The sequence below is a fragment of the Jaculus jaculus genome, chromosome 4 (assembly GCF_020740685.1).
Source record: "Jaculus jaculus isolate mJacJac1 chromosome 4, mJacJac1.mat.Y.cur, whole genome shotgun sequence".
NCBI lineage: Eukaryota > Metazoa > Chordata > Mammalia > Rodentia > Dipodidae > Jaculus > Jaculus jaculus.
This window is the reverse complement of record NC_059105.1, coordinates 66,933,436-67,004,951: the sequence shown is the minus strand read 5'-3', so window position 1 is coordinate 67,004,951 and position 71,516 is coordinate 66,933,436. Positions and strand designations below refer to the sequence as shown.

Sequence of the window (71,516 nt, the reverse complement as noted above, 5' to 3'; positions counted from 1 at the left end):
AGAGCTGGCGATAACACCCAAAAGCCCACACCCAACATATACCTCCTTCAGCAAGGCTGCATCTCCCAAATTGCCACTAGCTGGGAACCTAGCGTTCAGAGCACATGAGTTTATGGGGGACATCTGATTCAAACCCCCACAGTAAGAAAATCCTCACCATAGCCAACGACTTCTCAAACAGACATGACTTAGATTTAGTTTTTTTTTTTTTTTTCTTACTGTCTTTTAAAATAATACAGGTGGGCTCGAGAGATGGCTTAGCACTTAAGGCACTTGCCCATGAAGCCCAAGGACCTGGGCTCAATTCCCCAGTACCCACATAGGCCAGATGCACAAGGTGGCACATGCATCTGAAGTTCATTTACAGTGGCTAGAGGCCCTAGAGTGCCCATTCTCTCTCTCTGTCAAATAAATAGATAAATAAAATATCTTTTTTTGTTGTTGTTTTTTGTTTGTTGAGGTAGGATCTCACTAGCTCAGGCTGACTTGGAATTCACTATGTAGTCTCAGGGTGGCTTCAAACTCATGGCAACCTCCTACCTCTGCCCCCCTCCCCAGTACTGTGATTAAAGGTGTGCGCCACCACATCCAGCTTTAAAATACCATTTTATAAAAAGTAAAATAAAATAACAGAGGCTTGTATGACTTAAATATAAAGATGGCTGATGATAAAAAATTAATTCCTGGGCTGGAAGATGGCTTAGCAGTTAAGCACTTGCCTGTGAAGCCTAAGGACCCTGGTTCGAGGCTTGACTCCCCAGGACCCACGTTAGCCAGATGCACAAGGGGGCACACGCATCTGGAGTTCGTTTGCAGTGGCTGGAAGCCCTGGCGCACCCATTCTCTCTCTCTCTCTGCCTCGTCCTCTCTCTTTCACTCTCAAATAAATAAATAAAAATAACAAAAAAAAAATAAAAAAATTAATTCCTATTTTGTCTAGCAAAATGGACGAATCATATTACTTGGAATAAGTCAGATACAGAAAGACAAAGCCATAGTCTCTCTCATATATAGACATTAAAGAGAAGCTGATAGGAATATAGAAGTGATTACTAGAGGCTAGAATGTGTAGGATGAAGGAAAATCACAGGAAGTTAAATAATAGGCATCTAAAACACAGATATAATTAGTAACTTTCAGTGTTCTATGGCACAATGGAGTGCTAGAGTTTACAGTCACCTATTTTTATATTTTTTGAATATCTAGAAGGGAGGAGTTCAAAGGCATGAAACTCAAAGTAATACTAAAGTGTCATGGGACACTTTTTCCTTAGGGAGATGTGAAAATACATCCATTGACCCCAGATAGGGCTCATCCAAAACAAAACAAAACAAAAACAAAAACAAACCCCAAGTACAGTTGCCTCTAAATCAGTTCTGGTGAACGAATGCGTTTATTGGGTTACTTACAGAGCAAGGTGAGGGGCTGCTTCCAGGATCATGGGTGATCCAAAGGCATTGCATCTCCAAAAAGGCCACCCCAGCTTTGTGATGACTCATGGAAGCTACATCTTTGCAGCACATTGCAGAACCTGCAGGTAGCTCAGTGGTTGCAGAGTCTCTTCCCAGGCAGTTCTTCTCCCTTTAGATAACCATAGGGCAGGGTCTTGCAACCCTTTTCCCAAACTTTTTTTTCTGGTACTTGCTGCTACTGCTGTTGTAACTGCGGGCTTCAAGATATCCCGGATTCCTGCTTGTTGGAGAAAGGTCTTTAAAATAATTTCTAACTGCCCATTTTTATCCCTGGGACACACAGGGAGAAGAGTGGGTGTGGCCTCCAAGGTTATTTGTACTCTTTTTTTTTTTTTTTGAGGTAGGGTTTTTGCTATGTATGCCAAAATAGCGTAGAGCTCACCATGTAACCCAGGCCAGGCATGGGCTCACAATAATCCTCTTGCCTCAGCCTCCAGGTTGCTGGGATCAAAGGCATGTGTCACCATGCCTGTCTTGTTTGTGCTTTAAAAGACCCATACTCTGGAGAAGCACATGCCTGTGACCCTAGCAATGAGGGCAGTGGAGGAAGGAGGATCAGGAATTCAAGACCAGTCTTAGCTACTTGTAGAGTTTCCAGCAAGCCTGGACTACATGAGAGCCTTTATATATTAAACAACAACAACAACAACAACAATCCATATTCATAGCCTGTCTGGAAAATCCATATTCTGTAGGTCTGTGCCTCATGTCAGGAGCTCCTGCTTGAGCTGCAAACCTGGAGCTAGAACTTGGATCTCTAATCTGATCAGTGCATGACTTCATCCAGGATGGAACCAAGTTCTGTGGTTTGATGTTTATCTCATTGTCTGGGTGTCTGAGTGGGTCTAACAGTTCGCTTCTCGTTTCTAGGACAAACACCTGACCAGAAGCAGCTCATAGGAGGAAAGGGTTTAATTCAGGCTTGCAGTGTCAAGGGCAAGCTTCATCATGGTGGAAGAAGCTGGCTCATTTCATCTTATCTCTGCAGCATAGAGAGAAAAAAGCAAGAGCAAACTGACTGTGAATGTACAGTAGGGTTGGACTAATCAACCCCCAAGGTCCACCCCTAGAGTACCCCTCTAGCGGGACCCCACCTCTAAAACTGGGGACTAAGTAGGAAGCTTAAACACAAACACTTGAAGCTACGGGATATTTTCATTTAAACCACCACTGTGTGTGTGTGTGTACACATGCACACACGCATACATACATGAGTGCATGTTCCTGCATTTTTCTTAAGAAAATGAATCTACATTTATAAACACAACACTAAACTTGGGACTTTAGAAAGGGCCCCTCGTCACAGTGAAGGGCACTTAAGCCTCACTGGCCTCATGGTGAAATTGTCTTCATTGTCTGTCCAGCACTGCATTCTCCTTACACCTTTGCAGACCTGTCTACTTTAGGAGTCTGTCAAGCCTTATCTTCCAATCTTATCCTCTCAAATAGTCCAGCATACTTTACCTTTGAAAAGTAGTGAATTGCTTAAGAGACTTAGTTGCAACACCACACTGGCTGAGTTTGCATGCTGGCTCTGCAAGATGAGTCCTGTGACTTGGACAAGCTAGGTTTTGCTGCTCTGTGCTTCTTACCTTATTGGGCTTTGTTGGGGAAGGACTAATGGAGGTGATGTGCAGTGGCTTAACACAATGCCCACCTAGTGAGTGTTCCGTGGTGTTTCTGCTCGGGTTCTTGGTTCTCAGCAATGGAAACTGACTCTGGCAATCTTAAATGGAGAAGTGATTTATTGGAAGAATGTGGGGTAACAAGAAGAATTCATAGCCTGTCTGGAAAAGCAGGAGTAAGGGAGGCCACAAGGTGGAAAGAATCTGTTAAGGACATTGTACTACTGTTGCTGCTATAGGATCCAGATACCTGCTGGGTCCTGCCACGGCTCTCTCACCTTCTTATCCTTCTTTTTTTAATTTTCTTGGAGTCTCTTAAGAGTCAAGATAACTGGTAATTCTGTTTAATGGGTTAAGCCCAAGATTAGTAATAGGAAAGTCTGTCTTATTCAGCTTCTTCAGTAGAAGCTGAGTTCTCTTACGGTGGAGTAGGCCACACACATGGGAGAAACGTCTGGGTATTTGGGAACAGAAATCTCCAATACTTGTTTGCTCTGAGTCCTTTTCTGTGTTAATGTCTAATAGAACTGAGCTGTAGTACTCCATGATGCCAATAGGTGCCGCCCTTTAATAGGCATGTGCACCTTCACCTCTACTGTGGCATCTCAAAAGCCATGCGCTATGTACAGAACATAGTGGTATTTTCCTCTGAATTCGAACTGATGGTTAATCCTTTGGTCACCGAAAACGGATTCAGTTCTCTCAAATGCAAACTTACTGTCCATAAGTTTATGTTAGTTTTCTTAGTATCTGTTGTCTCATCTGACCATGATGGAAAACGAACCATCTGACAGACTTTACTATTTTTTTTTCATGTTATACTTTTTTTTTTTTTTTTTTCTAGTTAGGGTCTCTTCCTAGCCCAGGCTGACCTAGAATTTACTATGTAGTCTCAGGATGGCCTCGAACTCACATTGATCCTCCTACCTCTGCCTCCCTAGTGCTGGGATTAAACGTGTGTGCCACAACGCCTGGCTCATGATATACTTCTAAAATGATGATAGTATTGCTTTTCTGAAAAGATTTTATGAGAGAGTGTTTTCCCAGGCTGTGACAGAATTAGATGGGTAGCAAGAAATGGCACTCCCCAAAGGTCAGGATGGACTGCTGTACTTCTTTTTTTGCTTGTTTGTTTGTTTGTTTTTTTCTTTTTCGAGATAGGGTCTCACTCTAGCCCAGACTGACCTGGAATTCACTATGGAGTCTCAGGGTGGCCTCGAACTCACAGCAATCCTCCTACCTCTGCCTCCCAAGTGCTGGGATTAAAGGCATGCACCACCACGCCCAGCTACTGTACTTCTAAAAGCACTCCCACCATTTCTCTAAGGGCGGGCGCTCTACCTCACCCTTATTAATGCATACTCAGTGTAGTTCTTGACACACAGCAGCTCACAGCTCATTCTTAAATGGAGGAAGGATAAGCATCCCACTAAATGTGGAACTGACTTTATAGTAGTAATAAATTGAAACTAACAGATTTAGTTCCTAGTTTAACCTGCATGTTAACTTTCTGCTATTTTCACAAAATACTTAAGAAAACCAAGTTATAGAAAGAAAAGGTTTCTTTTAGCTCTTACCTTGGAACATTTAGCCCATGATCAATTCACCCTGTTGCTTTGGGTCTGTGGTGAGGCAGGCAGTTTACCATGGAAGGGGTACATGGCAGAGCGAGGCTGGAAGACAGGGAGAGTCCCACAATCCCTTTTGAGAGCATGTCCCCAATGACTTAAGGAACTCCTGCTAAGGCCCACTTCCTAAAGGTCCCACCATCTACAAATGCTACCTGTCTAGTGATCAGGACTGGAGGACAAAGGCTGCTGGGATGTGTGAAATGTAACAAATGGCAGCTGGTTAGTTGCACACATAGGAAAGGCTTCTGTTTCAAGGTCATAAAATTGAACTGGGTCCAAAAACAGCAGGACAATGGCAAGGGCTCACTTTTAGGACTGGGAAAAGAGGGGCGCTGCACCCGGAAGTATGACTGTCCAGGACGGTGTGCATGCCCCATTCTCTTCATGGCCCATTCACATGGGTGTCAGTTTGGAAGATGTTCTTTGCTTCAAAGACTGAAAATAAATTGATGTGCAGAAAAGATGAATTAGGAAATTAATTAGATTAAGATAGCTTCTTTTCATTATGAATAATAATGAGATCTAGACTCCATAGAACCCTAGAGGAAATCTTAATGAAAATCCATGGAAGTGGGCTGGAGAGATGGCTTAGTGGTTAAGCACTTGCCTGTGAAGCTTAAGGACCCTGGTTCAAGGCTCGACTCCCCAGGACCCACGTTAGCCAGATGCACAAGGGGGCGCATGCATCTGGAGTTCGTTTGCAGTAGCTGGAGGCCCTGGCACGCCCATTCTGTCTCCCTCTCTCTATCTGCCTCTTTCTCTCTCTGTCTGTTGCTTTCTAATAAATAAATAAAAATAACAAAAAAATATTTAAACCACGGGATATTTTTTTATAATCATGAAAAATGTTAATAAAAATTAAAAAAATATTTAAAAAATCCATGGAAGTTTATTTGCCTAGTTGCAAGGGAAAATGGTTGTCTTAATTCTTTTATTTATTTATTATTTTTGGAAATAGAAATGGTTTATAACACTTATATCTGGGTTTCTGCATTGCTCGTATAAAAGAGAAACAGAGTCTTGATTCAAGTTACACTTTATGGTTTGGGTTAACTTGTAAGTGACAGATCGGAGATGGGGGTGTAAATGGTCCAGGGCACATTAGGAAAAGCCTACAATTCAGCTGTCACTGACATGTAAGTAAGACATGGTGTTTGTGAGGCTGGTTATGACCCTGCCATGGGAAATCAGTCTCTGTCTTCTGACTGTCAATTTTACTTGTGACTTGAAAGTTTTGAGCGAAAACATTGCAGCACCTGCAGTAACCAGTGTAAACCTACCTTGCATGGATAGGGTTGGCTTTCATAATTAAATCTTATTCATGGTGAGTGGTAAAATGATTTTTGTTATTATCTTATTTTAAAAAATATTTGTTTATTTATTTATTTAGAGAAAGTGGGAGGGAGAAAGAGTGAGAGAGTGAGAGAGAGAGCTCCAGAGCCTATAGCCACTGCAAACAAACTCCAGACCCGTGCACTACCCATGCATTATCTTTACATGGGTAGTGGGGAATTGAACCCAGGGACTGGGAAATTGAACCTGGGCCCTTAGGCTTTGCAGGCAAGAACCTTAACTGCTGTGCCATCTCTTCAGTCTGATAAAATGATTTTTTTTAAAAAATATTTTTTTGTTTATTTTTATTTGTTTATTTGAGAGTGACAGATAGAGCGAGAAAGACGCAGACAGAGACACAGAGAGAGCGGGTGAGCCAGGGCCTCCAGCCTCTGCAAACGAACTCCAGACACGTGCGCCCTCTTGTGCATCTGGCTAACGTGGGTCCTGGGGAGTTGAGCCTCAAACTGGGGTCCTTAGGCTTCACAGGCAAGCGCTTAACCGCTAAGCCATCTCTCCAGCCCTAAAATGATTTTTAAAATATTTTTTCTTGCTTTATTTATGAGAGAGAGAGAGAAAAGAGAGAATAGGCCTCCTGCCACTGAAAATGAACTCCAGATACACATACTACTTTGTACATTTGGCTGTTTATGGGTCCTGGGGAATTCAACCTGGAACAGCAGGCTTTGCAAGCCAGTACCTTTAACCCCCGAGTCATCTCGCCAGCCCATAAAATGATTTTGTATACCTTTGAAGGCAGTTTGGAAATGGAAACACATTCTATAAATGAAGATATGTACATACATATGTGTGTGTGTGAGAGAGAGATAAAGAGAGGGAGAGGGAGGGAAAGAGGGAGATAGATAGATAGAGAAAGAACAGGATTTTCCTATGTAGTCCAGGCTGGCCTTGAATTTGAGATCTTCCTACCTCAGTACCCTGAGTTCTGGGATAACAGGTACGTGTTCTTTACTCATCTTAAGACGCTTTTTTTTTGAAGCTAAATCAGCATTTTAAATGTTATTTTCTTGTTCTGTCCAGGATTTGCAACATTTGTACTATCTGTTATTCTTCTGAGATTTGCATCAATGGAAGCCTTCTTGCTCATCCCCCCCAGAGGCCCCGAGTCTCACACAGTAGGCTCAAGCTGTCTGGTCTCCAGCCCAAACTAGTCTGCCACTTTAGCCAAGCACGCCAGGTTAAATCTTGGCTTCTCCTTCCTCTAAAAACAGGTCTTCATCTTTCTCTTGTCCTTGGGAGGCAGGGGAGGAGCTCAGTAACTCTGGCCTTGGGTGGAGTTTTTATCATCTCCATGCCTAGGTTTTTCTCTGAGCTGGGGTTAGTGATGGTGCCTGTCTCACAGGGCCATAATGACTGGTTTCACTTACGCACGGAAGTGCTGCCATTAGCATTTAGCATAGAGGTGTGCTTTGGTATCCCATAATGGCAATAGTTAACAATAATAATAATAATAATAATAATAATAGCTATCAAGTCTGTAAAAACACAGTGACTTGAGGCATATGCTTCTTGCGATTATGTGCACAGTTGTAGGCACTGATATCAAATCATCTCCTGTATTTATTTGGTTTTGATGATGAATGGCTATTAAGAAGCAGGAGAGGGTTGGAGAGATGGCTTAGTGGTTAAATGCTTGCCTGTGAAGCCTAAGGACCCTGGTTCGAGGCTCGATTCCCCAGGACCCACGTTAGCCAGATGCACAAGGGGGTGCATGCGTCTGGAGTTCATATGCAGTGGCTGGAGGTCCTGGCGCGCCCATTCTCTCTCTCTCTGCCTCTTTCTCTCTCTATCTGTCGCTCTCAAGTAAATTAAAAAAAAAAAAAAGAAGCAGGTGAGCCTCTTTTCCATTGTGTTTTAAGTCAAATGTTGTCTTTATCTTAATGACTCCACAACTAACAGTTTCTACATAGATATTTCTAACTCTAGACAGCTCTTCCAACTGCTCAGTTCACCATATCTCTCTGATACCTAATCTTAAACTTTCCCTGTCCCTCTCTCCAACCCTAGTGACATTATGTTTCACCCGGAGACTCCTCCAGAGTAGCTGCTAGAAGCTCTATTCCTTCTGCTGCACTTGGAAACCCCTCCTTCTTTGCATCTCAAATGTGTACCATCAAAACATTCTATTCTGCAGTTATTCTGGTCAAAGCCACTATCACCTCCAGCCTTGCTTCCTTATCACCCTGCTTTCGACCTCCAGGTATATTCCTCACAGACTAGAGTGAGCTTTCACAAACAAACAAGGGGTTGGGATGTAGCTCAGTTGGTAAAGTGCACACCTACCATGAACAAGGCTCTAGGTTCAATCCCCAGCACTGCCAAAATAAAATAAAGTAAAATAAAATAAAACAAACAAACCAAAAACACTACCATGAAAAATTCACTATGCAGTCTCAGGATGGCATTCCCAGCCGTCCTCCTACCTCTGCCTCCCTTTTCCCTGGTCATTCCCTGTGCTGGAAAACCTCTTTGCTCAGTTATCCTTGTAGCGAATTCTCTCACTTTCTTCCAGTGTTGGCTTACAGCTAGGAATTCTCACCAGTGCTGACCTACTCTGGCCTCTCTGTCAGCTTCATTTTGGCCTCTGATGTTGCCTGATTGAGAGCTTGTCCATTGGGGTGAAGTTCTAGAACGTGGGAAAGGAAAACCCACCATGTTCCCTGAGCCTGGCTGTTCCCTCTGGAACGCTTCTTCCTCAGATGTCCCTGGAGCTCATGTTTTTAAGTCCTTCACGTTTTTGCTCAATAGGTACATTTCCAAGGAGGCCTGTGTTAAGTAGGGTTGGAAAACCAGGCAGAGATCAGGAGCTACACTGTTACGTAGTAGCTTGGAAATCATTTGTCTCTTTTCGTGCAATCAATATGCCCTTTTTGCATATGCAGTGTTTTTGCAAATAGAGTTGTCTGAGGGAACCTTGCTGGTGGGGAATTCGGGGAGCTCTAGCCATCTGTTTCTTTGTAACTCAAGGGGCAGAAGTCTAGACAACCATGAAATAGGCATGCATCAGTGCTGGCAGCTGCTTGAGTCATCAGAACATGCCTTTCCCTGAGCTTCCCACCTTGGCAAACACTGTGTGTGAGTGTTGGGGCCCAGAAGCTAGTGGACAAGGCCAGTGTGACCTTGTAAACCTGCCCTGAAAGTGAGCTCGGATCCATTCTTATCCAAGTGTTTCCATCCCCGAAATGTCTGCAGCTCTCTGGTGTCTCTTAGTCTCCCTGTGTGGGAAGGACTCCGACTGCTGAAGACAGGTTGCAACCTGACACCTGGCCTGGCCCCCTTCTGCTTCCTAATGCGATATTCTGGGGCTCTATGGGGTTTGTTTTACTAGTTTGATTCTGCAGGTGGCAGCTTCCTTAAGGTGGATTAGCATGAAGGGGGGACGGTCTACCTTCCACAGCATTCACAGCAGGAATGGCCTCCGTAAGAGATCACCATGTGGATACAGTCAGGGACCCTCTTTCATCTCTGTTTTTAGCTTCATTCCCTTTCTAGGGGCAACACCTGTCATTCTCATTCATAGACCTTGAGGGGAATCTCATGAACACTCATCTGCTCTGCCCTACAATAAAGGGTGGTTGTTGCAGTTACCTTTAATATATATATATTTAAAAACTTTTATTTATTTATGAGAGAGAGAGAGATTGAGAGAGAGAGAGAGAGAGAGAGAGATTGAGAGAGAGAGAGAGAGAGAGAGAGAGAGAGAGAGAGAATGGGCACGCCAGGGCCTCCAGTCACTGCAAATGAACTCCAGATGCGTGTGCCCCCTTGTGCGTATGGCTAACGTGGGTCCTGGAGAATCGAGCCTCGAACTGGGGTCTTTAGGCTTCACAGGCAAGCGCTTAACTGCTAAGCCATCTCTCCAGCCCTGCAGTGACCTTTTTGTTGCTGGGACAAAACACCCGGCCAGAAGCCGCTGATGGGAGGGAAGGGCTTGTCTCAGATGTACAGAGGGGGAAATTTCATCAGATGAGGGAAGCATGATATGAGCATCTTGTCACGTATCTGGGTGGAAGTAGTCTAAGCACTAGGTTTGGAGCTTGGCTTACATACCTCCAAGTCCATCTCCAGGGTCACACCTCCCCCAGCAGGGCTCCACCTCCCAAAGGCTCTGCCACCTGGGGACTGAGTATGAGGCTTCGTCATAAACACATGAGGCTATGGAGGCATTGCACATTCAAACTACTGCAACAGGTTTGCCTGCCATCTTCATCAGGCACCCAAGAAGAAGTAGCACGGAGGTTCCTAGCACTTTCCTTACTGGGGTTCATGGGGGGGTTTATCCATGAGTCCCAGGCTCACCAGAGGGGATTTTGGCTGGAAGGCGTATTAGTTACGTTTCTGGTTGCTGTGAGAAAATGCGTGATGAACACGACTCAAGGAAGGTGTCGGCGCTGGCTCATGGTTTGACAGCGCAGTCCACCGTGTTGGGAGCAGTGGCACGTCACACCACATGGGTACCTGTGATCAGGAAGCTGGCAGAGATGAATGGAGGTACTCCACTTGCTTTCTCCTTCTCATTCAGCCCAGGACCCCAGCCCACAGGATGGTGCATCCACATTCAGGGCTGCTCTTCCCTCCTTAGTTGAACCTCTTTGCAAACGCTTTGACAGACATACCTGAAAGTGTGTCTCCTCCATCCAGTTTCTCCCGAGTGTTTCTAAATCCACCTGAGTTGGCACTGTTAGCTAACCATCAAGAAGGAAGGGGGACATTTTCAGTCAGCAGACACTGAAAGAGTCTGCAGAGACTTTGGATCTCTATTTCTCTAGGCCTTGGCAAATAAAATAGTCTGTTATTTACTAAGCATTATTTCCATATGAAAGCCAAAAGTTTGCAAGAAATCCTTGTGGAGGATGCTCCCCTGTTTGTTAATTTTTGTTTTTATTGTTTTTAATTTTTATCTATTTTTATTTGTTTGTTTCTTTGAGACACAGAGGTGGGGGAGAGAGAGAGAGATGGAGAGAATGGGCACACCAGGGCCTCCAGCCACTGCAAACGAACTCCAGATACATGCGTCACCTTGTGCATGTGGCTTACGTGGGTCCTGGGGAGTTGAATCTGCGCCCATAGGCTTAGCAGGCAAGCATCTTAACTGCTGAATTATCTCTTCAGCCCTTTTTTTTTTAATTTAAAAATATTTTTATTTGTTTATGAAAGAGAGAGCAAGAGCAAGAGAGAGAGAGGGAATGGGCATGTCAGGGCCTCTAGTCACTGCAAATGAACTGCAGACACATGCACCACCATGTGTATCTGGCTTATGTGGGGAATCAAACCTGGGTCCTTAGGCTTCACAGGCAAGTAACCACTAAGCCATCTCTCCCACCCTTGCTTTAATTTTTATTTATTTATTTGAGAGCGACAGACAGAGAGAGAAAGAGGCAGATAGATATAGAGAGAATGGGTGCACCAGGGCCTCCAGCCACTGCAATGCATGCAAGATGCATGCGCCACCTTGCGCATCTGGCTTATGTGGGTCCTGGGGAATTGAGCCTCGAACTGGGATCCTTAGGCTTCACAGGCAAGCGCTTAACCGCTAAGCCATCTCTCCAGCCCTTGCTTTTATTTTTTGGTTCAAGGGAACCAATGGTGAGCCACGGCTGAGAGAGCAGGACGACGTATTTATGGTGCTCATGTAGTAAAAACAGAGTGAGGGAAAGAGCAGGTTTTCACTTTGGGGATGGCAGTATTCAAAGGCAAATTTTGCCAAATAGCTAGACATATCCTACCCGCTTTCCAAAGATACTCCTTGGAGATCGGGCGTCCAGGCACAGTTGTTCCATATTTGGTCCTGGTTGCAGGGTGTGCCTGACGCAGTGCTTAGAGGTTCCTGCCACACCCAGTTCCATTCCTCGCTCTTGCTAAACAGCCCTAAGGAAAACAGTGGATATGAAAATGCTAACCTGGAAGGAAGCACATGCTATTTTCCTTTTAAAATAAGATTAGATAACAACTTTTCACTTTAACATTCCACTGCTTGGCTAGTCTGTTTTTTTTTTTTTTTTTTTTTTCTTTTCTTACTCTGACTCTCCCTTACCGGTTTACACAGTGGCAGCCTCCAGTTCACCATTTTACCTGGAAGTCTGAACTGTCAAGTACTTACACGTTATTTGGGAACCAGTTCCTTTTTTTATTTATTTGAGACACACACACACAGAGAGAGAGAGAGAGAAAGAGAGAGGGAGAGGGAGAGGGAGAGAATGGACATGCCAGGGCCTCCAGCCACTGCGAAAGAACTCCAGGACGCATGTGTCCCTTGTGCATCTGCTTGCGTGGATCCTGGGGAATTGAACTTTGGTTCTTTGGCTTTGTAGGCAAGCTCCTTAACTGCTACGCCACCTCTCCAGCCTGAATCAGGTCCTTTTAAATCTCTTTATACCTTAGCGTCACTCCACCTTTTATGTTATGTACCTCAAATGTGGACCTTTTCTCAGCAATGGTGCCAATCTAGCCAAGCAACCAACAGCCAAACAAACAAAATCTCTTTTCAAATAGAGGGAAGATTTTACTCAGTTGAAACCAATAAATTAGCTCTTAGTTAAAAAATCAGTGTGTGGGCTGGAGAGATGACTTAGCGGTGAAGGCGCTTGCCTGCGAAGCCTAAGGATCCAGGTTCAATTTTCCAGGTCTCACATAAGCCAGAGGTGGCACATACATCTGGAGTTTGGTTGCAGTGGCTGGAGGCGCTGGCATGCCCTTTTCTCTCTTTCTAATAAATAAAATAAAATAAAATAAGACCTTAAAAAAAATCAGAGCGGACAGAGTTTGGATAAATACATTCCTTTGGGCCTGAACACCTGGGGTTAAAACTGGCTGACCCATGAGCCTGTGACCTTTCACCACTGGGACAGCCCTGGGGTCTGTGCTAACAGGCTCAACTGGTGTCCAGTGAGACTTGCATGCTGTTTCTTTCCTCATTTCGTGGACTTCCTGTCTCCAGGGATTTTGAAGGACATATCTGTCTCAGTATTACTTGGCTCTGGCATATAATAAATCAATCGAAAGGTGTGTGGATCTACCAAAATAAAATCAACCTCATGACCAAAATGCTTAAAATCACTAACCTAGAGTAAGCTTCCTCCCCACCCCCCAGCAAGGCAGAGTCTCCCTGTAGCACAGGCTGACCTGGAAATCACTCTGTAGTCCCAGACTGGCCTCAGACTCACAGTAATCCTTCTACCTCTGTTTCCTGAGTGCTGGGATTAAAGGCATGGGCCACCACGCCTGGCTTAGAGTAAATATTACTTTGGGGCTCTGAGAAGTTCTATTAATTACCTCATCTGTTTTGTCATATTGGGAGGGCAGAAATCCTTATTGTGAAGGCAGGGTGTGTATATGTATCAGGGCAATGCCTTGGTTTAGAAATCTATCTATCTATCTATCTATCTATCTATCTATCTATCTATCTATCTATCAATCTATCTATCATATATCATCTATTTATTTATTTTGGTGAGATGAGGATTGAACCCAAGGCCTTGTACATGATAGACAAGTGTTCTACCACTGAGCTATGATAACCTACCACTTGAGACAGGGTGTTGCTATAAAGCTCAGGCTAGCCTTAAAATTATTTTTTTCCTACCTCCATTTCATGAGTGCTGGGTTGACAGGTGTGTGAGCCATCACACCCAGCTAGGAAGTTCTAGTGCAGACACATCCACCTCACAAATACAGATACCAAGCCCGGATGCCTGTCGGTCCTCATCCTGTTGTAGAGATGTTTCCACATTCTGCTTCTACATTCCTCGTGTTAAGGGGATCAGAACAGTATGTTTTGTTATTTGATTTTCCCCTTCCTTCCTTCCTTCCTTCCTTCCTTCCTTCCTTCCTTCCTTCCTTCCTTCCTTCCTTCCTTCCTTCCTTTCTCCCTTTCTTTTTGTTGAGACAGGCTGACACTCAAGGTACAGGTTGGTCTGGAACTCACTATGTAGAGCAAACTGGCATCAAACTTGCAGTGGACCTGCCTCCTGCCTCAGCTTCTCAAGGACCACAGGGTGACATACCAAGCCTTGACAGCTACTCATTGCATAAAAATCCAGTCCAGCCCAGGCTCAGAGCACTGGGCAGCAAGAAACCTGAGTTCTAGGTGATCTATTTTCTTTTCTTTTAAAAAATATTTTAGTTTTATTTACTTATTTGAGAGAGAGAGACAGAGTCAGACAGAGGGAGAGAGAAGGAAAAAGAGAGAGAGCATGCCAGGGTCTCCAGCCACTGCAAATGAACTCCAGATGCATGTGCCACCTTGTGCATCTGCTGGCTTACGTGGGTCCTCGGAACCTAGGTCTTTTGGCTTTGCAGGCAAATGCCTTAACTGCTATGCCATCTCTCCAGCCTCTCTAGGTGATCTTTGACTCTCAGGCCATTGACTTTGGAAAGCCACTTGCAGACACATTCACATGAGCCGTAACTTCCACTTATAGGGCTGTGGGAGATGAAAAGCGTCATGAAGTAGCCTTTGGACATCTGTGTGGCCTTCTGTCTGTGTGTCTCATTCAGCCTTTGTGTTCTCAAAGATGAACATTTCTAGTGGAATGCTTAGAGCCATCAAAAGCCAGGTTTGGAAAATTCCAAATAGATCCTCTCTTTTTTTAATATTTTATTTTTATTTATTTGAGAGATACAGAAATAAGGGGAGATAGATAGATAGATAGAGATAGAGATAGAGATAGAGAGAGAGAGAGAGAGAGAGAGAGAGAGAGAGAGAGAATGGGTGCACCAGGGCCTCCAACTACTGAAAACAAACTCCAGATGCATGCGCCCCCTTGTGCATCTGGCTTATGTGGGTCCTGGGGAGTCGAACCTAGGTCCTTTGGCTTTGCAGGCAAATGCCTTAACCGCTAAGCCATCTCTCCAGCACCCAATCCTCTCTTTTGATCATAAGTCCAGGGGCCAGTCTTCTTCTTCTCTAGCCGGCTGGGGAAAGTCTGAGAGCACAAGCAGTAACAGGTGCCATAGGGGGAGAAGCCTTCAGCGCAGGCTCTGCAGCTTGTTGAACAGCATATTAGGGACTCAGGAGTTATTTGGTTAATTCAATACTTGTAGACAGGCATAAGATAATTGCAAGGGGAAAACATTAGCTTTGGGACACGATTTGCCTAGATTGGTTGTCTAGAATGATCTAATTATCAAGCTAACCATTTTCACTTGAGCCTAGGGAGTTATGGTTGGGGCTGTATCCTTGGGAACAATGTTTGAAGTCATACCGTATATCTATGGCTTCATGTAAGCGGAGCTTTCCCCACTCCAGTCTTCCTCAGTGAGCTATGCTTAGAAAGAATACAACATAAAATGTCTGGGCCCTTGTTGCATTTCTATCAGATGATATGCATACATTCTTCATGTTGCCTATGAATTTAGGGATGGGGCTGCTTAGCATTACCACATATCATAAACTTTTCCTACCCCCCCCTTTTCATTCATTAACAAGGGGAGGCAGATTATGGCCTATAACCATAGTCTTCACAAAAATGCAGGAGGAAATTGGGTGGTTGCTCTCTTATTTATTCATCTTCTTTGACTTCCTAAATTTTCCAAATTACCTTGGGGGTGGTGTGCCCACCAGGGTGGTTAGCATTCTATTGATGTGGGAATCTATTTCTTGCTCACCCGGCTTTCTAATGGGAGTGCCACACTGATTTCTTTAAATTAAACCTCTCAGAGCAGCCCAGCTAAGAGGTAGAGTCATGCTACTTATGGGCCTGCCTCGCAGTCAACATGGAGTCACTGCTGTTACCTATTCTCTGATGTTAAAATGGCAGCCTATTATCCTAAGGGAGGAAGAAAGCACAGTGGAAAGTGAAAAAAATAAAGTAAGTCTGTGGTGTATTGTTCTTAGGGCAAAAGGTTTCAAGTCTAACAGCATAAAAAAAGAGTGGACAGAAAGAGCTTTTTGTTATCCTGGAGGGGGGAAAAATTTTCCCTTTTGCCAAAGCTCTTCTTGGAAAAGATAAAGAACTTCTTTTTACAAGGTTGAACAAGGTTGAAACACACACACACACACACACACACACACACACACACACACACACACACAAGGAAATATGGTTCCATTCCTGGGTCGGGACCTGCTATTTCTCAGGGGTACGGAGGGCAATGTGAATGCTCTGTCACTTATAGGAGAGAAGCATTTCCTAGCAAAGTGTGGCATGCTTGGAACAGGTACATAATCCCCTCCTTTCCCTCCAAACAGACAATGACAGTTTGGCAGAGGGGAACTGGAACATCCTGACAGGACCAAAGAGTAGTGTTCTAATTCTCATCGTATTCTTGCTTTAAATTGCCTTCCCCTGATGGCAGAAGCCTCCCCGTGCAGAGTACTTAATACATTGATATTAGAACAACTAGGTTTGAGTTGTGAGGAGATCTGGGGCGTCAATCCAAATCTAGTTCACTGGAAGGATAGTCGTTGGTTCTCATGAAGCAGCGTGGTTTTCCATGGCACTCCAGAACCCCCTGCAGGCCTTGTGAAAGCAGAGGTGGAGGGAGACATTCGCGTGGACCTCAGGGATCAGTGGTTCTCAAACTTCAGGTGGGACAGAGGTGCTTGGAAGTCTTGTTAACCCACGCATGACTGAGCCCCACCTTCTGTGGTTTCCACTTTAATTATGGGGCCGGGACAGGATTTGTGAATCTGCACTTCCAGCAAGTTCTTGAGTCATGCCAAGCCACTGGTGGAACAGGGCTGGTTGAAACGTCCAGAACTATCCTGACTTGTGCCAGGTCTGAAACGTAGCACCAAGGACAAACAGAATTGCTAGTTGAGCTTCTCAAAGTCGATCTGTCCTGATCTGGCTTGTGGATTCAGTTCTCATCTGGGATCCAATTATTAAATACATCATGACAAGAACATTCTTTTTTTTTTTTTTTTTGTTTTTTTGAGGTTGTGTATCACTCTAGCCCAGGCTGACCTGGAATTCACTATGGAGTCTCAGGGTGGCCTCGAACTCATAGTGATCCTCCTACCTCTGCCTCCCGAGTGCTGGGATTGAAGGCGTGCGCCACCATGCCCGGCTCAGGAACATTCTTGTAGACATCATATAGAGGTCTAAAGGAAAAATAGAGAGGTTTTGAGAAAAGAAAAGGTGCAAATGGCACAATATTTTCATATAGGTTCTGTGCAATACAAGTTTTCCTCTCCTAATTTTCCTTACATAGTCCTAATTCTTCCCTTTTCCCTTTCTTTCTTTCTTTCTTTCTTTCTTTCTTTCTTTCTTTCTTTCTTTCTTCTTTCTTTATGAGAGGGAGAGAGAGTGTGTGTGTATGGGTGCACTGGGACTCTTACTGATGCAAACAAACACCACTTGGGGCATCTGGATTTATGTGGCATCTGGGGAATTGAACATGGACCTAACCCCTAGGCTATCTCCCCATCCCAGTCCTGATTTTCTTGAATCTACAAATAACTTATTTATAAGGAGGGTTGGATTTAATATTATACCTAGTGCCGCTCCTGCACAAGCCTTGGGGTCTTCTAGTCCTTTAATTCCTCTTTAGTTAACAGAAGAAAATCGCTTCACTATTTCTTTCTTTCTTTCTTTCTTTTTTTTTTTTTTTTTTTTTTTTTTTTTTGAGGAAGGGTCTCACTTTAGCCCAGGCTGATCTGGAATTCATTATGTAGTCCCTGGCTGGCCTCAAACTCACAGTGATTCTCCTACCTCTGCCTCCTGAATGCTGGGATTAAAATGCCAGGCCCAGCAGAAAATCACTTCAGATTAGGTGCCCCCAGCAAGTTGAGGTTTTCATTGATGGTGGGACGTCACACAGCATGCAGATTTTAGCTAGGACTGTGGCGGTCTCATAAAGGTGATGGCAGAGGAAGTCTCGGAGTTTGTGTCTCTCACTTGCTTCTATCTACAGATAAGTAGGTGCAGCCCTGAGCGTTCAAAGAAGGGGACTCTGGGACAAATGGCAAAGTTCTAGCATGGCCATCTGGTGATGAATGTGGGAAGACGGGGAGTTGCCATGTGAAGGGGCTGTGTGTCCTGTTGGTTATTTTATTTTATTTTATATTTATTTATTTATTTATTTATTTTTGAGGTAGGGTCTCACTCTGGTCCAGGCTGACCTGGAATTAACTCTGTCATATCAGGGTGGCCTTGAACTCATGGCAATCCTCCTACCTCTGCCTCCTGAGTGCTGGGAATTACTTTATTTTTTTGAGGTAGGATCTCATTCTAACCCAGGCTGACCTGGAATTCACTATGGAGTCTCAGTGTGGCCTCGAACTGACGGGCAATCCTCCTACCTCTGCCTGGGATTAAAGGTGTGCACCACTACACCCGGCTCCCTGTTGGCTTTTTTTAAGGCTGTTATCACACTGACATGAAGACATGCCTACATGACCTGGTATATGGACGCAGGGCAGAAGAACACACTGTTGGATGTGGCAACCGAACCTGCGATTTCACGGAGTCCCATGGATGGGGAGGCCAGCCAACTTGCCCTCCGCTCCGGAGTGTGGGGGCGAGAAAATGGGAGGAAAGAACTGTGACAAAGAGAGCAGGAGGACCCACAGAATCCGCGAGGAGCCGAACATTTGTCAAAGGGTTTGAGGAAAAGGCAAGCGAGCCTCGATTTAAAATATACCATCTGGGGCTGGAGAGATGGCTTAGCGGTTCAGCGCTTGCCTGTGAAGCCTAAGGACCCCGGTTCGAGGCTCGGTTCCCCAGGTCCCACGTTAGCCAGATGCACAAGGGGGCGCACGCGTCTGGAGTTCGTTTGCAGAGGCTGGAAGCCCTGGCGCGCCCATTCTCTCTGCCTCTATCTGTCTTTCTCTCTCTGTCTGTCCCTCTCAAATAAATCAATAAAAAAAATATATATATACCATCTGTAGCAGACCGGGACTTTCGTGTGTGATCATGTCATCCTTAGTCCTGTGCTGGCCCTGGGCCTGTTGACTCAAGTGTCATCTTTACACTGGGCTACAGGGGAGCCCATCTACAGGGCTCATATCCCAGGATGCATCTACGTGGTTGTCTAGTGGAAGGCACGGCTGGCGCTGAAGGTGGGGGAAGGGGAAACTAGACCTTGTCCCCCCAGATGACACAGGCTCTAGCTGTCAGATCAGACAGGAAGGGCCCAGCTTGGTCCAGTGACCCGGCACTTCGCCATTCTATCTCTGTTGCCTTCCATCCTAGGGAGAGAAGATGCTTCCGACCTGTTTCATCTCCCCCTTCCTCTGAAGACATAATTTCTTGACTTAGGTTCTTTCTGTGGTAAACACTTAAAAGTAGTTTTTTCTTGAGCTGCAGAGATGGCTCAGCGGTTAAGGCATTTGCCTGCAAAACAAAAGGACCTCGGTTCGATTCCCCAGGACCCACGTAAGCCAGATGCACAAGGTGGCGCATGCATCTGGAGTTCGTTTGCAGTAGCTGAAAGCCCTGGTGCACCCATTTTCTCCCTCCTTTCTCTCTGTCTTTGCCTCTTTCCTTCTCTCAAATAATAAATAAAAATAAAATATATTTTTAAAAAAGTAGTTTTTTTCTTCTTGACTAGATTCTGGCTGCTACAGATGATAATTATTATTTTTGGTGAATTTATGAGGAGACTGAGGTTTGTGTAGGTTAAATAACATGCCCAAGGTCCTCACAACTAGCAAGCGATGGAATCACTGTTCAAAATACCACCACAGAGCTCATATTCTCACCATACCAGCGCTGAGCCTCTCAGAATGAGGGTGAGGCAATTAAGAAAAAGGAAGAAAAATTTTTTTGCATGCCTAAAACAGTAGTAATGAGAATCGTGGTGTGAAAACACTGCTTTAATCCCAAGTAACCTCTGATGGCGTGCCTGTGGTTCTGTGAGCCTAAATCTTGGGGAATTAATTCAACTCAGGCCCTGGTGCTTGTCTTTTCTTATTGCTCATTTTCTTGGTTGATCACAAGGGGTTACTTATTTTCCACTCATCTTGCTGCCGTTGGTGAGAGTGTGGCCTGAGCCTTGGAACTGGGGTTGCTATGGAAACCTTTGACTGGAGGCGAATGGATCACGAAGGTTTATTAATGAGAATTCTCCTTTGTACCTCTGGGCTCACTCTGCATGAGAACCCAAGACAGGCTCATTACTTTCTGTATTAGTCAAAGTTCTCTGGAGAGAAGTGTGTGTGTGTGTGTGTGTGTGTGTGTGTGTGTGTGTGTGTGTGTGAATGTTTGAAGAGTAGAGGGAAGTGGTCCTCCAGTAGTGGCTCCCACAACAGTGACATCAGTATCAGTTAAGAAATGCAGGGCTGGAGAGATGGCTTAGCGGTTAAGCGCTTGCCTGTGAAGCCTAAGGACCCCGGTTCGTGGCTCGGTTCCCCAGGTCCCACGTTAGCCAGATGCACAAGGGGGCGCACGCGTCTGGAGTTCGTTTGCAGAGGCTGGAAGCCCTGGCGCGCCCATTCTCTCTCTCTCCCTCTATCTGTCTTTCTCTCTGTGTGTGTCGCTCTCAAATAAATAAATTAAAAAAAAAAAAAGAAATGCAAATTCTTGCCTCATCCTGGATTTACAGAATCAGAAACTCTGGAGTGGGATCTGGAATTCTTTCTTTTCTTTTCTTTTCTTCTTCTTCTTCTTTTTTTAGTTTTTCGAGGTAGGGTTTCACTCTAGCCCAGGCTGACCTGGAATTCACTACGGAGTCTCAGGGTGGCCTCGAACTCACGGCGATCCTCCTACCTCTGCCTCTCGAGTGCTGGGATTGAAGGTGTGTGCCACCGCGCCCGGCTTTGATGGAGCACTTCTTTAATTACAGTGTCCTACCCTGTTACATGACCATGGAGGAAATCAAGTCGTTCATCAGGCTCACAGAGATCATTGCTTGTGCCAAGCAGAATATCACCACAGCAGAAATCGGTGCCAGGAAAGATACTGGCTTGGCTGGAGTTTTAAACTGGCTCCAGGACCAGCACAGAGCCACTAGTTGATTACAAAGTTGAGAAGTATCTGAACGGCATTGGTGGCCTCTGATGTTCTTTTCTGAAAGAAACAACAACCCAAGGTATCCCTAAGGGATAAGGATCAGATATCTTTTGTCCCCTGGCCTCTGAAGACTGTCCCCAGGACCGGGAAAGAGTGCTGCTGGACTTTGGGCTCTGGAATTCTGTGCTTAAAAAAATTTTGTTTTGTTCATTTTTATTTATTTGAGAGTGTGTGTGTGTGTGAGAGAGAGAGAAAGAGGCAGAGAGAGAGAGAGAATGGGTTTGCCAGGGCCTCCAGCCACTGCAAACGAACTCCAGACACGTGCGCCCCCTTGGGCATCTGGCTAACGTGTGTCCTGGGGAACCGAGCCTCGAACCAGGGTCCTTAAGCTTCACAGGCAAGCGTTTAACCACTAAGCTATCTCTCCAGCCTGAATTCTGTGCTTTAACAAGCCCTACCAGCTCATTCTGCTGCTGATGTAAACTTGAAAGCCAGTGATACAGTTTCTCAGATCTGGACCCATGAGACTTCACGGGTCAGCAAATGTATCACTTACTTTCGCATGGCTGGGATGAAATTCTTGGTGGGAAGCAGCTTAAGGAAGGAGCGGGTTTATTTGCAGCTTGCAGTGTAGAGGAGAAGTCTTGTACGGCAGGGAAAGCAAGCAGGAGCAGAAAGCTGGCATCATCACAGTCAAGGAGTAGAGAGCAGGGAATGCTGGTGCCCAGCTAGCTTTCTCCCTTCACACAGTCCAGGAACCCAGCCCGTGGGATGGTGCTGCCCACAGTCCAGAAAATTCCTCACAGTCATAGCCAGAGATTTGTCTCCATGGTGAGTGTTACCCCTGTCACATTGACAACCAGAGATGTATCGCCACAGCAAATGTATTGTCTGTGTTGTGTAGCCATTTCTTCAGAATCGAACCCTCCCTCTTGGAGACTCACAAAGTTAGCAGATTCCTTCCCAAGTTCAATACACAGCAAGCAACTTCCAAGGAGGAGGAGACCTTTCAGGAGAGGTGCCTGGACGTTCGGTGGGAGCTCTGTGGTCGTGGCTTCTGTGAGTCATTGCCCATGTCTGGGTGGGCCTTTGGGTCACTCACCCTCACGTAAGTAGCTTCTCACCATGTTCTTGTACAAGTACTGCTTATAAACTGGACTTGGGTAGAATCATTTCTTTAGTCTTGTTGCTCTTCTTTCTGGGGTGAAGAGACATTTGTTCGTGTCTTCCCAGGAAAAAGTATGCAATATGTAGAGATACAGGATTTTGTTAGGGAATAGCTTTAAAAAAGGAGCCATTTGGTTTTGACAGAGAAAAATTTATAAATAATTCTAGGTAACTTAAACAGCCATTATATTAGTATATAAACATATTTCCTTGCCCATAGTTTTAAGTTTTTGGCTTTAAAAATGTCTTTTATTTTTATTTATTTATTTGAGAGAGAGAGAGAGAGAGAGAGATAAAGAGGGAGGGAGAGAATGGGCATGCCAGGGCCTCCAACCACTGCAAATGGACTATAGACACTTGTGCCACCTTTTGCATCTGGCTTTATGTGGGTCCTAGGGAACTGAACCTGGGTCCTTTGGCTTTGCAGGCAAGCACCTTAACTGCTAAGGCCATCCCTCCAGCCTCGTTTTTGTTTTTGTACTAGTATGGAATAGAATTACTTTGTCACAGGCTGATGAGATTCATTTGTGCAAAGTGAAAGCGAGGTGAGTAATGTTATTGCAAGTAGTTTGAACCTAGAGAAGTGAAAGAAAATTGAGCTCTCACAGTACGGTACGCTATGTAAATCAGATAGGAGAGACTTATGCCTCAGCTGTCAATGTCTATTCAGGCATGATTCAGTTTCAGCTAACAGAATCACCTCTCATATCAGTTTAATGGTGAAAGCTCTATTTTTACTGGTTTTTGTAGGTTTGAATGTTTAATTTGCAAGCTTAGTTTGGTTTTGTAGTTGCTTACATGCAGAAATCCAAGGATCTTAAACTGAAACTTATATTTGCATGTATTTAAGTAGCATAATAATGAAAATAATTTATGTTTTTGTTTTGTGCTAGTGGGGATTGAACCTAGGGCTTCACATGTGGGAAGCTAGTGATGCACCACTAAGCTCTCCCAGCCCATGAAAATAATTTAAATGAGCTTTAGGGGTCCATAAAAGCTTGTCTCTTGTAAGAGGAATATGTAGTAACTGAGAAGTTAAGAGAGGTTTGCTAATTGAGGTCACTCAGTGAACCAGGCTGACTGAGGTTTCTTTCTTATTTTTGTTTCTTTGTTTTTTTTGAAGTAGGGTTTTCTCTAGCCCAGGCTGGCCTGGAATTCACTATGTATTCTCAGGGTAGCCTTGAATGGCGATCCTCCTACCTCTGCCTCCCAAGTACTGTGATTAAAGACAGGTGCCACCATGCCCAGCCTGAGGTTTCATTTTTGATGTGTGTATCTTTCTGTCTACTTTTCTTCCTTCCTTCCTTCCCCCTTCCTTTCCCCTTCCTTCCTTCCTTCCTTCCTTCCTTCCTTCCTTCCTTCCTTCCTTCCTTCCTTCCTTCCTTCCTTCCCTTTCTCTCTCCCTCCTCCACTATCCCTCTTTTCTTCCTCCTCCCCTGCCATGTTGGGGCTCAAACCCAGGGCCCTTGTAAAAGCTGTACAAACACTCTACCACTAAGCAACACCCCCAGCCCACTTTTGTGGATTCCTTAGGAAAACATTTTATTGAGATAAATTACATGCCAGCATAATATGCCATTTTCAAGTATATAGTTAAGTGTGTTTTTGTAGATTTACATAGCTATACAATCTAATTTATCCTCTATCCAATTCCAGAACATGTTAATCACCTTAAAAACAAACAAGCAAACAAACAAAAAAACTCTCTTGTCATGAGTAGGGTTTTTCCTTATCTACTAGTCCAAATAATCACTTATCTGCCTTTTCTAGTGATTTACCTATTCTGGATATTTTCATATGTGGTTTCTTTTACCTGAAATAACATTTTTAAGGCGAATCCATTTTTAGTATGTAACAAGATTTCATCCTTTACAAAATATTAATTAATTAATTACTTTTTTTTTTTCCGAGGCAGGGTCTCACTCTAGCCCAGGCTGACCTGGAATTCACTACGGAGTCTCAGGGTGGCCTCGAGCTCACGGCAATCCTCCTACCTCTGCCTCCCGAGTGCTGGGATTAAAGACATGCACCACCACGCCCAGCTTTATATTAATTATTTATTTGGAGAGAGGGTATGAGTAGGCCAGGGCCTCTTGCCTCTGCAAACAAACTCCAGACTCATGTACCACATTGTATGTCTGGCTTTACATGAATACTGGGAAATTGAACCCAGGTAGTCAGCCAGGCTTTACAAACAAGTGCCCTTAACTACTAAGCAATCTCTCCAGCTCATTCCTTATTTTTTTTTTAAATTATAGAACAACATTCAATACATGAAGATACCAAATTTATTTATCTACATATTTATTGGGTAGACATCTGGGTATTATAAACAATGCTGCTTTGAACATGCACATGTACGTTTTGTGTAAATTTGTGTTTTCAGTTTTCTTAAGTATATACCTAAGAATGAAATTGCCAGGTCATAAGATAACTGTGTTTAACATTTTGATGAGCTGCTGAAGCATTGTCCACAATGGCTGTAGTATTTTACATTCCTACCAGCAATGCATAAAGATTCCAATTCCTCCACTTCCTCTCCAATAGTTGTTTATCTTTAAAAAATTTTTAAAAAATAATGTCATTTACTTTTTTTCAAGCAGAGGGAGATAGAGAGAAGAGAGACAGACAGAGAGAATTGGTGTGCCAGTGCCTCCAGGTGTTGCAAACAAACTCCACATGCATGCTTCTTTTTGTGCATCTGGCTTTGTAGGCAAGCACCTTGGCTGCTGAGCCATTTCTCCAGCCCAGTTGTTTACCTTTTTTTCTCTCTCTCTCTTTCTTTCTTTCTTTTTTTTTTTTTGGTTTTCAAGGTAGGATATCACTCTAGCACAGACTGACTTGGAATTCACTCTGTAGTCTCAGGATGGCCTCGAACTCATAGTGATCTTCCTACCTCTGCCTCCCGAGTGCTGGGATTAAAGGCGTGCACCACCATGCCTAGCTGTTTGTCTTTTTAAAACTATTTTTATTTTTATTTATTTATTTGAGAGAGAATGGATGTGCCAGGAACACCAGCTTCTGCAAACAAACTCTAGACACATGTACCACCTTGTACATCTGGCTTATGTGGGTTATCAGGAATCGAACCTTGGCCCTTTGGCTTTGCAGGCAAGTGCCTTAACTGTTAAGCCATTTCTCCAGCCTTTTCTTAAAAAAATTTTTGATGGCAGTTCTTAATAGATGTGAAGTAGTTTTGAATTATGATTCCATATTGATTAATGTTCATGAGTTTGTTAGCCATTGTTATCTTCTTTCAAGAAATATCCACTCAAATACTCTTGTTTCTCTCTCTCTCTCTCTCTCTCTCTCTCTCTCTGTGTATATGTTGGAAGTCAAATTGTGCAGACTAGACCTATAACACTGATCTATATCCCTAGTCCTCTTGTTTGTTTTTAACTGAGTTACTTGTGATCTTGCTGTTGAGTTTTAGCAAATTACAGATTTTAGTTTATAGAGCCTTATTACATATATGATCTGAGAATATTCCCTCTCATTTGGTGCCTTGTCTTTTCATTTTGGTGATAGTGCCCCTTGATGGATAACTTCTAAATTTTCTGGTATACTTTATGCATTTTTAACTTGGCTACACTTCATTACAGGTGTCAGAGCTGAGGGGCTTGTTGACTAGCTTCGATCACCTCAGCAGTGGGCTGTGGCAGAACATGTCCTGACTTTAGGCTTTCACTTGGCAGTTGCACCCTTGCAGACATTCACATTTCATGGGCATAGAACGAATGCCACATGGTGGCACCTAATTGAAGGCAGCAGAAATATGTAAATATTTCTATAATATGTAATATGTAAGCATGTAAATGTGTAAGCTTTCCCCCCTCAGGATTCCGTTCTGTACCTTAGGGTGGTCTCAAACTTGAGATCCTCCTCTTTCAGCCTCTCAAGTGCTGGAATTATAGGCATACACCACTGTTCTTGACGGAAAATGGGGAAAACCAGAAAGATTGGGTAAAATAGTACTCATATTTGAAAAACATGCAACTTAAGATCATGAAAACCTAATGTATTTGGGTTTTGTTAGAATCAAAAGATTTGGCTTAAGCTGGGCATGGTGGCACATGCCTTTAATCCCAGCACTCGGGAGGCAGAGGTAGGAGGATCACTGTGAGTTCAAAGCCACCCTGAGACTACACAGTGAATTCTAGGTCAGCCTGAGCTACAATGAGACCCTACCTCAAAGGAAAAAAAAAAAAAAAAAAAAGATTTGGCTTTCCAGGTGTGGTGGTGCACATCCTTAATCACAACAGTCAGGAGGCAGAGGTAGGAGGATCACCGTGAGTTCAAGTGTGTGAGAACTGGGATTAAAGGCATGCACCATCACACCCGGCTTCTTCCTTCTTTCTTCTTCTTCCTCCCCTCCTCCTCCCCCTCCTCCTCCTCCTCCTCCTCCTCCTTCTTCTTTTTAACACTCTCTTTTGCTTGGAAGAATAAGGAAAGCTCTAAGCTTAGTAATGCCAGGATTCCTCTTTTGTGTTTTGTTCTGAGTGTCCCCAGTGGCCTTGAACATGCTCGGTTTTCTAACCTATAGGAGAGCTTTGGGTATTCTTGCTGAGCAGTACACTTCTTTTATGGTCCTAGATCATAATATATTTCTCTAAGGTACATTTAAGGCCTGCCAAGTAGGTAGGATTTTATAGAACGTTGGCCTGGGTTTTGCTTAATGTAACTTTAGAAAGTAGAATCCATCAAAATAATCTATTCTTTGTATCTCCCTAAATTGCTAAGTGATCTGGTAAATTTGATAAATCTTGGCACTTGATTTCAAATTATACATTATATGTTTTACATGGTTTTATTGATATCACAAACTTTTATTTGAAATACACACAATACAACGAATACTATTTATTTATTTTTTTCGAGGTAGGATTTCACTCTAGCCCAGGCTGACCTGGAATTCACTATGTAGTCTCAGGGTGGCCTTGAACTCACGGTGATCTTCCTACCTCTGCCTCCCTAGTGCTGGGATTAAAGGCGTGTGCCACCATGCCTGGCTTTGAAACAAGTATATTTAGAACTAACCAGCTGGATTCAGTTTAGATGCTCCCCATTTTGTTGACAACATCCAAAGCATGATAATGGGGAGGCAGCTGAGTGTATGCCTTCTTCTATCCATCAGGCCTGATCAGGTCATTGGCTTTGGCCACATCAGTGTCACAGAGTTTCTTCTCAGCTTGTCTGGTCTGGTGCTTGTTAGCCTTGACGTCCACAATGAGCACCAGTGTGTGGTCGTTTTCTGTCTTTTTCATGGCCAACTCGGTGGGTGGGGGTTCTTGATGGTGGCACAGTGGTCAAGCTTGCTTCTCCTGGGGGCGCTCTTCCCGGTAATTCAGGCTGCCTCCAGAGGCTGCATTCATTGGGTGGCCAGAAGGTGGGTGACGTGCGCATCTTCTTGAGGCTGTAGATGCCTTTCCGTGGGGCCTTCTTGGCTTTCAAAGCCGGGCTGGAGAGATGGCTTGGCAGTTAAGCACTTGTCTGTGAAGCCTAAGCACCCTGGTTTGAGGCTTGATTCCCCAGGACCCATGTTAGCCAGATGCACAAGGGGGTCCATGCAGCTGGAGGTTGTTTACAGTGGCTGGAGGCCCTGGTGCACCCATTCTCTCTTTCTCTCAAATAAATAAAAAAATGTTTTAAAAAAATAAGTGGCTTAGCATTTGGTTTCTATTCATTTAATTTCATCTTTGACATGGTTTAGTGGTGAGGGGAGGATCTATTAGTATAAAGGAGACGCTACATCAGTCTTTAATGGACCTTGCTACTCAAGGCAGGACTCAGGGAAGGTTATGATCCTTTCATATCACCAAGTATTGTTTCCCCATTGGGTTTGTCTAGGACAGTTCTTCCTTGTCACACTTTAAGAGGCCAAGTGTTCTTGTTTTCCCTTCTAGTCCAGTGGGTCCTGGGGAGCTGCAGCCCATGGTGGAGAAGACACCATTTCTCCCCAATGTTCCGAAAATGTAGCAGACAGAATCCTAAGATGGTCCTCAGTGACCCACATCTTCCTGTATCCCCTGTCTCTGAATGTTGGCAGAACCAATGATAGGTTGTGACAAAACAGAGAGTATCTTGGTGGACATGGCCCAGTCTGTTGCGACCTTTACAATCAGAGCTTTCTCGGGCTGGTTGCCAAGGGGAAAGTCAGATTTGAAGCCAAGGAAGCATTTGCCGTTGCATTTATGGCTTGCAGATGAAAGCTGTGAGGCCAGGGTTACGGAGGGTCTGTACGCGCTAAGACAGCCACAGCTGACAGCCAGCCAGGAAGTAGAGACCTGTCTTACAAGAAATTGAGGGGAAGACATAGGGCCCCTCATGAGATCTGGGCAGAGAACCCAGCTCTGTGTCTAGGCGTCTGACCTATAGAGCTGTGAGAGGCCGGGCTTATAAGTGGCAACAAATACCCATGTGCTTACCTTTCAAACGCACCATACACAGAATTTCCTGATAGACTGTGCTGTTCCCACTGATCAGCTTGGCACTGCCTCATTTTTTTTTGTGTGTGTGGGGGGGAATCTATCACCATCCCCAGGGGACACCTTACTGTGGCAGGATCCAATTAAGCCTGTCTGATGAAGGAATGACCTTTTGAAGTTCACCTGCCTAGCAAGTCCAGCTTTTCTGTGGCCAATAACACAGAGTACTGTATACTGGGTGAGGTTTGGAAAAAAAGAGGTTTATTTTGCTTTATGGATTTGAAGGTCTAAGTTCAAGGGGCTGCAACTGGTGATGGCCTTCTTGTTAGCAGGGTACCAAGGCAATGGAGAGCATCACATGGCAAGAGGGGTCCAAGAGTGTATGTGTGTCTCTCTTCTGGTCTCTCCCCTCTTTATTTGTTTATTTATTTATTTTTTTTTGTGCAGCATATGTGATGTGGTGTGAAGTGTGTGTGGTGTGTAGTGTTTGCATGTGTGTATGCAGGAGATGCTGTGAGCCCCAGAGGCCAGAGGAGAACACTGGGTATCTTCCTCCATCACACATCCCCATGTTTCCTTAAGACAGTCCTCATTGAACTCAGAGCTGCTTTTATTTTTTTTTGGTCAGACTGGCTAGCCAATGAGCCCTAGCTATTATCCAGTCTTTCCTACCCACAGGGCTGGGTTTACAAGCAAGTGTTACCATGTCCAGCCGTTTATGAGGGTGCTGGTGGAATCTAATTCAGGGAAAACCAACCCTTTTCGGGTCCTTATGCTTGCACAGCAAGCTCTCTTACCCACGGAGCCATCTCTCCTGTCCTCTCTCCTCTTTTTTCATGACTACCAAGATTCACTGGCAGAGACGCTGCCTCAGTGATCTTACTTCATCCTAACCACCTTCCCAAGGCCACCTCCCAGACCTCTAATCCTCATTGTCGGGTCAAGATTGAACACGTGAATTTGTGCTTTGCACCACAGGGATTAAAGAAGTCTTGGGGAATACTTAAACCACAGCGCTGGGGTGGAAGACAGGGGAAGAGTAACAAACGTTCTTTCGAGTTGACCCATGTCAATAGATCAACATCTGTTTAACACCTACCTTGTCCAAGACCCCCACACAGTACTGTCCCCTTCTGATGTCCTTCAGGGGCTGTAGGTGTTTTGTTGTCCAACTTGATCCTTCTGGTGCTTTCCCTGGAAAAGGATTTAACAAGAAAGAGTCACACCAAGATGTAATTTTATTAGTGTTGGCCTACGGTCCCACAGCATGTGTGCCCTGTACAGACTGTTGGGAATGGCAAGGTGATAGCTTTGACTTGATAATTGTTTCTCCTAATTCCCAACACGGTCTCAGGTCCCCGTGGGAAGAGAGAGTGCCAATGGTGTCTAAAGTGATGACCGAGAGCTTGGCCACCCCAGGGCTCAGAACTGTGTGGAGTGATTTCAGGGTTGATTCTGGAGTTGGTGCGCTTGGATCTGAGCTGCAACCCTACCACCCCTGACTTGGGCTCACCCCTGTCTTCCCGTACCTTCCCAATTGACCTTGTGGGATGACTGAGGCATAAATGAAATACTGTATGTAAACACTTCAAAACAGTGCCTAGTATTAGCAGTTTTAATTTTTAAAAATTTTATATATAGTTTTAGAGAGAGAGAGAAAGAAAGAGAGTGGGAGAGAAAGAATTGGGCTACGAGGGCCTCAGCCATTGCAATAGAACTCCAATGCTTGCGTCACTTTGTGGGCATGTGTAACCTTGCAGTTGCCTCACCTTTTGTGCAACTGGCTTACATGGGATCTGGAGAGTCGAACATGGGTCCTTAGGCTTCACAGGTGAATGTCTTAACCACTAAGCCATCTCTTTAGCTCTTTAAAAATTTTTAAATTTTTAGAGAGAGAAAGAGAGAGAGAGAGAGAGAGAGAGAGAGAGAGAGAGAGTGAGAGAAGCTTTTAACTATTAGTTATTATTGCAAATACATAGGCATCCTCCCGTTTATTCATGTCTTTTTGGATGGAGGGTAGGCTTTCTCTATGAGAATCACTGCTCTCAGGGTTATCCAAGTATGCCAAGCTGTTAGGAAATTGGAGGGGCCGCCTTGTACACACGTGGTGGCCTGGGATTTTTTCTTGTTTTAGAGAAAGTCAGGCTCAGACCGTTAGGTTCTTGAGTTCTTGCAAAACCAGGTGTTGCATTTCGTCAGTGTATGGTATGGACAGCTTAGAGATGGTTGTCAGGTAGAAGGGATTGTAGAAATTTTGGTTTCACAATTGCTTGAGGAATCTGGGGTGAGGGTCACTGCTCTGCTGGTCCGGTGGGCTCAGGATGCCTCAGGGTAGTGGGACAGGCTAGCCATAGAAGGGGACATGGAAATATGAGCAGGGTTTGTTTCTCTGCAGAGCAAGAAGGAAGGAAAATAATTTGGTGTCCGGAACCCCCATTTGCTGCTCTCTCTGAATCTTGTTTTGAAATGACATCTAGATTTCAGTAACATGTTCACACTTGAACATTGAAAACATTGGTTAGGGCTGGCATTCACGAGCGTGAACTTGTTCTGGCATCTAGTATAATTACTTTTTAGCTACATAACTGCATCTTTTTTTCATCTTCTCCCCCAGCTGGAGGCTACTCTCGGTTGCTTTGTTCAAACCAGGCAGTGGGTGGGAACAGGAAGGGGTTCCCTGTCTCCCAAAGAAAGGCATTACCAGTTATCCGTGAACAGGAGCCAGGAGGGCCATCGTAGCTAGACACCAATGTAACATAGGTGTGTCTGACTCCGTGAAGGCTTTTGGGGGTTGGGGCTGCTTTGCTCTGGCATCTCCTGATGGGACATTACTCCTACCAGATCCCAATGAGGGCTTCTGAGGTAGATCCAGTAAGAATCCTCTGCATCTTGATTTGCAGACCAGCTGGCTTGATGAAATCCTAGTCACCGTCTGTGGGATAGCTTCTGACCTTTACTAGGCTGGCTTGGTTTTGAAGGGAGTAGTGCTGTATTGGGTCCTTGTAGAGTTGCCAGGTAAAAGTCCAAATTAACTCTGAATTCCACATGAACAACAAATAATATTTTAGGATAACTCATAATATTGCATGAGACTTATTTTAAAATTTATTCATTACCTATCTGAAATTTGAATTTAGTTGGAGTATTGTTTTTGACTTAGCTAAATCTGACAACGTCCATTCCACGGGGCCTGGTGATCTGAGGTAGAATTAGGTCTTAAATGCCAGGATATTTGTAGGGCTCGTTTTGTGGTAGTTTCTTGCGGTGGCTCATGGTGACAGTGTGGTACTGAGGAACTCTTTTTTTCCGATAAGTCTGCTGAGTGGTAGAAAGCTGGCTGGAACCTGAAAAGAACCATAACCCAGTTAAGGCAAGGGACACCAGAATTCCTTCCTTCCTTCAGCCCCATGAGACCCCTAGTACCCCTGGTCAGACTGCAGCTCTGGACCGCCCCCCCCACCACCATAAAGATCCTGGGAGCCAACCCTGGGCCAGATGCTAAGTGCTATAGAGGCCCAGTGTGACCAACTGCTCCCAATAGGAGCCACCAAAGTTTTTGAGCAGTGTCTCTGTAAGAACACAGAGCGAACAATAGCAAAAGCAAAGACATTCCAAAAGTTTCAGGATTTAGAAGAAAGGCTTCTATTACCACACTGGTCGCTCTGTGCCCCGTGGAATGTGCTGATGTGTGTATTTCAATGAAAGAAGGAGGAATAGATGATGGGGCTGTTTTAATAGAACTGAAAGGCTTTTAAAGAAGACATTAGAAGGAAGTTCCAAGGACATTTCAATGTAATTGATTACACATAAGGATGGGTGGAAGGGAGGATCATTTGAGGGCTGAAGTATAGACCATGGCCCTCCGAGGCAGAGGCTACCTGGGAACTCACACTCTGTGGTGGTTTGAATGGATGTCCCCCAATAGATTCAGGAGTTTTATTAAAGCTTCTTGGATTTCCAGCTACCCGGCTGGCAGTGGTATCACTGGGTGGGATCCTAGGGTCCAGCCCTAAGATGTGGGGGTGGATCTGAATTCCTGCCTAAGATATGAAGAGGCCTTGAGCTCTGCCTGGGGTTCCTAGACTGCGTTTATTTGTGCTGCTGGTTATGGCTCTTCTTTCTCTGCATGGACCTGTGAAAGGGGACCAGCTTCGTCCGCCATTATGGAACTTCCCCAGCATCCGTAAGCTTCAATAAATCCCTTCTTCCCCCCCCATAAACTGTGCCTGGTTTGGAAGCTCATCCCAGCCATGCGCAGCTGACTGTGGCACACTCTAAGAGTGGGCAGAGCCAGTGTGGGGTCCTGGGCTTCACGGGGCTCATTCCTCTACCTGGCAGCTGGAGCCAGCCTTGATGCTCAGCCCACCGCTGCCCCAGAGAGTCAGTTGGCTGGTGGGCTGGCTGACAAGGGGTGCTGTGTGCTGAATTCCTTTCCAAGAGGGAGGAGGAGATGCCAGCTCTTCTATACATCACCCTCTGCCACCTGCCAAGGAGGCGAGATACCGCTGTGGGGAAAACAGCTTTTACTCATTGCTTTGTATCGAGGCCTGAATACAAGCCAGAAGCAGTGGGGTTTGGTTAATAAGCTGGCTGCAAATCATGCTAATGGGAGTGCTATCTCGGGAGCCTCAGAGCTGGGGAGAGGGTGATTGAGTGTTGAGACTCTCAGGGAGTGTTCCTCCCTCTCAGTCCATTTTCAGAGCTGTCTTGGCACAATCACATCAGCGTGGCTGGATGCGAGCAGCAATCATAACAGGGAGGGACAGGCTAAGGTCTGGGCTGGGTGGGAAACACTTTGAGCTCTTTCTGGGATATTGCTCTTGTAGGGTGAGACTATGCCCTGCCTTGAAATCCAAGTGGTAAAGGTGGGGGGCTGAGGCATTGTGCCTGAGGTACAAAGACAGAGGTGAATGGCACAGGTCCCAGTACCACCTGCGAACTCCATCAGGCAGGGCTGGGTAGGGTTTCGCTTGGGCCAATGCCATCTCTCGACATGACTGGTGGTTTGAATGTAAATATCTCTCATAGCCTCAGGTAGTTTTGATTACGGGTCATGCTTAGTCCCCAGCTGGCTGAGTCTTTGGGAGATTGAACCTTGCTGTAGGAGGTATATTGTTGGGGGCGGACCTTGGGGTTGAGGAGACCAGTCCTACTGTGTGTTCAAACCTAGCAAGTGCTTGCTGTTCTCTCTCTGCTGCAGCAGACGTGTGATGGTGTGACCTGGTTTCTGTTCTCCACCATGGTGAAGCTTCCCCTCAGAACTGTCAAAACCTAAATACAACCCTTTCCTCCCAGAAGCTGCTTTTGGTTAGGTGTTTCCTCCCAGCAACAAGAAGCTGATGGCCAAATTACCAAATGTACAGGAAGGACCCACCATGCTCCGGGCGAACTCTTCTCAACCTGGGCACATTGGGGTTTGGCATCGCCTGACTCTGGTGTGTCCTGGTCCTGGCACTCTGCCCTCTGTTGGCTCGGGTCTGGCTTGCCAGCTGCTCCCCACTGACTTTTCTTCTAGAGATCCTGTATACTCAGCTGCCTCTGCTGCGCTCCTCTGCAGGTAATATGGGGTGCTTGTGGGACTTGGCATCATAAGTGATGTGGATCTTTATTGGAGACACAAGAGTTGCATGCGACGTCTTGGGAGAAGCATTCAGAGGTGAGCAGAGTAACTATTTCCTGGTTCACAGAGTCTTTCACCAGTGCCTCATGCCTCTCCTCTCCCATCTTGCCCCAAACACACCTGCACCCCTTTTTGGCCCTCTTCTGTCTCTGGGTGACTAGTAAGTTTATGAGTTAAATATACTTATGAGGGCTTTCTTTTATTTATTTATTTATTTTTCCAGGTAGAGTCTTGCTCTAGTCCAGGCTGACCTGGAATTCACAATGTACGCTCAGGGTGGCCTTGAATTCACGGCGATCCTCCTACCTCTGCCTGGGATTAAAGGTGTGCACCACTATGTTTTTTTTTTAGTTTTTCAAGGTAGGGTCTCACTCTAGCCCAGGCTGACCTGGAATTCACTATGTAGTCTCAGGGTGGCCTTGAACTCTTGGCGATCCTCCTACCTCCGCCTCCCCAATGCTGGGCTTAAAGGTGTACACCACCATGCCCGGTTTCATTTGTTTTTTTTTTTTTTTTTAAGGCATGGCCATGAGCTAGCCTCTCTCTGCAGCCTGCCTTTCTGAGTCAATGTCTTGCCTAGCTGCAGGTGAGTTGGGACATGAGGGGAAGGGAAGGGAAACTAATGACATGGAGAAGGATCTTTTTTTTAAAAAAAATTTTATCTATTTATTTTTTAATTTTTATTAGCATTTTCCATGATTATAAAAAAAATCCCATGGTAATCCCCCCCCCCCCCCGCTTTCCCCTTTGAAATTCCATTGGAGAAGGATCTTTCGCCAAGAGAGCCATTATTCCCGCATCAAGTCCTTGGTGGAAGGAGCGTGGCACCCTGGACTTCCCCTGGGGTCTCGCAGGGTGTTCGGGATGCCTTAGGTCATGATGGCTTCCTCCGTGGGGTTGGGCGGGAGGTGGCGGTTCTGATTCAGAGCCAGCAGCAGCTTTGCTGTTCCAACCAGATGAGGAGACAGACCCTTTGGAAGTCACATTTCATCAGGTTCTGTGACAGTTCTTGAGCTTAGTAACACCAGCCCCTTACTTGTTCAGCTCAAGGGCCAGTGCCAAGGGCATTAAATCACTTCATAAAGGCCTTTCTCCTTCTGTCGACTTTTTGCTCTCTCAACCTGTAAACGCGAGCATCTGTGCTTTCAGACTATAAGTCCCTTCCCCAGTGACTCCATCGGAAAGAGAAATGAAATCTTTCAACATTCTTGCTTTCTGCCTCCTCAGGGAAGGGATCAGTTTAGGAGACAAGGATCATGTATCCAAACAGCACACCTCCATCCTGGCAGCACCGAGGATCTGTGCCTTTATTCATAATGTATTTACACAGCTCGGCGGCAACTGAAGAGCCTATTTAATGAAATGCTAGGCTTGTTTTCAGATGGGGTTGTTGGAAGTCATTATGAGTAAACACGTGTAGACATTCATTTTCCTTCCACCAGAGGTCTCTCAGGGGGTCCCTGGAGATAAATATTTGCACGGTGTCCAGTTTGTAGTTCCCCAGCCTAATGTGCACCCAGAGCCCCTTCCCTCCCCTGGGTTGCCTGTGGCAGTGTAACTCTGCTTCAGAGACAGCGGCCTAGGCAGCAGCCACTCACCCAGCTCAGTGCACGCGGGGGCTTGTTGCTGCTGTGAAGTCTGTGGACTGGAGTCCCATGCGACGCATGTATTCCCGAAGCCTAGCCCTGTGTGAAATGCTGCTGCTGCCCTGTTATGGAATGCGGGGGCGGTGGACATCACTCCCATGAATCCTGAGAAACTGAAATCTCTTCAATTCTCAGCGTGCTCTTGAGGAAGCTGATTTGAACTTTTGTTCACATCATTTGTTTTTGCTTCAGACTCAATGATATTCCAAAACAAACCAGGAGATACTGAGCTACTGAGCCCAGGGTTAAAACACACACATACACACCACACACACAACAAAAACAAACAAAAATCCTCCCAACCTTTGGAATAGTGATTTTTTTTTTCTAATTAAAAAGGAAGAGACAGGGCTGGAGAGATGGCTTAGTGGTTAAGGTACTTGCTTGCAAAGCCTAAGGACCCAGGCTCAAATTCTCCAGGCCCCACGTAAGCCAGATGCACATAGTGGTGCATGTATCTGGAGTTCGTTTGCAGTGGCTGGAGGCCCTGGTGCACCCATTCTCTCTCACTTACTATCTCTCTCTGTCTCTAATAAATCAATAAAAATAAATTTAAAAAATGAAGAGACAAGGAATTGTAGAATGCTTTATGCTCTTAACATATACATTTTATTTAATTTCAAATTAGGAAGGGAGACCTAATTCTCCATAAAAGACATGACTGAACATTTTAGAGTGCATCACCATTAGCAGAAATCGGGGTTAAGAAGAGGTCTTGAAAATGTTGAATTTACTTTAGGACTGCATACTTGAGTGAGTGAGACAGAGGTTTCTGGATAAGTTTAGGAAAAATTCTGCGCTCAGATGCAACGTGTACGGTTCGTAACTGAAGCCTACAAAACTCAGGTCTGCAGTTTTGACGTGGGCACCCAAACCCATGAACCCAGGGGACAGGCTTAGAGAGGACTGTGGTCACTTTTCAGGGATTTGGAAGGGTTATGGCATCTGTGGGGCTGCCTAAGTCCCAGGGCCCACAAGCATGACTGCTGCACCCTGCAAGAGTTAGCAGTTGATGCTTTCTGGGTCCTTGTTGCAGAGAGAGGACCGGAAGCGCTCCTGGAGTTCTGCTCCTGGGGGGGGGGGGGGACGACTCGCCATCCTTGCGAAGGAGTTATCCTGACTCCAGTAACGGAGTGTGAAGGCCAGCGAAGGTTTTGAGAGACTGGCAGCCCCGCAGATATTCCGGCGCCAGCAGGACAGCGGCGGGAACTGGAGGGCTTTGTATACCAGGAGTAAAACATGCTTCTTCCTTGAAGGAGAGACAGCAGCGCTCTGGCTCTTGCAAGACCCCTAGTAGGAGCTGGCTTGGGAACCGTGGCGGGGGAAGAGGGCGTGTAGACTGGAGAGTTGCTCTGTGTGTAAAGGGGTGGGAGGAAAGCAAAGTTCAGGAAGGATAACCGAAAGCATCACTTCTGGTTGGAAACCTTTTTTTAAAAAAAATTTTCCCAGCTCATCTTTCGGGCACTTTTTTTTTTTTTTCTCTTGCCAGCAGCTTTATTGAGGGCACGAGCGTAAGGGTGGAATGAAGCCTGAGCTCAGACAGGCTCCTAACGACGTGGTCCTGGGACATTCCCTCAGTGCAGAATTGGTGGGTTCAAGACCACTGCCCTCACGTCTTACAGAACCTCCGGGCCACACATTTAACACAGTCCTTTGAACTTGAGGTCCTGGGCGAACTTTTGCAGTGTGTGTTCAGGTCCCCAGGGACGCGGAACCGGAAGGATGCTCCTCCCCAGGGGAGCGCTCGGCACCAGCTGCGGGCGGGCCGGGCGCTGTCAGCGGTGGGCGGCCCCCGGGCGAGCCTCGCTCCGCTCCGAGGACAGCTGGAGCCTCCGCCGCCCGCTGCAGCGCGGTGCGCGGGGCCGGGCTCCGCAAAGAACAGCTGCGGAGCAATCTTTCTGTTTGGACAACGTGGGAAGGGCCATTGTTCACAAATTGGACTCTTTAATAGCACCTGCACGCACAGATAATAATCCAGTGCCGGTCCCTCCCCCTCCACCACCCCGGCTTTCAAAGACAAAAGGCAGCCGCGGAGGGAGGGAGGAGCGAGCGGAGGCTTGGAGTCCGCAGAACATCTTGGAAACCGAGCGGAGTGCAAAATCGAGGACTGCAGGTTCCGATCCGTCCGTCGGGGTTGTTCACCGTGGGGTTCCTTCCCCCGGCCCCTTGGTTTGCCGCTGCCGCTTTTATCCTTGCAGGCCACCAGCATCGCAGCTTCGTCTCCCAGGCTGTTGCTAAGAGCACTTCCTTGCAAATCAGCGGTCTGTACTGGTAACGGTGGCCTCAGGCTAGGAAAGGTCACCCGTGCGCATGCAAATGGCAAGGTTTATGAGGCGCAGGTGGCTCGGACTTGCGTGGAGATTGCAGGGTCCGCGTGTTAAAGCTAAAAGGGGTAGATGAGCCCAGCTTCCCTGAGCCCCCCCTCCCCCCCCGAAGGTCTGAGCAGATCCCTTGATGCTTCCTAACGTGATTCCAGAAGCAGCCCGACACTGTTCAACGCCATACCTTCTGTTTGTAGTGTTTGGTGGATTTCCCTTTCATTGTCCCATTGAACACATCACCAGCAATATAGAGCTGGCAGGGAATACAAGGCCCATCTCACCAGGAGAGGAGCCCGCGAAACAAATGGGAACTGGAATCTTGAGTCCAGAGATCCCCCCACATCTGACCTGCTTGCTGTCTGCTACACTTACACTACTTGGTGCACCTACAGAACTATGGGATTGGTTTGCACCCGATTTCATTTTTGCTCTTTTCAACCTTTGCTGAGCTGTTACTACCAGTCCCGAGATGTAGGTAGTAAGCACATAGAGACAAGCCATATCTTCCCTGTCCTTGCTGCGCTTATCCAATGTGGTGTGTCACTGGTCACACGGAGGGATTTGAAATTTTTTCAATGATTTTATTTAGTTATTTAGTTGGGGTGTGTCTATGGGTGCGCATTAGTCCCTTGCCTTCCACCTTGTTTGAGGCTGGGTCTTTTTTTTTTTAATTTTTTTTTGTTATTTTTATTTATTTATTTGAGAGCGACAGACAGAGGCAGAGAGAGAGAAAGAGAGAGAGAGAGAGAGAGAGAGAGAGAGAGGGAGAGAGAGAGAGGGAGGGAGAGAATGGGAACGCCAGGGCCTCCAGCCACTGCAAATGAACTCCAGATGCATGCGCCCCCTTGTGCATCTGGCTAACGTGGGTCCTAGGGAGTCGAGCCTTGAACCGGGGTTCTTAGGCTTCACAGGCAAGCGCTTAACCACTAAGCCATCTCACCAGCCCGAGGCTGGGTCTTTGATTGTTCACAGCTCCCTTTGAGAGCTTCTGCAAATATCTCTATCTTCCCTATCATCGTGGGCATACAGAAGCCTCCCATAGCTTCTTTTACATGGGCTCTGGAAATATTGCACAGCAAGTACTGCATCATGAGCCCATCTCCCAAGCCCCAATAAAAAATATTTTATTTATTTATTTGAGAGAGGGGGCAGAGGGAGAGAGAATGGGCACACCAGGGCCTCCAGCCTCTGCAAACGAACTCCAGATGCTTGTGCCCCCTTGTGCATCTGGTTTATGTGGGTCCTGGGAAATCGAACCAGGGTCCTTTGGCTTTGCAGGCCAGTGCCTTAACCCCTAAGCCATCTCTCCAGCCCCTAAGCCAAAATAAAAGGAAGTCAAGGGGCTGGGAAGATGATTCAGTTATCAAGTGCTGGCTATGAGGGCATGGGGACCTGTGTTCAGATCTCCAGCATCCTTGTAAACAGCCCAGCAAGTGCCTGTAATCCCAGCTCTGGGAAGGTGGAGGCAAGAGAATCTCTGGTGCCTGGTGTCCAGTTATTCTGGTCAAATCAGTGAGCTCCAGGTTTAGTGAGAGAACTTTTCTCAAAAACAAGGTGGAGCTGGGCTTGGTGGCGCATGCCTTTAATCCCAGTACTTGGGAGGCAGAGGTAGGAGGATCATGGTGAGTTTAAGGCTGCCCTGAGACTACCTAGTGAAATCCGGGTTAGCCTGGGCTAGAGTGAGACCCTACTTCCAAAAACCAAAAAACCAAACAAAAACAAACAAACAAAAAAACCAAGGTGGAGAGCCTCCACACACATACCCGTGCACTCACACATATGTACTTACAGTACACACAATTATGAATATGCACATGTGCCACACACATATGTAAATAAGTAAATGAAATTACTTCGTCAGGTGTTTATCCTCTGATGTGCTGCCTCCAGGCTACTGGACTAGCTAGGGCACAAGAGTCTATTGCACAGCACTGTGTCTACAGGCCATGATTTACTGACGATTCTTTTCTATCCGATTTGCTGAGGTCCTTCTTGTGCATACATGACTCTTGATTTCTAAAAGACAGTCTGAGCAGTTTTCAGGTTCACTGAGGTGATAACTCCATACAGCAACATTTAAATGTTTAATTCAATGCATTTTGATTACTGGACAGAACCCTATAACCATTGTCACACTCTTTCTTTCTTTCTTTTTTATTTTTCCGAGGTAGGGTCTCGCTCTAGCTCAGGCTGACCTGGAATTCACTATGGAGTCTCAGGGTGGCCTCGAACTCACGACGATCCTCCTACCTCTGCCTCCCGAGTGCTGGGATTAAAGGCATGCGTCACCACGCCCGGCTAACTCTTTCATTATAATGTTTTCTTGTGCCTCTTCCTACTCCCTCTGCCTCTTCTTCCAGGCAAGTGCTAATCTACTTTCTTTCATTACATATTAAATTTGAGCTTTCTAGGACTTTCTATATAAATGGGATCATATAATAATTCCTCTTGCTTAGTACCTTTCAACATAACTTGTTTTGAAATATTTAATTTATTAGAGGAGGAGGGGGAAAGAGAGAGAGAATGGTTACATCAGGGTCTTTTGCCACTGCATACAAACTCCAGATGCATGCACCACTTTCTGCATCTGGCCTTACATGAGTATGAGGAAATTGAACCCTGGTCAGCAGGCTTTACAAGCAAGCGTGTTTAACCACTGCGCCATCTCTCCAGCCCTCAATATAATGTTTCTGAGGTTGTTCATGCCATTGCACGTAGCTAGTTCCTTTATTTACTAATGAGTGTTGATCCTTTTTTGTGGCTATATTTCAGTTTATTTCTTCATTTACCTGTTGATGGACAGTTGGTGTGTTTTCAGTATGAATTATTATGAATAAAGCTGTTAGGAACATTTGCATACCAGTCTTTGTGAAGGACATACTTTCATTTCCTTGGAACTGCTGAGTCATGTGATGAGTGTCTGTTTAACTTTATTAGAAATGGGCAGTGTTTCCAAAGTGTCTGTGACATTTTTCATCCTGCTTAGCAAGGTTGCCTTGCAGGATACAAGGTCAGCATGTAACAATCCATTCTATTTCTTTGTGAGAGCTTTCAGAAATCAGAAATCTACATCTAGAAGCTCTTACATTCTTTCTGCCACCTCTTCCACAATGGACCCTGAGCCTTGGAAGGTGTGATAGAGATATTTCAGTGCTGGGCACTCCTCTGTCACTTCTCAGCACCATGATGCCTTCTGAGTCATTCCAAGGTCACTGCCATCTGAAAAGAGAAGGTTCTCTAACCAAAAGTGAGAGTAGCATTAGTATATGGGTATAAACATTAAGAGAAGTGCTTATTGGCAGCAGCCCTTATTTTATTTTAGATTTTTATTTATATGTGTATGTGTGTGTGTGTGTATACATGTCAGGGTCTTTTGCCATTGCAAATGAATTCCTGTCGGGTTTTACATGGGCGTTTAGGGAATTGAACCTGTGCCAGCAGGCTTTGTAAGCAAATATTTTTAACCACTTAGCTATCTCTCCAGCCCCAGACCTTATTAAGTCTGCAAACTAGCCTTAATAAAGGTTAAGGTGAACATGGTGATGCACACCTTTAACCCCAGCACTTGGGAGGCAGAGGTGGGAGGATCACTGTGGGTTCAAGGCCTCCCTAAGACTATATAGTGAATTCCAGGTCAGTCTGGGTTAGAGCGAGACCCTATCTTGAAAAACCAAACCAAATCAAAAAAACAAAACAAAATAAGGCTGGGCGTGGTGGTGCATGCCTTTAATCCCAACACTCAGGAAGCAGAGGTAGGAGGATTGCCGTGGGTTCGAGGCCACCCTGAGAGTCCATAGTGAATTCCAGGTCAGCCTGGGTTAGAGTGAGACCCTACCTTGAAACACCCAAACCAAACCAAACCAAACCAAACCAAACCAAACCAAACAAAACAAAACAAACAATCCCCCTTCCCCAAAAAATACAAAACAAAAAGGAAGGTTATGGCTTGTATTAATAATCTCCAAAATGATACATTAGCTCTTGAGTTTTTCACCAGTGTTTTTAGATAAGTTCCTTGTTTTTTAAACTCAGAGAAAGCCACACTAGAAAGGACAGGATAGGTGTGCAGTGAATCCACATATGAAAAGGAACTCACAGCCGGGTGTGGTGGCGTACACTTTTTATCTTCAGTCTTCTTTGATGTGGGGAGAAGAGGTCTCCAATAACACTCCTGCTTTAAACAGTGTTGTAGTTACCTTCTCTTGCTGGGACAAAGCACCCTACCAAAAGCAGCTTATAGGACAAGTTTCTGGCAAGGAGGAGGTGGCTGTAACACCTCTAAATCCATCCCCAACAACACACCTCCTCTAGCAAGGCTCCACCTTCCAAATTGCCATCCACTGGGGACCAAGTATTCAGAACACAAGAGTTTATGAGGGAGGGACATCTGATTCAAACACCACAAATAGCATATCTTGTTCCATTTTTCTTAGGTTTCAATCCATGTACAAAGTCCTTCTGAGTAATTAAGCATGCCTCACATAGAATACAAAGCACTTTTACTGATTTTAATATCCAACATTTATTCTTCTGTTTTAGGAATGACACCCTGATTTCTTTCTGGGGAATCATTCCTTTACTCTGAAATAGAGCTGCTTCTGCTCCCAGTTATCAGAGGGGAGTCCACCAGTTGGCATAGAGAAAACCAAGGCCATCAAAATCCCTGTTGGATTCCTAGGTGAATCTCCTAACTGTAGACAATACTCCTTCTAAGCTATGCTAAAGCCATCAGTTTTGTAAATGACTTCTTTATTGCACTTTAAGTAAGCTTAGGATTATTATTTTTCACTTTTTGTATATTTCTTATTTATGAGAGAGCGGTAGAGAGAGAGAGAGAGAGAATTGGTGCATCAGGGCCTCTAGCCACTGCAAACAAACTCCAGGCACATGTACCATCTTGTGCATCTGGTTTACATGGGTACTGAAGAATCAAAACCTAAGTCCTCAGGCTTTGCAGGCAAGCCCTTAACTGCTAAGTCATCTCTCAAGCCCTGTTTTTACTTTTTTTTTAAAGATAGATTTTTATTTATTTGAGAGAGAATAAGAATGATTGAGCACATCAGGACTTCTTGCTGCTGCAAATGAACTCCACATGCATGTGCCACTTTGTACATCTGGTTTTATATAGGTGCTGGAGAATCAAATCCTGGCCATCAAGCTTTGCAAGAAAGTGCTTTTTTTTTTTTTTTTTTTTTTTTTCCTGTGGTAGGGTTTCACTCTAGTCCAGGCTGACCTGGAATTCACTATGTAGTCTCAGGCTGCCCCCCAACTCACAGCGATCCTCCTACCTCTGCCTCCCGAGTGCTGGGATTAAAGATGTGTACCACCATGCCTGGCTGCAAGAAAGTGCTTTTAACTGCTAAACCATCTTTCCAGCCCTCTTTTTTTTTTTTTTTTTTTTTAGACAGTCTCATTTAGCTCAGGCTGGCCTTGACCTTCCTATAGCGAAGACTGGCCTTAAATTCCTGACTTTTTGGAGTGTGTGTCACCACACTTGGTTGTACACTTGTTTATATATTCTTAAAAACAAAATAACTTGAGGTGAAACACTCAACTTTTTATCTTCTCTGACCCATCTTTTTTATTGTCATAGCTATCATTTCAATCCCCAAGAAAAGAGAGTTACTATGAAGATGGACCCCAAGGTCATTTTTCTTTATCCTTAGAGTCCACGTCATTGGTCAGGAGGATGAGAAAGGAAGCAGAGCAGCACGTGAAGGAAGTTTTCACAAACCACACATTTCTTTAGTTCACAGCCTTTGCTCTGAGTGACACTCCCAACTGTAGGGAGGTTGCAAAGAGAGAGAGGGAGAGGGAGAGAAAGAAACAGACACAGACAGAATGGGTGCACCAGGGCCTCTGGCTGCTGCAAACAAACTCCAGATGCATGCGCCACTTTGCACATCTGGCTTTATGTGCTTACTGGGGATGGTGCCAGAAAGCCTGGAAGCTTCCTGAGGAGCAGCTGGGTTTTGATCCATGCTGTTCTTCAGTCGAGGGAGGGAGGGAGGAAGAGAGGGGGGGAGGAAGGAAGGAAGGAAGGAAGGAAGGAAGGAAGGAAGGAAGGAAGGAAGGAAGGAAGGAAGGAAGGAAGGAAGGAAGTTAGTTCCCACTCTGGGGGAAGGGCTCACTCTGGGGGAAGGACTTCCTCCTTTAGTTGATCCTTCCTGGAAGCAACCTCCGATACCCACCTGAAAGGGATTTCTGTGGATTACTAAACAGATCAAGTTGACAACACCTTAACTATCACACACCTTAACCACTGAGCCTTCTTTCCAGCCCCTGTTTTGTTTTGTTTTTTTTTTTCCAATGTAGGGTCTCACTCTAGCTCAGGCTGACCTGGAATTGCTCTGTCATCCCAGGATGGCTTGGCACCTCCAACAATCCTCCTATCTCTCCCCACCCGCTGGAATTAAAGGGGTGCACCACCATGTCAAGATCAGACTGTTGTTAAAAAAGTTTACATAATTCTCTTCCCACTACCTTCTTTTGTGCCCCTCTCCCAACCCCCTCCACCAAACTGTGTCTTCTTTCCTACTATTCTATCTTCTATTCTTCTGATTTTTTTTTTTTTTTTTGAGTTTTCAAGGTAGGGTCTACTCTAGCCCAGGCTGACCTGGGATTCACTGTGTAGTTTCAGGGTGGCCTTAAACTCATGGCATCCTTTTACCTCTGCCTCCTGAGTGGTGAGAGTAAAGGCGTGTGCTACCATGTCTGACTCTAGTCTTTAAAAAAAAAAAAAATTTCTTGGGCTGGAGAGATGGCTTAGCGGTTAAGTGCTTGCCTGTGAAGCCTAAGGACCCCGGTTCGAGGCTCGGTTCCCCAGGTCCCACGTTAGCCAGATGCACAAGGGGGCGCACATGTCTGGAGTTCATTTGCAGTGGCTGGAAGCCCTGGTGCGCCCATTCTCTCTCTCTCATTCTCTATCTGCCTCTTTCTCTCTCTGTCACTCTCAAATAAATAAATTAAAAAAATATGGGCATAAACATAAATATTTAGAGGGAATTTGGTGGTCATAATACATCCATTTAGCTAAACAATTATAGTTGCTTCCCTCCTAGACCTTATGACCTTTTTATCCATAGACTTTTTTTTTTTTTATTAAGTTTTCAGTATAAAGCATGAATTCTCTCCCATGGAGTGGGCCTTAAATCCATTCAGAGAGTTGGTCACCCCCATAACAGACAGCCATTGTTGTACTAGTGAACACATAGTGCCCGGCTGGCCAGTGTGTAGTTTACAGGGCCTCTTGTTGGTTGAGATCACTGATGGCTTTTCTGCAGGCTGCATAGCCCTTTTTAGCACCATGACTGCTGGTCAGCAGGGAGGGGCTTCAGCTCAGTTCTCGCTTGATTTCTTAGTGTCCTGTTACTGAAGCACTTGTGTCTTCAACAGTAGGGTCTTACCATCTAGTTCTGGTGGGTAACCAAGAAATTTGGCAATAGCCTATATTATTTTGGGGGTGGGCAACTCTGACCAACAACTCACGGGACAGTATCCCACCTCTGGTGCTGAATTTTTCTTGTTTATTTGCTTATTTGAGAGTGACAGACAGAGAGAAAGAGGCAGAGGGAGAGAGAGAGAGAGAGAGAGAGAGAGAGAGAAAATGGGCGTCCAGGGCCTCCAGCTACTGCAGACAAACTCCAGACACGTGTGCCCCCTTGTGCATCTGGCTGGCTAATGTGGGTCCTGGGGAATTGAGCCTCGAACCGGGGTCCTTAGGCTTCACAGACAAGCACCTTAACCACTAAGCCATCTCTCCAGCCACTGATTTTTTTTTTTTTTGTAACAACCTGTGACTTCTTGGTGTAGCATTATCCACCCCACAGGGTACTTTTGGCAAACTTTAAAAAACTTTAAAAGAATTTATTTGGGCTGGACAGATGGCTTAGTGGTTAAGCACTTGCTTGTGAAGCCTAAGGACCCTGGTTCAAATATCCAGGACCCATGTTAGCCAGATGCACAAGGGGCGCAGGCATCTGGAGTTCATTTGCAGTGGCTGGAGGCCCTGGCACACCCATTCTCTCTCTCTCTGTGTGTGTCTCTTTCTCTCTCTGTCACTCTCAAATAAATAAATAAAAATGAACAAAAAAATTCTTTTTAAATTTATTTGTAAGCAAGAGAGCAAGAGAGACAGCAAGAGAGAAAATGAATGAATATGGGCATACCAAGGCCTCCAGCCACTGATAACAAATTCCAGATGCATGGACCACTTTGTGCATCTGACTTTATGTGCATACTGGGGAATCAAACCTTGGGTCATTAGGCTTTGCAGGCAAGTGCCTTAACTTCTGAGCCACCTTTCCAGGCCCTCTCTAGTTTTTTTTTTGTTCATTTTTATTTATTTATTTGAGAGTGACAGAGAGAGAGAGAGAGGCAGATAGAGAGAGAGAAAGAATGGGCACGCCAGGGCCTCCAGCCACTGCAAACGAACTCCAGACGCATGTGCCCCCTTGTGCATCTGGCTAACGTGGGTCCTGGGGAATCGAGCCTCGAACCGGGGTCCTTAGGCTTCACAGGCAAGCGCTTAACCGCTAAGCCATCTTTCCAGCCCCCTCTCTAGTTTTTAAACTTTTTTAAAAAAATAGCTAACAAAGAGGTAGCTTTCCATATGGCTTGCTCCTAACACTTTTAATTGTTTTTTTTTTTTTGTTTTTCAATTTGCATGTGTGTGTATAAGTATGTAAGAGTGCCCTGATCTCCTTCCATTGCAAACCAATATTTGTCCATGTAAAATGGGCGCTTCGGTAGACTATTTTTCTATGCTGTGTATCTTCTCCTCCTCTCCATTCTTCCTCTCTGCCACTTCCTTACTCCAGCCCTGGCTGGCTGTCCTGTGCTTCACCCTGTTCTGCATTCCCCTCTGCCAGACTCCTCAAGGACAGAGGCCGTCTCGTCTAGCTTTGTATTCCTAGTTGCCCACAGGTACCTCCATAGGCATCACGAAATGTTTACTTTGTGAAAACCTGACAGGCTAATTTTCCTTATGCAACAAGTTCAGCGTGTCAGTCCTTTGCTCAGAAGTCTTCAGGAGGTCTTGTGGTTTACCCGTCAACTCCACAGCTCTCTGTCTGCCTTTCCCTCCTCCTTGAAATCTTCTTCTTTGCTTGCCAGGCCCAGCTACCACCCACTTGCTTCTGCGTTCTGTAACCCCGAACCTGCGGCTGTGGCTTTCTGGAAGTCCTCTCCATATCTCCCTCTGCCTCTCCAAATACCTTCTGGGTCTCTCCCAATCCAGCGCCCTCTCTGTTCAGCTCTCTTTCTCTCTTCTTTTTCTGGTCACCCTTGCCCCTGGACTCTGGCAGCCTGTGGATAAGCAGGGCACCCTATCTCCTGGTTTAACTGAGAGAGCCTTGCATGTAAATGATGTCATGATGAGTCCTCTTGCTAGGCAGATTGGACCCACGTGTGACGTGGAAGGAGCCCAGCAAGGAACTGACTGACTGCAGGGATACCTTCTATCACACCCTTCTTGTGGGCCTTTGAGTAATAGTTAACAACTATAGTGTTATAGTTTAAAAACTATCATGTTCAGAGCTGGGGAGATGGCCTAGCCGTTGAGGCACTTGCCTGCAAAGCCAAAGAACCCAGGGTTCAAGTCCCCAGGACCCACTCTGTATCAAGGACCCATCTGTAAGCCAGATGTGCAAGGTGGCACATGTGTCTGGAATTTGTTTGCAGTGGCTAGAGGCCCTGGTGCACCCATTTGGTCTCTCTCTCTCAAATAAATAAATTAAAATTAAAAATAGAAATAAAAATAAAAGCCAGGCATGGTGTCGCATACCTTTCATCCCAGCACACAGGAGGCAGAGGTAGGAGGATCGCCATGAGTTCGAGGTCACCCTGAGACTACATTGTGAATTCTAGGTCAGCCTGGACCAGAGTGAGACCCTACCTCAAAAAACCAAAAAAAAAAAAAAAAAATCAATCAATAAAAATAAATAAATAAAAGAACTATCAAGTTCAATCTGCTTGTTTTCTTCCTACCATCCATACACTGTATATCTTGCTTTGTTCTCTGATGCCCCTGTGTGAGAGATGGGAACCCTTCAGAGCAAAGGTTAACTTCTAGCCTTTTCCAGGGCTCAGAGTTTATAATAGTAAGGGCTCCTTTCAGACTTAGTCATTTGAATTCACTTTTATATCCCAGGGTTTAAAATCTTGTGAACTTATCTGCGATCTAGGACTAAAACTATGAACGCATTACGTATCTGAACAGACAAAGATAAGATGAGAACACAGAAAAATGAAAGTAACCTCACTTGATAGCTGGAACGACTGTGGTGAGTTTGTCTTTATTCGCTCCAGATAAGAGGATGACAATATGATGTAACTAGCTCGCGGGCAAAGGTCTGGCATACTACCTTGAATACAACTGAGGAAAACTTTTTTTTTTTTTTTTTTTTTTTTTTTTTTTTGGTTTTTCGAGGTAGGGTCTCACTCTGGTCCAGGCTGACCTGGAATTCACTATGTAGTCTCAGGGTGGCCTTGAACTCATGGAGATCCTCCTACCTCTGCCTCCCGAGTGCTGGGATTAAAGGCATGCGCCACCATGCCCGGCAAAACTTTTCTTTCCTTTGCTCTAATATCACAGTTTACTAATTCCAGTGTTCTATCTTCTTTAAAGTTCCCCTGTAATCTTTCTCTTTTCCATCCTAAATCCCTTCAAGTATTTGAATCTCATCTGTAACAGGCATTTATTATGGATTGCATCAGTGAGATGATGAAACCTGTAAGTATTTCACCATGATTTGAAGTATAGTGGAACATTGCAGAAAGTAGACTTTTCCTGAGGGTGAAGACATGCACAATACACATCAATATGCAGCATTAATAAGTCCTTTTCATTGATTAATAATTAATTTATTATGGCTTGCATCAGTGAGATGATGAAACCTGTAACTATTTCACCATGATTTTAAACATAGTGGGACATTGCAGAAGGTAGACTTTTCCTAAAGGGTTAAGACATGCACAGTCCATGGAAGACTTCTCCTGAGGGTGAAGGCATGCACAGTCCACATCAATATTAATAAATCCCTTTAGATAAGATGACCTGGATCTCAAAGGTAAACGGTTCGGTTCAAAACTGATTTAAATGAATATTTCACAAGAGGCCATCTCCAAAGGTCAGAGAACAAAGACACGAAAGAGGCTGTTGGAAGAAAGGCTAGAAAGAGATATGGCCGTCTGTGAGATATGAAGACACTGGTGTCTTGGAACTGCCACCTGTGACGGGATCCTGTGGCTTTTCCTCCCTAAGATTGTGGTCAGGGACCCAGAGGGCTGTGTGTGTGTGTGTGTGTGTGTGTGTGTGTGTGTGTGTGTGTGTGTGTGTAAGAGAGGCCTGCCTATTGCTTTGAGGGGGCAGGTTTTGTAGAGCCATCATAAGGAAGCCTCGCCATAGCACAGTCTGGTGCAAAGAATGGAAACAACTGTCTGCTTTCAAATCATTTAAATCAGAAGAAAGCCCAGAAGTTATCTACTGCATTCTTTTTTAATAATAACTTCATTCTTTTTTGGGGGGTGGTGTTTTTTATGGGAGTGCAGACGCATGTATGCCACAATCCATGTGTCAGAGGACAACCTGAGGTTTCGTTTGAGGCAGGGTCTCTCAACACTATGGATGACAGCCTATCTGGTCTATGAGCTTCCTGGTGATCCCCCTGTCTCTGCCTCCCTTCTCTCTATAGGCATGCTGGGATCACAGATACTGAAGCTACAGCACCTAGATTTCATGTGATCTCCAGAACCCACTTACTTACACATCAAGTGCTTTATCCACTGAGCTATTGCTTCAGCTCCCACAAGTATTTGTTTTATTTTTGAAAATATTTTATATTTTTATTTATTTTTATTTATATTTATTTTTATTTATTTATTTGAGAGCGATAGACAGAGAGAGAAAGAGGCAGATAGGGAGAGAGAATGGGCGCGCCAGGGCTACAGCCACTGCAAACGAACTCCAGACGCGTGTGCCCCCTTGTGCATCTGGCTAACATGGATCCTGGAGAATCGAGCCTTGAACTGGGGTCCTTAGGCTTCACAGGCAAGAGCTTAACTGCTAAACCATCTCTCCAGCCCAGTACTTTTTATTTTTGAGGCAAGCCCAACAGACTGGCTTTTATTTTTTTATGTGTGTATCTGGGGGGGGGGGGGAGAAAGTTGGTACACCAGGGCCTCCAGCCACTGAAATTGAGCTCCAGATGCTTATGCACATGTACAACATTGTGTGGTGAATCTGGCTTATGTGGGACCTGGAGAGTTGAACATGAGTCCTTGCAGGCAAGCGTCTTAACTGATAAGCCATCTCTCCAGCTCTCCCACAAGTACTTTTTAAGGGCTCTTTTTGGAATCTTGTTAGGCAGCCCTGGGTAGATGAACAGCACTGTGATATTGAGCAGTCTGTGCATTGCACAGAGGCTCAGATTGAGGTAGTAAATGGGAATGACATTTAACATGGCTTCACTTCCTCTGCATTGGCACGAGGCTGTCTCAGCTTAAAGGAAGGGCACATTTCCCTAGTCTATCCAAAGTTAGCTTGCCAAGCCAAATATTCCCAGGGTATGCCCTTTCCTAACTTGCACAAAGACACTAAACTCATGATGGCCCAGAAAGAGAGAGGAGGCAGAAAAGTGATTCTAAACTAGTGATGGGCTAAGCTAACTGCCTAAGACCTACATGGCCTGCCCAAAATGTTTAACTGAATGAATGGCCCCCATAGGCTCATGTGTTTTGAATACTTATTCCCCAGCTGGTGGTAACTGGGGAGGGCTGTGGGGTTGTTGGGAGGTGGAGCCTTGCTGGAGGAGGTTTGTCTCTGGGGGTGGCCTTAGGGGTAATTGTGGTGGTATGAATCAGGTGTTACACCGACTCATGTGTTCTGAATGCTTGGTCCCCAGCTGGTGGCAATTTGGGAGGTAGAGACTTGCTGGATGGGTTGTGTTGGTGTGGTTAGGCTTTGAGGTGTTATAGCCAGCTCCCCCTTACTAGAGTTCTGCTCACTCTCTTGTTGCTGTTTTCCACTTGCTGTGGCAGAGCTGATGTCCAGCCTCCGTTCATGTCATCTTTCCCCTGCCTCTCAAGACCATAAAGCAAAATAAAGACCCTTCCTCCCATCAGCTGCTTTTGGTCAGGTGTTTTGTCCCAGCACTGAGAAGGTGACTACAATAGTAATATAGCCCCACTCTGACCCCAGTGCTTAGACTCTTTCCTTCCTACTGCTCTGGAGGTGAGACGACCAGCTTCCTACTGTGCCATGCTTTTCCAGCCGTGATGAAACTGCCCCCCTTGAAACACTAAGCTGAAATAAGCACTTTCTTCCCATAAGATGCTTCTGGTTGGGTGTTTTGTCCCAGCAACAAGAAGGTAAGTGCAACATCCTCCTTGGGATGACATCCAGATAGTGAAATTAAGTTTAGCTTATAGCAGAGGAAAGGAGAAAGGGTGCTAGAGATGGGTGCAAGACCTGAGCCAGCCAGTTCTGGCCAAATCCAAGTTAGAAGCCTGCAAGCTAGTCTACTGTGTAAATACCAAAGAGATTTTTTTTTTTTTTTGGTTTTTCAAGGTAGGGTCTCACTCTAGCCCAGGCTGACCTGGAATTCACTATGTAGTCTCAGGATGGCCTTGAACTCACTGCGATCCTCCTACCTCTGCCTCTCAAGTGCTGGGATTAAAGGCGTGCACCACCATGCCTAACCAAAGAGCTTTAAAAAACATGAATTATTTATTGTTTTGCAAGTGGAGAGAGATAGGAGAGAGACAGACAGAATGGATGTGTCAGGGCCTCCAGCTGCTGCAATGAGCTCCAGATGCACACACCACTTTGTACATCTGGCTTTATGTGGGTACTCAGGAATCAACTCCAGGTCATTAGGCTTTGCAAGCAAGTGCCTTACTGCTGACCCACTTCTCCAGCCCACCTCAGGGATTTTACAATGTAAATGGCTGTGGTCAAGCAATGGCTTGAGGAAGAACTAGCCCTTTAAGGCACAGAAAGCGTACCCAGCAGGTAGCCAAAGCCTGAGATGGAGGGCACTGAGCTGTATCAGGTCATGCCAAGGCAGGAGCTGGTTGAGAGCCATAATTTGAATTGTGTGAGAGCGCTGAAGACACGAGAGGCCTCTTGTGATTTTTTTTTTTTCTGGCTGCCAAAGCCTCCCTCCCTCCCCTTCTCCCCGAGTCAGCATTTAGATTAATCTTAACCCAAACTCAGGAGAGGCAAAGAATGACTTCTAACGGAATCGCACTCCACCACAGAAGATGGAAGGGTAAAACGGTGCTGTAATAATCTTGCCGACAGAATGAATGTTGTAGCGGATTATTATGTTGTCTAAAACAGTCTTTGTGAGGAGTGAATGACACTTGGGAAATTCTCGGCGATTTGCTTTGCAGCACTTCCATTTCCATTCTGTTTGGAGTGATGGTTTCTCTTTTCCAACGCCTCCCCTCTCCCTTCATCTTGACAGTGCAAATAACCTGACAGGGTGCCCGGAGGAACTCTGGCAAGGTACAGCCTCTCAAAGTTTCCTAGGATTCTGTAAAATTCCATTTGACACACACTCTGTCTCTCTGTGTGTGTGTATGTGTATGGGTGGGGGGAGAGGGAGAGAGATTGGAGCTCTGAATGGATGCCACAAAGGGAGTCCAGCAGCCCTGGCCGGCTGCCATGGAGACAGAAGTTTGTGAAGAGGCATTTGTGAAGCAGCCCCAAGGGTGGGGAAAATGCTGGAGCACCAGCAAAAACCCCTTTCTGAGCTTCAGCGTGGTGCTATAAGCCCAAGCATGCTCACATACCCTATTAGAACCTTAAACTTCGCTCAATATTTTGCAGTAATATTTACCATTACAGGTGGTGCTGTAGTGGAAATTCCATCACTATGCATGCCTACACCCCAGCTTCTCAGGATCTTTGTCTGAAGATGAACTTTCCTGCTCCCCGCTCAGCTGGACATCCAAACATAATCCACATACCAACTGGTGCACGTGTATTCTGTTTTTTTTTTTTAAGCAGGTCTCACTCTAGCCCATGCTGACCTGGAACTTACTCTGTAGCCCAGGCTGGCCTTGAACTGATGATAATCCTCCTATCTCAGTTTCCTGAGTGCTAGGATTATAGGCATGAGCCACCCTGCCTGGCATATTTTAAAGTATATTTTTAAACAGAAATGATAGCATATTATGCTATCCTATAGTTAAGTTTTCATTAATCAACAATATATCATATTATTGAGGCAATTGTTGAACTCCAAATTCAGGCTCTATCATGCTGCCTTATGCTTCATAGTTATCTGGTGTTCCACTGCGTGACTGTGCCATTATTTAATACATTTTTATTGGTGGGGTCATGGGCTAAATTGTGCACCTTTCAGTATGCTGAAATCCTAACACCAGATTCTTTAGAATTGACTGTATGAGAAGAATGGACTTTTAAAGAGACAGTTGAAGCTAAGAAAGGGTTAGTGGCAATGGGCCATCAGCATAGTCCTAGAGTCTACAAGAAAGGGTTCGTAGGACTGAGGCGGGGGATAGTTTGGCAGCTAAAGGTGCTTGCTTGCAAACCTTGGGCTCAATTACTCAGCAATGATGTCAAACCAGATAGACGGACATTTGTTTGTGTGGCATGCACACAAGTGCCCATGTACAAGTGCATAAATAAATGCAAATAAATTTTAAATATTTTTATTTATTTATGAATGAGAAAAAGAGGAGAGAGAGAGAGAAACAGAATGGGCGTGTCATTGCCTCTAGCCACTGCAAATGAACTCCAGATGCAAACGAACCTTGTGCATCTGGCTTTATGTGGGTACTGGGGAATTGAACCCAGGTCCTTAGGCTTTGCAGACAAGTGCCTTACCCATTGAGTCATCTCTCCAGCCCCACAAATAATCTTTGTTTTGAAGCAGAAAGGAACGGGGGTCCAGGCATGCACAGCAACCCTGTAAGATGCTGCAGAGGAGGATGCCCACCTACACGCCGAGGAGAGAGGCCGCACGCACATTCATGGGAGACTGTCCTTGAGTTCTCAAGAGGACCAGTCGGGCTGACTGCAGAGCCTTGTTCCCTTTGCCTTGAGTGAAGCTTCAGTACAAAAACCTCGTCCTTGCACTTGGAGATAGCATCCCTTTATAGGAATAGCCTGTATGACCACTTCTGTTCGAGCATGTCTGTGTGTCCGTCTGAGAGTTGGTCTTGCTTTGGACCAGGTGATCATGGGAAGAGACACAAAGCTTCTACCCAATGTTGGGAATGTCAGGCCACAGGCATCCAGGACACTTGCTTTATGGATGGAAGGCAGCAAGAACTTGGAACCCAGTCCACTTGACTTCAGTGTCCCCTCATCCTCCTCATGTCGCCGTCCGATCAGGAATGACTGATAGGCTTCTGATGATTCACTACATTAGTCCTGTCATGTAGAATGAGCCGAAAAAGAAAAGAAAAGAAAAAAAAAGAAAGAAAGGCAGAGGATTTCTAGCTTTCCTGAGACAACAGCTTTTGTCCTTGAGTGTCCTGGATCCTCAGGGACCGCAGCGAGCATCAGGATTCCTGGAATGCCTGAAAAGATGCCGCGTCCTGTAGTCACGTTACCATGTGGAGATGTGGAGGAGAGCCCAGAATCTCCCAGAGTCTCAGAAGGCTCTGTCTGTGACCTCACCCAGAAACCACTGCCTCAGAAAATCAGTTACTGAGAACTACTTTGCCCTCCAAGGATTCTTCCCCCCAACCTAGCCATAGCAGCACATGAAGTTTCTTTTTAAAATTTTTATTTATTTATTTGAGAAAGAGAGAGAGAGGCACAGAAAAAGAGAAAGAGAGAGAAAATGGGCACACCAAAGCCTCTAGCCACTGCAAATGAACACCGGACGCAGGTACCACCTTGTGCATCTGGCTTTACGTGGGTACTGGAGAGTTGAACCTGGGTCATTTGGCTTTGTAGGCAAGTACCTTCAGTGCTAAGCCATCTCTCCAGCCCAGAATTTTCTTTAAAAAAAGAAAGTACAGGGTTGGAGAGATGGCTTAGTGATTAAGGTGCTTGCCTGCTAAGCCAAAGGAACTAGGTGCATTCCCCCAGGGCCTATGTAAGCCAGATGCACAAGGGGTGCATGCATCTGGAGTTTGTTAACAATGGCCAAAGGCCCTGGCATGCCCCTTCTCTCTCTCTCTCTCTCTCTCTCTCTCTACTTGCCTATTTTTCTCTCTCTCTCAAATAAATAAAAATAAAAATTTAAAAAAGGAAGTATGGTTAGAGGCAAGAGGAAATTGTCATCATTCTCAAGGAGTGGACTGTCAGAGGCTGATACAATTTGGGACAGGGCATTCTGGCCATGATCCTGCTCTGGGAGAAGCCCTCCGCCTGGGTCGGAGGTCTCTAGTGGTGGATCCTTGCTGCTATTTGCTGGCCAGGCTTCTAATTTGTTGTCTCCCACTTTTCTGCCACTGCTTCCCACGTGTACGTTTGTGCTGCCTACAAGCTTTCCAGTTCCATCCACGCTGAAAGATCCAGGAGGGCAGATGGCATCCCAGCAGCTCCCTTAAGGAACTCCGTAGAAAGTGCTCTTCCCTTACTCGGTATCTGGAGAGTGCTTACGTCTACGTAAGCCGGCAAGACAGCAACCTTCAACTGGTTCCCATAGTCTCATCTGAAACAGCACGTTGATCATGCGCTTGCAGGGGCCACAGCCACCTGGGGCTCTCATGGGATGCTAGCCATCAGCGTAATAGTTCTCAGACTCCGGCCTCACTTGCTGAGGCCAGTCCGCCTGCCCACCTTGAGGTCTCTCTTGTTTTGGAACACCCCAGAGTGGTCTTTGTGTGGCCTGGACACACCCTCTGATTCTAGGTGGTTGGAGGGGGTTTTGGCAGACTCCCCCCACCATGTCCTCCCTTCCACCAGTGCTCCCAGTGCTCCTTAAACTTTGGGTGCCAGGGTCCTGCTGAGATAGCCTTGCCTGCTCTGATCCCTACAGCAGCCTCTCAGGAGGCTGGTCCATGACTGATGTGGTGGTTTGATTCAGGTGCCCCGCACAAACTTAGGTGTTCTGAATGCTAGGTTCCCAGCTGATGGAGATTTGGGAATTAATACGTCCTGGAGGTGGTGTATTATTGGGGGCGGGCTTATGGCATTATAGCCAGTGTCCTCTTACCAGTGTTTGGTACACTGTCCTGTTGCTGTTGTCCACCTGATGTTGGTGAGGGGGTGATGTCCCCCCTCTGCTCATGTCGTCATTTTCTCCTGCCATCATGGAGCTTCCCCTGGAGTCTGGAAGCCAAAATAAATCTCTTTTTTTTCTCACAAGCTGCTGTTGGTTGGGTGATTTCTTTTTCTTTTTTTTTTTAAATTTTTTTTTGTTTATTTTTATTTACTTGAGAGCAAAAGAGAGTGAAAGAGAGAGAGAAAGAATGGGCACGCCAGGGCTTCCAGACACTGCAAACGAACTCCAGATGCATGCGCCCCCTTGTACATCTGTCTAACGTGGGACCTGTGGAACTGAGCCTTGAACCGGGGTCCTTAGGCTTCACAGGCGAGCGCTTAACCGCTAAGCCATCTCTCCAGCCAGGCTGGGTGATTTCTGCCAGCAATGCAAACCTGACTGCAACACCTGGCCTCTCTGATGAATTGGCGGAGCCTCTGATTTTCACCTTGGGGCCAGTGTTTGTCTCAGAAGTACAGCCAAGGACAGAGGGGCTTTGCTCCCCATGGCTCAATAACCCTTTGATTTGATGCCCCTGCTTCCTAGAGTGTAGCTGCAAGTCCCCGGGGCCTGTGCCCTTGTTTCAAGGTACCATCATTGGTCCAAATTATATTTGCTTGACTCTCCAGAGGTGGGGGTCCTTCTTAGGAGACCTTTCAGCAATAATATGTTGTAAGCCTTTGTTCCTTGGCACATAGAGACCTTGCTGTGTGACCTTATACAGTTAGTAGATGGAAGAAACAGCAGAGGATCAGGAGGACAGGAGCCTTCAGTGGCTTTCCAGTGATGGCTTGTTTTTAAATCTCAATGTATGTCTTTCTTTAAATGAAATCATTCAGGGGCAGGAGAGATGGCTTAGTGATTTAAGTCACTTGCCTGCAAAGCCAAAGGACCCAGGTTCGATTCCCCAGAACCCACGGAAGCCAGATGCACAAAGTGGCACACGTGTCTGGAATTCATTTGCAGTGGCTGGCTGCCTTTATCTCCCCCCCTGCCTTGTTCCCTCTCTCTCAAATAAATAAAAAAGTATTAAAATAAATAATTCAGGGAGCCCCGACTGTGTTTGACAAGTGACTGGAGCAGTTCTGATGACAATGGCTGAACGTGAGCTTCGCAGCTCAGCAGCCCCATCCCAAAGCAGCCAGTCCCCGAGCTTTGTTTGAGGAGATGCCCAGGACACGACTCCCCTGTAACCACCTGCACCCGTACACAGATAAACTCTTCCTCGTTACAGCAAAAGAGGCATTTCCTATGTAGGAGGGACGCAAGTTCATTTTCACATAGTCCAACATGACACAGTTTTATATGGTGCTGACTTTTTTTTTTTCCAGTACTAGGGATTAGAACCCAAAGCCAGGAAACCAGTAAGTTATATGCCTAGCCTTTTATTATTTTTTTAATCCTTTTTAAAATCATGAGGCAATGTCCTACTAAGTTGCCCAGGCTGACCCTGAATTTGCAATTCTAATCTTCAGCTTTCTGGGAAGCTGGGGTTGTAAACCTGTGTCCCCAGGCCCACTGGAATTTGTTTTCTTCCCCCCCCCCTCCCGCCTTTATTTCCAGGTTCATGTGCTTTCTCTCCCCACTCCCCCTTCTCCCTCCCAGCTCCTGCAGTGGATGGAGACCCTTTCATCCAGGCAGGTGATGCCCCACCAGTCCTAAGGAGCGGTCGTGTGGGCTAGAAATCATCAGGGGCTGAGATTGCTGCAGGTGCTGCTGGTTGGTCTTGCCCACACTCTCTCCCCCAGCTTCAGGCTTTCCATTGAAGCTCATGAATGCCACACCCGGCGCATTCCAGCTGAGCTCTGTGTAGCTGAGCCAGAGCCTGTAGACAGCTGGAGAAAAAAAATGTGCCGAAGAAGCAAAATGTCTGTGTTGTCATCCTGTGGGGATTCACCTCAGCAGCCTCAGCTGGGGCCAACATCCCCCGGTCCAGGGATGGTTGACCCTGGGCCCTGAAGAGTGAAAGCTGTAACCAAAGTCTACCACCTCTCCTCTCCTCTCTGTGGAGCTGGGAATGACCACAGAATGAGCAAGCATTGAGGACACAGGATATACTTGTCAAAGGGTGAGAGGTATATAGGGTCACTTAAATGGAATGACTCAAGAGATTTCCACCTGACAAAGGAATGTCTCTGCCCTTCCTGGATATGACTTAAGAGATGCTCAACTTGAGAAAACCCTCTCCAACTACCACAAATGGCCAACTCCAGGCTGCCTGTGTTTTTCAGGTAGGGGGAGAGACCAGCCGATGGAAGGCAAAATGACATCCAGGGCAGATTCTGGCTTGTAGGTTGTTGAATAAGCAGGAGCCCTTTGACCCGAGGCTGTCTCCTGCTTGGAATGTGCAAAGGGAAACTACGACCTAAATAACTGCAACAAACTGACAACCTAAGCTAGCGGTCCAACTAACAGCCTAGAATCAGCCAATAACCAGCAGCCCCGAGCATTAGCCAATCACTGGCAGCCAGCTGATGGCACCATGTCCCATTAAACTGTAGCCTGTTTCTTCATACTTTATTTCTCTGTTCTGCCTGGACTCACTGCCCACATTGCAGAAGAGAGCTCATACACAGACTGGGATTCTGATGGCCACTGTGAGCCTACTCATGAGCCATTCATTGCTTAAATAAACTCTTAAATTTAATTTGTCATGTTTTCTATTTAAAAACAGGCTCCAGACTCAAGGGAGATGGCTCTGAGTGTGGCCGTTCGTCAGCTCTTCCTGCATTCCATGCCGATGACTTGGGGACCTTGAGGAATAGCCATCAATCACATTCTCATGGCAGTTTATGGTTCCAGAAGCACTTTCTCATGCCCATCAGACAGGGTTCAGTGCAGATACCAAAACTGCCGAAGGAGTTTAAGCAGGAATTAATATAGGGAACTGGATGCTTGCAACATGGCTGCAATGGCTGGAGAACCAGGTGTCAGGCTGGGTCTGTGGGATGCTGTCACAGCTATGGTCCAGAAATGGCTGGCCAAGACAGTCTCAAGCCCTGTGATGGTCAGGAAGCCACTGCCAAAGTGTTGGTTCCAAGAATCAGTGCCACGTGATTACAGAGCCATGTGACTGCGCTGTGCCATCAGGGTGCGTGCCTCATACCAGCCCCCTGTGCCCTTCTCCGCTTTACACATTCAACCCTCGTAAAAGGACTTGTGACTGGTAGAACCCACATCGCATCTGGAGGCGCAGCTGCAAGAGAGTCTGGGAATCGGAGGTCTTAACTTTCCAATCTCTGCAGTACAGGAGGGATGCTGGAAAGCCGGTCTAGGTTCATGTTCACTGTCTACCGCTCTATAGAATAACTCACTTGATGTTTCCAAGGAAGCTGGGAAATGACAGGAGAGGTATTAATTAGCCTTATGTAGCACATGAAGAAAGTTGGGGTGATGATAAAGCTAGAGGGTCATGGCAGGGAGGCGGGGATCAGGGACTTTTGCCTTGAGCAAGTGGCATTTGTGTTGGATCTGCAGAATACCAGGGGCTAAACTAGATGGAGGACTGGGCAGGGACTGTGTTCTAGGCACGTTGTAGAGGTTCTAAGAGTGGAAGAATGATCTAACCACAGAGATGAAAGAGCAAGGGGCCATGGCTGAGGGCCGGGACACTTGAACCCAGACCTCACTGGTTGGGCTAGTCAGTTTACCCCAGGGCAATCCCCTGTCTTTCTCCACCTCCTGATTACCAGGGGGCCATCATACCTACCCTGCACTTATTTGGGGCTGAGAGTTCAAACTCAGCTACTCATGTCTGCATGCAAGCACTTTACTAAGCCAGCCGCCTCCCTAGTCCCACTGGGGTTTTATGTTTGTATCATTCCCTTTTTCCCCCCACTCTAAGGAGCAGGATGAAAAGGAACAGTAAGGGACTGGGACATGGCTCAGTGCATAAAGCGCTCACAGCTCAAGCTGGACTAGCTGAATTCGAACTCCAGACCCCATGTGCAAGGCTGGAAACTGGGAACTTCTCTAAGCCCAGCAAGCTGATGGTTAAGGTGAGATTGGGGGCGGGGGGCAGACATGGAATTGTTGGAAGCTTGTGGCAAGTGTGGCCAAGAACATCAGCCGAGAGAATCCAGGGTGGGAAACCCTGCCTCAGGGGAGGCAGACAGGCAGGCAGAGGATCGACCTGAAACTCCGTGCTCTGACCTCCACTTGCACAGTGCGGCACAAGTGTGCCTGTGCTCATACACTCTCACAAACATGCGTGTGCACACACAAATACATCATGAAGATTAAATAATACATAATACATTGAAAAAAATTTAAAAAATCCAGCAAGAGTAGGTCTACAAATCAGTGAAAGCGGTCACAGAGATTCGGGCACTTGCATCAACAAAGGCTTCTGTGGCTGTGCTGGGAAGTTGGCAAGCTGGTTGAAACGCTGCGGGCATTGTTCTGTGGGTGGGGAGCAGGAGAGGCTTCTCAGGGCGCTCCTGGTCCGGGAGAAGTCAGCTGGCCACCGGTCAGCTCTGTACCCTGTCACGAAAGACTTATGTCACCCTGCTGGAGGCTGGGTGTTTCACTGGTAAGCAACTCTGGGCCTTGAAACCACCTAGAGATTAAAATCAGAAAGTTACGAGACTATCAGATGTGTGGCTGAACCTTGGATCCCCACCACTGCCACACATTTTTTTTTAGAAAACTGTCTCTGGGGCCAAACCTCCCCTGAAGCCTCCTTCCTTGGAGACCCCCATTTTGCAGCACCTTTTTTTTTTTTTCCCCCACCAAGTATCACTATGGGCCAGGTCCAGCACCAAGGCTCACCTAGCTGGAGACTGGGTAAGTACAGTGCTAGCTTCCAGAATAGGTCTTCGAGTCCCAGTTTCCTGAGCTGGCGAACTCCTTGGAGGAATGGAATGTGCTTTCTGCATATCTCTGTATTCCTTACAGCACCCATCTTGGTTGGCTCATAGTCTGAATTCAAAGCATTTATGAGACTGACACGCACTGCCCACTGTGCAGGGAAGGCTACTTCCAAAAATATTTATGAATCCTGAGATGAGTTATGTTTTATAATCACAGCTGCTGTGGGGTAAGTTGTCCACAGATCCAAGGTGGAGAATATTTGTGTAGACCAAACCTCTTCTTATGTGGCCCGAGATTCTGCACTGTGGGTTCCCACGCTGACCTCCAGGTCAGTGGCCAGGTGCAGGGAGCCTGCTTGGTGAGGTTCTCCCCAGGATGGCAACTGGGCAGATGAGACCCACACCCAGCAGAGGTGGGTGTGCACAGCCAGGGTGGGTCTGATGACGCGCACTGAGCAGTAATAAGCCATGAATGCCATGGCAATGCCCTGCTTCTTTTTTAATTGGTTTTCTAGAAGAGCCTTTCTATGCTTCCTGCCTGTGGCAGACACTGCATAATAGAAAACCGGTCTCTCACCTGTCTAGTGCTGGAAAGCGCTACACAAGTTACTGGGGGAAAGTGGCCAACAATGAACTGTCTGAGCAATGAACGGTTTAAGCTACTCAGAAGCAAACACCGTGACAGGATGTCCACAGCAGTGCAAACAGGGCCACACAGCCTTGGTGGGTAACCAACAGCTTTATGATTGCCTGAAAGAAGAGATCTGCTCAGGGTAAGGGAACCCATATCTGGAATTGGGAACCAGATCAGAATCCTATGGAGACAAAGATTATACTGTCCAGTGTCAAGCTCTCACTAGTCTTTGGTGAAAAGTGGGGTTACATACATCAGATTCTCCCTAAATTAATAATGCTGATCTCATTTAAACTATGCTGACTCCACTCTCCATTGGAAAATTTGTTCTTTTTCAGAAGGTAGCAAGACCTGAGGAGATAAAGTACCCCTCGCACTTCAGCCAAGCCACAGCTGAAACCATAGAATTGGGGAGACCAGCAAGAGTGCTGCTTACATGGTGAGCCTGACAATCAGCACCAGGGAGTGTCTGACCCTGAGGACACTCAGCACCTACTGAAGCAGAGATCCAGAGACTCCAAAGAGCTCATCACCGAAGTAGACTTAAAACTTGGGCTGGAGAGATGGCTTAGCGGTTAAGCGCTTGCCTGTGAAGCCTAAGGACCCCGGTTCGAGGCTCGGTTCCCCAGGTCCCACGTTAGCCAGATGCACAAGGGGGCGCACGCATCTGGAGTTCGTTTGCAGAGGCTGGAAGCCCTGGCGCGCCCATTCTCTCTCTCTCCCTCTATCTGTCTTTCTCTCTGTGTCTGTCGCTCTCAAATAAATAAATTAAAAAAAAAAAAAACTCACCCACCATGGCTCGGGGAATTTTGCAGAAGAGGGGGTGGAAAGATTGTAAGAGCCACAGGTTGAGACATCATGCCCAGAGGCATTCCCTCCCCGCCAAATAACTGACTGCTGCTCCTACAACAGCATAAACCACACCCCCATGGGGAATACCTGCAACCCCACTGAGGAGCGTACCCAGTGGAGTGGGGACAGGTATGAAGGGAAAGAGGGTACCAACACATGATGTATCCATACAAACATCTTGTTAATAATAATAATGATGATTAAGAAAAGAAAGGAAATCGGTATCTCTTTGTGTACTGGATTTGGTGCTCTAAAGCAGAGATCTTTGCTGAATTGGGTTATGTCTGTTTCCTCGGTCCACTGCTACCCCATGGGAAGAGAAACTGTGGAGAATCATTTCTATTTATGCTCAGAGGATTTTGAAAGAAATATACAAGAAGCCAGAGGTTTGTCCATTTTTTTTTTTCCTTTGAAGAAGACAACACAGAGGTGAAAACCGAAATGATTAGTGAAGTGAAACCTTAGCAGGTGACAGTCTCACAGAGTCACCAGGCTGAGAGGCTGCTGGGCTGAGGGAGCTTACAGATGGGGGTGAATGGAGAGGTGGAGGTCTTGAGCATGGATCGTGGTGGCGTTTGCACAGCAATGTGAACATACTTAATGCCGCTGAAAGGCATACTTGACCATGGTTAAAGAGGTAAACTTGATGTTACATTTTTCCAAAATAACATATTTAAAATGAGTCATGAATAGAGCATTGTTTCATGAGGTGGCACGAACATTGTTGACTTTTCATTCAGGTGCTGTGTGTATGTGTGTGTGTGTGTGTGTGTGTGTGTGTGTGCACGCGCACATGGATATTTATATTAAGAGCAGCCTGTTTCCTGGAAACACATAACTGACCCCTGGACAACAGGCCTTTTTTTTCCTGTGCTTTTGTGCATCCTGAGGCTGTCTCTGTAGTGTGTTGGTCAGGAAGTGAGTGACTCATGAGGTCTTTATGACAGACCACTGAGTCACACACACGCACACACACACACACACACACACACGCACACACAGAAATGTGAGTCACTCCTGCAGGCTTCTGAAACAAGCAATGATTTTATGTCAGAGATGTGCTCAGGGCAAACAGCAGTGGGTGGGGCAGCTGCCTGCCCATGGCCAGGGCATTCCTGAGCCGCCTCTCCCAGGGTTTAGCACTAGGTGAACGCTGTACCCACAGCTTCTGGTTCAGCCCTGTAATGCCCCTTTCTGCCCTCTTTAAGGACAGTCTGGATATCAGTGGCAGGGAAGAACAGTCAATATGGAAGCTCTGGGTGCCCACTTGGCCACCGTGGATGGTACCAGTTTCAGGGGCATCTTTACCCTTTGAAATGAATGGCGCTTGATATAGGCATATAAGAAGATTGGTATGTGGTGGCATGGTCTGATTAAACATAGGCTGCTGTGTCTCCTTTTGGGGGTCAGAAGTCAGACTGGGACTGAGTTATATTAACAACAGACAGAGAAGTGAGGGAACTGGGCTTAGATGTGGCATTGTCACTTTGTTTTCGTACTGTGGCAGATCATATAAGCTGACTGGCCTTGGTTTCCTCATATCTTTTCTTTTCTTTTTTTTTTCTTTTTCGAGGTAGGGTCTCACTCTAGCTCAGGCTGACCTGGAATTCACTATGGAGTCTCAGGGTGGCCTCGAACTCATGGCAATCCACCTACCTCTGCCTCCCGAGTGCTGGGATTAAAGGCATGCGCCACCATGCCTGGCTAGTTTCCTTGTTTCTTTAAGTGAAGGAGGTGGCATAGATCAGGACTGATTGGCACACAGCCCATAGAATGCAGACCTCTTGCGCCCGCAACCCTCCCCAGAGCTGACACAGACTACTCCCGATGCTGTCCTCTGTTCGCAGCGCTTTCTGCCTCTGAGCCCAGAGGACATGGCTTTTCTTGGCCTCCTCACGCCACTATCAGTTGTTAGCTGGTGTTAATATTTGAAATGACTCCAACTTGCCATCTGAGTAGCTATAGAGGTGGTCCTCAACTCTGGCTTTTACACATTTTCCTGAAACGGCTACTTCCAGTCATCCTAGGTAGAGAGGCCAATGAAGAAATGATTCCAGCCAAGTCCGGTGTGGTGAATCCCCGACTTTATCAGGGTATCTTAAAGGAGATGTGTGGGTGAGCCAGGCACTTATGTCACTTTGCTGCCCACCTCGACATAGGTGATGGGGCAGGAAGCTGACCTTTCTGCTTCCTGCTCCCCATTCTGGGCAACTTGCAGGCAGCTACAGCATCAAAGACTCTCTCTGTCTTTTTAAAATATATTTTATTTACTTATTTGAGAGAGAGAGAGAGAGAGAATGGGTGCGCCAGGGCCTCTACCCACTGCAAATGAACTCCAGATGCATGTGCCCCCTTGTGCACCTGGCTTATGTGGGCCCTGGGGAATTGAACCGGGATCCTTTGGCTTTGCAGGCAAATGTGTTAACTGCTAAGCTGTCTCTCCAGCCCCTGAAGGCTCTCTTCTACCTTGGCAGTTGTTTACTGCTTACATAACTCCAGGGAGGGGCCTCATAAGTTGTGGGGGCTTCTTGTGAGTTTCATGAGTCTTATAAACACTCAATCACCCCTGTGGAATGGTTTTGTTGGGGGTGTGTGTGGGAGAGAGAGAGAGGGGGGGGGGGGAGAATTGGCATGTCAGGGCCTCCAGCCACTGCAATTGAAATCCAGATACATGCGACACCTTGTGCACATGTGTGACCGTGAATGCTCAGGTCACCTTGTGTGTCTGGCTTATGTAGGACCAGGAGAGTCAAACATGGGTCCTTAGGATTCATGGGCAAGCGCCTTAACTGTTAAGCCATCTCTCCAGCTCTGTGGAATGTTTCAATGCACAGGAAAGAACTATGGAACAGACTTCATACTGGAATTGCTGAGAACTTTCTACAAAACACAGCTCTCTGAATGGATTCTGATCTCACTGCTCTGAGATGAGACTCAGGCACTAGTAATTGTGGGTGCTGTCCTGGTGGTTCTAATGAGCAGGCAGGATTGAGGGGCTGGGTGAGATAAATGCCAAGGCTTGCTTCCAGAGCTGATATCCAATCACTGTAGGACCAGCAGTCTGCATGAAGATGGCAGAGGTGACTGAGCCCATTAAGCCGAGTTCAGTAGCAAGAATATCAGGTTGAAGATCAGGAGACTTGACTCTTGATTTCATTTTCACTCTTAATTAACTTACGGTCTTTACAATGATCTTCATGTGCAGAGATGTGTATATGTGATTGTTGTCATGTTGTCCCATAGCACATGTGCAGAGATCAGAGGACAATGCAGAGAGAGTGCATCCTTGTTTTCTACCTTGTTTGATCCTTTCTTTTTCTTTTTTTCCTTTCTGATTTTTCGAGGTAGGGTCTCACTCTGGCCCAGGCTGACCTGGAATTCACTATGCAGTCTCAGGGTGGCCTTGAACTCACGGAGATCCTCCTACCTCTGCCTCCCTGAGTGCTGGGATTAAATGCGTGCGCCACCACGCCCGGCTGAGGCAAGATCTTTTGATGTCCACCACTGCTAAGGACAGATTAGCGGGCCAGCAGGTTTCTGGGGCTCTCCTGTCCCCCATCCCCCATCTTGCTGTGGGAGGGCTGGGAGTACAGATGCTTGCTAGTGTGTCTGGCTGCTTTTGTGTGAGTCTGGTGAGTCAAACTCAGGCACCCACACTTGTGCAGCAATCTCCCAAGCCCCCACTTATGGTCTCAAGGGAGTTGCTTATTCTTTTTGAGCTTTAGTTCCCACACAAATATTCCAACATTTTATAACTTACAACAACTTCGGAGATGATAATCTAATAATACTCACTTGAGCGTCCAGCTTCACCATATCCCAAGGAGGAAGAAATGTTAACGGATACATTAGAGGAAAGTGCTGAAGTACTGTGGAATTTATTTCATTTTTATGACCTACTTATTCCCAAACTCTCTTGTAAAAGTTAAGTTTTTGTTTATACCTTGTGGCTGTTTTGTGATGACTCAGCGAAACAGCATACACAGCAGCATCTAACATGACATCTTGGTAGATCCACAGGTCCAGAAGCCAGGTGAAGGGATGTTACACTCACACCAGCCTCCTTGCAAAGTCAAGAAACCCAAAGGGTGGGCTGGAGAGATGGCTTAGTGGTTAAGCACTTCCCTGTGAAGCCCAAGGACCCTGGTTCAAGGCTCGGTTCCCCAGGTCCCATGTTAGCCAGATGCACAAGGGGATGCACACATCTGGAGTTTGTTTGCAGTGGCTGGAGGCCCTGGCGCGCCCATTCTCTCTCTCTCTCTATCTATCTGCCTCTTTCTGTCTCTGTCACTCTCAAATAAATAAAAATGAACAAAAAATAAAAAATAAAAAAAAAAAGAAACCCAAAGGGTAAGGCAACAGGAGCCAGCTAAACAGATGAAAACACAAACGGGACCAGCTGAGCAGCTCTGGTACAACTCCAAGCACAGCCTCCCTACCCCCAAATGCCAGTGCCATGAGCCATTGGAGAACTCACCTGCCCCTCAGCCACACAGCAGCCAGTGATCCAAGAAGACTAACTGAATGCACAGTGCCACAGAGAGGAACCAAGCTGGGTACTCAGCATAGGCGGGATTGGAAGCCACTCCAAAATGTAATGGGGAGTGGGGGTGGGGGGTGCTTAGCAGTTAAAATGCCTGCCTGCGAAGCCTAAAGACCCATGTTCGACTCCCCAGGTCCCACATGAACCTGGCTCCAAGGTTGCATATGTGCACAAGGTGGCACACGTGTCTGGAGTTTGACTTCAGTGACTTGAGGCCCTGGCACACCAATTTTCTCTCTGTCTCTCATAAATAAAAAAGTAACGGAAGCCGGGCGTGGTGGTGCACGCCTTTAATCCCAGCACTTGGGAGGCAGAGGTAGGAGGATCGACAAGAGTTCGAGGCCACCCTGAGACTCCATAGTGAATTCCAGGTCAGCCTGAGCCAGAGTGAGACACTACCTCGAAAAACCACCAAAAAAAAAAAGAAAAAAAGTAACGGAGCCTACTTAATCAAAGCCAGGTACATAATTTAATTTGTTTTTTGAGGTAGGGTCTCACTCTAGCCCAGGCTGACCTGGAATTCACTATGTAGTCTCAGGCTGGCCTTGAACTCACAAAGATCTTCCTACCTCCAAGGTCTGTGATTAAAGGTGCACACCACCTCACCTGGCTGATTGATGTCTTCTTGGTCGGCTTTACCATTTTCAAATAAGCTGCATTTTGGGGTTGACTATTGTTGCCTTTGACATTTCCTGGTTTATAGGGCCTTTGTCTTCTTCTTTCATTATTGGGGTCAGAGTCTCACTCGCCCCCAGGCTGACCTGGAACCCATTTCAGACCAGAAATCTCAGCCTCCCAGTGGACAAGATTAAGGGTGTGGGGCAACCCACATCCTTAGGGACTTAGACTGTATTAGATTATCTGTTTGTTTTACTCCTGACTCTTGCTTAGCATGCTGTCTTCTAGGTGTGCAATGACAGCTTGTTTGAACATTTTGGTGGAGGTTATAGAAAATGAAGTCACAAAGAGGGTTCTATGTGTATTCAAAGCATGGGTCAGCTCATGTCTGTGGTTGTTTATTAGCACTGGTCCTTTATTTGAATTTTTAAAGAAAAAAAGTATGCATATAGTGCCTAGAGTAGTCTCAATAGAAAATATTCAAATGACCAGTTAAAAGAGAAAGACTTGAAACCCTTCCTATTTCCCTCATTTCTCCTTTCCCTTTCTCGAAGCAGTCAGTGAATAGTGATTAGAATTATCTGTCCAAGCCCTTGTTTGTACACTTACAACACATGTGTGCATGCACACGTGCATATACACACACATTGCACTTCTTCTAGTCGAAATGTGATCATATTCTATAATCTGTAATGTTTTAGAGATCTTTCCATGACCTCTGGCTAGCTAACTCACCCTGCATGCCTTAGTTTCCTCATCTGGAAATAGGGCTGATAATATGACATGAGATCATTCTGGAGATCATATTAATGTTGAGATGCTGGCATTACTTTCCCACCGCTAAGCTTGCAGTAACTGTCTCTCGTTTCTTTTGCAGTACCGGAGACCCAGCCCTGGGCTTCACACACTCCGGACAAATGTTCGCTCACTGAATTACACCCCCAGCCCTTCACAGTGATTCATCAGAATTTTTTTCCCATTATATTTATATGCTATTGAGTGTGAAAGCAAGTGATAATAAAAACTTCTTTGTTTTCATTTGTGCTGGACTTAAGGCCAATATAAAAAGATTTTTTTTTCTTTAAAGAAAATCCACCACTCCTCAAGTTGAAACTTGGGAAAGAAGGCATTTTGGAAAGTTTGTAGATCTGTTACCAATGCTACTTATTTCACATGATGAATGATGGACTCTGGAGCCTTCCAGTACATTTCTGGGCCTCAATTTCTCTCCTAAAAGCTGGGTATTATCCTCAGACAAGAGGTACTGAGAGGAATGGGATGGAAAGTGTTTACTAGCTCGTGGGTGGGAGGGGATGACATCCCAAAGTGCTAGCTTGTGTGCTGAGGAGCATCAGCTTGTGACCTTGTCTCCAACCTCCTCCCTGATTTCTGAGGGAAAGCAGCAAAGAGGAGAGAGAGTTGGCATCTTGCCTCTAGAAGAATTTTGATTAAGGATAAACATATTCCAAGATGCCATGAAGTTGAAGTCACATGAATGCTAAGTGATTTCTTGGCATCAAAAGATCAATCTCTTTTATGTCAGTCCTAAAAAAAAAATAAACACTTTTACCTTCTGCAGTACCAGAAATAGCCAGAGAGGCTTCAGCTATTACAGCAAAAGCTTTTAAAATAATTACTTCTAGAATACTATAATATTAATGATTAGCTTTGTGTGAAAATTGAAAAGATAAGTAGTTAAATACTGGGAATAATAAACCTTGGAAGTGTCATTATGTAATAAGTTTGCCCTTTAAATGTATCATTTTTCAATGATTTGGCTCATAGTGAATTGTTCAGGAAAAGTTAAATTCCTCACTCAATAATCCCTTTTCTACGATTAAAGTGACTTCTTGAAATGATCTTTGACCTTTGTGTAGAACAGTCAGATCCTCTGAAAGCAAGGTGTTTAAGAAAGTAGTTGGAGAATCATCTATGATGTACTTTCTGTGTGGGGGGCCCTGTGTGTGAATAGTCTTAACTCTGCAAATAGCTTTAGGGAGCAAGTATGACTGCTGTCACTCCATTTTAGAGATGAAAAAGTGAGGCCAGAAGAGGACAAGTCATAGGTCAACAGAACTCAACACAAAATAGCAGACCTGGAATTCAAAGTCCCATTTGCCCATTTGACAACCCAAGTTTCCAAGTAATTATCCTAGGAGCCAAAGCAGTGGGTCATAGTGAGGCAAATTACTACAAGGGTCTGGATTTGGCACAGGCCAAAGCCTCCTCTGGAGACATCAGACATATATGCAGTTCAAATGCGTATGTGTGCATGCGTTAAAATGAAGCTGCAAGGGGTTGGAGAGACGGGGTGGGGGGGGTACTCAAGCCTTATACAATAGAACTCAGCTGGAGAAAGCCATGTCCCTAGGTCGTATGCCATGGCCTGGGCCCAGATTGCCTGGCAGAGGTTGGAACAGCCAGCGTCCCGTCTGCGCAGGCACATAGGGCTGAGCAAGGGAGAGATCTCTGGGTAGAACCCACTCCTGCCTGCTGGGAATGTAGGTTTGTCATTAACTTAAGGATGAAAGCCTGCACGGGAAGTTTGACTTGGTGGCTCAGAACTGAAGTTTCATGCTGCTGCAGCCTTTCTTTATTGCCACAAGTGTCTTAGAAAAGACCAGACTTGCCTCTGTTCTTTAGTTCTTTAAAAAGAAATATTTTATTGGGCTGGAGAGATGGCTTAGTGGTTAAGGCACTTGCCTGCAGAGCCTAGAGACCCATGTTCAACTCCCCAGATCCCACATAAACCAGATGCATAAGGTGGCACACGTGCATCCGGAATTCGATTACAGTGGCTAGAGGCCCCAGATGCCCGTTTTCTTCCTCTCTCTTTCTCTCTGTCTCTCATAAAAAAAGGCTAGTCTGTTGAGCTTGCCTCAAATTTTCTTTTAAAAAACATTTTTGATTTATTTGAGAGAAAGGGGCAGATATAGATGGATGGATGGATGGATAGATAGATAGATAGATAGATAGATAGATAGATAGACAGACAGACAGACAGACAGACAGACAGATAGATAGATAGAATGGGCACACCAGGGCCTTCAGCCACTGCAAAAGAACTCCAGATGCATGCACCACCTTGTGCATTTGGCTTACATGGGTCCTGGGTATTCGAACCCCTGGTTCCTTAGGCTTTGCAGACAAGTGCCTTCACTACTAAGCCATCTCTCCAGCTCTGCTCTTTTCTTTTTCAGGACAGTTATTAGGTAAAAATGTCAAGCCTACACTTGCATGAACCTCCCCCCCTCCCCATGACACACAGGAAAGTTTACAGTAGACCTGCAAAGTTTCCAGCCTTGATCCACATCTCCAGAAAGCAAAGTCGTTCTCTGTTACCTCTTACAAGTATCCCCTCCAGGAGCTTTAAAATGGATCGGCGATCGAATATCAATATCCAATTGATAGCCAATATGGAAGTTTCCCCATTGTGACAGCAGTGTTCTTACGCTGCTTGTTTATTTATATTTTTTAGACAAGTTCTCATGTATCTCAGGCTGGCTTTGAACTCACAATCCTCTTGCCTCAGCCTCCCGAGGGCTAGGATTATAGACCAGCACCACCACACCCAGCTTAATAATGTCCTTTGTAGAATGACAAAATACTTTCAGATCCAGGATCCGGTTAGGATTCCTGCATTGCAGTTTTTGTGTGCATATCCATGCCTGGTTTTTTACCTGGGTGATGAGGCCTCAAGCCGAGTGCAGCAA

General features: G+C 45.8%; 1 protein-coding gene across 1 annotated transcript; it reads right to left on the bottom strand.

Annotated features, from left to right (window-relative positions):
- Positions 1 to 27,265: 27,265 nt before the first annotated feature.
- LOC123460234 (60S ribosomal protein L23a-like) lies at positions 27,266 to 38,042 on the bottom strand. The gene is made up of 3 exons (XM_045148372.1): positions 37,976 to 38,042; positions 37,549 to 37,731; positions 27,266 to 27,429 (listed from the first exon to the last, which is right to left on the bottom strand). Exons 1-3 carry the CDS (start codon positions 38,040 to 38,042, stop codon positions 27,266 to 27,268), a joined length of 414 nt encoding a protein of 137 aa, XP_045004307.1.
- Between the last annotated feature and the right edge of the window lie 33,474 nt (positions 38,043 to 71,516).

Bases quoted from the DNA above. Each gene is read 5' to 3' on its own strand.
- LOC123460234 (XM_045148372.1), bottom strand. From the start codon at position 38,042: ATGCTGGTGGCCTGCAAGGATAAAAGCGGCAGCGGCAAACCAAGGGGC. The intron at 37,732-37,975 runs GTGAACAACCCC...TTGTCCAAACAG, and splicing joins CCGGGGGAAGGAACCCCACG to AAAGATTGCTCCGCAGCTGT. The intron at 27,430-37,548 runs GTTCCGCGTCCC...GCCACCATCAAG, and splicing joins TGGGGAGGAGCATCCTTCCG to AACCCCCACCCACCGAGTTG.